This window comes from Medicago sativa, chromosome 7 (genome assembly GCF_051527215.1).
Source record: "Medicago sativa cultivar Bolivia chromosome 7, Bolivia_mono, whole genome shotgun sequence".
Taxonomy (NCBI): Eukaryota; Viridiplantae; Streptophyta; class Magnoliopsida; order Fabales; family Fabaceae; genus Medicago; species Medicago sativa.
Genome location: NC_140755.1, coordinates 89,359,412 through 89,431,500, shown reverse-complemented (window position 1 = coordinate 89,431,500; position 72,089 = coordinate 89,359,412). Strand labels below are relative to the sequence as shown.

The window sequence follows — 72,089 nt, the reverse complement described above, 5'->3', positions numbered from 1 at the left end:
GCTTATGTTTTCCTAACTTGGGGCCCTAAGTAACTCAAGCCCCAAGTTAAGAAGCACACGTGTTAGATGCTTCTAGATGGTTTCATTGAATATTTAGCCCAAAATATGCGAAAGGTGGTTTCACCGCTAAAGGGTAAAGGCACACCCTTACAGGGGAAGACATATCCCTTGTAGAGGGCCAGTGAGCCCTTTATAGAATATTGACGGTCGACAGCCCCACAAACACGAGTCTTGGGACAAAGGCGAAGTGGTTTGAGTTAAAGGTGACAGTTCAAGAATGTTTTACCGCGTCCCACGGTGGATGCCAAATGTACTAGTACAGTCTAGAAAACTAGGGTTTAATCTGTTTAGGTCATTGCCTTGAGAATGATCTCAAGGTGTGTATTCTTTGGGCTTATGTTTTCATGACTAAGGCCCTAGGTAACTTAAGCCCCAAGTCAAGAAGCGCACTTGCTAGATGCTTCAAGATGATTTGATCGAATATTTAGCCCAAAATAGAGGAAAGGCGGTTTTGCCGCTGAAGGGCAAGGGCGCGCCCTTACAGGGGGAAGACATATCCCTTGTAGAGGGCCAATGAGCCTTTATTAGAATATTGACGGTCCAAATATTAATTATTATAAATTAAAATATTATATTTTAAAGTAGATTTTTTGTATTTGATGTGATATATGGTTCAATTTATCCTTATAAAGTTTACAACATATGTAGGAAAAATTTGATCTATATTATTGGTTTATTGTTTGAAAAAACATACGCATACTTGTTTCAAAAGAAAAATATGAAATTTGAATTCTGTGTATTAAAAAAACGTGGAATTGGAACTGACGACTCTACTAAACGTAGCCAACCAATTTTTTCAGTAGAAACTAATATCTAAAAAACTGATGAGCAGTAATTCACAATAATATGGTTCACAAAAATATCTCTGATATTGCTAGAATTCAATACACGCTTATTATAAAGAAAATACTTTTTTTTTTGAAAGATAAAGAAAACACTTATACCAACAACAAAAATAAAGAGGAAGATCTACCAAAAAAAATAAAATAAAGAGGAAGAATTCAATACACGCAATCTTGACCGGGGAACTCCACAACTAAGTGCCGTTCAGAAAAAGGGGGAAAAACCACAACTACAAGTGATGTTTTGAAAAGATTCAAACTGAAAACCTTAAAAAAATTGAGTCAAAAATAAAAACCTTAAAAAAATGGTAGAGCGTCAACAAAAGAGAGTCGGACTATTTAAGAGTAACATCACTATCCAAAATTAATAAAACAATATGTCTTTGTCATATCATAAGATGTCCCAATTTATTGATATATCTATATTATATTATGGAAAACGCTAACTTATGCCCTTAGAACACAAGATAAAGATATTAAAATAGAATTAAACAATAAATATTGTATTGAAAAATAAATTTTTAAACTTTTAAAGTTATGAATGCACAATTTCTAAAGTTAAATTTCTTTATTTAGTTTCTTATCTTGTGCCCTTAGACCATCCACAATGGTAGGGTCTTAACTATTTAAGACCCGATACCTAATAGGTACCCCCATTGTGGAGAAATTTTTTGGGGGTCTTCTAAGACCCAGGATCTCACTTAAGACCTCAATGCTTAAATGAGTCCACATTACTTTTGCTTAAAATAATCAATGTCATTGTACTGTTGCTTTTCAATTGCAATTTACCTTGGTTTTTAATGTTATTGGTGGGTCCTATTTAGACCTTTTGTTGGAGGATCTCCATTGTAGTGGTTGAGTACCTATTAGGTACTATTATTAAAAAATAATAAAAAAGTGATGCGTCCATTTAAGACCTCAAAGTTGAGGGTCTCCATTGTGGATGCTCTTAGGACACAAGTTAGTAATACATGAGTTTGCCATGATTTTTTAATTGAGTAATGATATTTTGACATCCATTTGATGACAATTTTGTTGACAACCTTATTTTTCTCACTTCTTATTGGTCAAAAACAATGGAGAGAGAAAAAGGAAGAGAGAGGATAACAACATCATGTGAGTATGAGAGAGAAAGTTGTCCAAAATTTGTCAAAAAGTGGTTGTCAAAATATCATTTCTCGTTTTCATTTATGATTATACTCTTAAACAAATTTATCTTTAAGAATGTTATATTTTTAGTGTCATTTAAAATGATAAGATTGGATTTATATTATATTTTTGGTATCAATTAAAAAGATAATATAGTTTATTACAATATAAAGGTGCAAAATAGTTATACTTATAATTTCATGAAAATAATTTTATTAAAAATCAAAACTGCATAAAAACTTTTGTTTGTAGTTTATAGGCCAAATACCATTTTTGGTCCTTTTAGTTTGACAAAATTTTCAAGTTAGTCTTTTAAGTTTCGAAAGTTTCAATTAAGTCCTTTTAGTTTGATATAATTTCCAAGTTAGTCCTTTAAGTTTCAAAAGTTTCAAATATGTCATTTTAGTTGATAAACTATTTCACCGTGACCGTTTCAAAAGTTTCAAATAGGTCCTTTGAGTTTGAAACTTTTGAAACTTAAAGGACTAACTTGAGAATTCTGTCAAACTAAAATGACCTATTTGAAACTTTTGAAACTTAAAGGACTAACTTGTGAATTCTGTCAAACTAAAAGGATCTAATTGAAACTTTCGAAACTTAAATGACTAACTTGAAAATTCTGTCAAAATAAAAGGACAAAAAATGATATTTGGCCTAGTTTTATACATTATGCCCATGTGAACGTTAGTTTTAATAAAAAGATTGGGGTTTTTACTCCTATCTCTTTCTTTTTTTTTTAAAAAAAAAAAACTAAAAGAATATATTGAAAGACCTACCCTTGATACAAAGTGTGAAGAATACAAAAATAATTACAAATCACAATTCCAAAATCTAAGACCAAGGCCAAACCAAAAACAAACTAACACGAAACCATATATAACCTACAAACAAAAGAGAAGACCCTAACATAAAATAGGATGTGTCCATCAATGATAAATCTCAACTTTAGATTCTTTGAGCGATGTTTTGAGCTAGATCCTCCCTGTTTGTATTACCTCGAAATATAATAGTATAAGTTTATCTTAGGGAAGATAAAAATAAAGTCAAATGCATCTAAATGTCCTTTAAGTTTTTCGTTTTTCCCAAAGTGATCCTTTAAGTTTCAAAAGTCTCAAACAAGTCCTTTAAGTTTCAAAAGTCCCAAACAAGTCCTTTTAGTTTTTGAATCGTTTCAAACAAGTCATTTTAGAGGATGATGGTGATGATTCAGATGAAAGCAACAAAGAGCATTATCCACCATTTGTCATACCTAAAAAGATGACTAATTTTAAGTGGGTGTTAGGAGCCATATTTGGTACCAAAGATGAGTTCAAGGAAGCAATTACCAACTATGCTATCTACAATAGGACTTGTTTGAAACGATTCAAAAACTAAAAGGACTTGTTTGAGACTTTTGAAACTTAAAAGACCACTTTATAAAAAACGAAAAACTTAAAGGACCTTTAGATGCATTTGATCTAAAAATAACTTAAAAACATAGTGAAGCGAGTCAAATAATAATAAAAGAGATTCGATATCAAGAAAAGTAAAAAGTAAAAGAGATATATAAAAATAGAAAGAAATCAAAGACATTTTAAATTTTAATCCTGCCATGTCACATATGGCATGCTATTTTGGTTTTATGACAAAATGGCACCAAACATTTTTTTTGACCAGAAACTGTCACCTATGTTGAAATGTAGAAACATATAAAACAATATCAGTATCTTAAAGAATATATCTATGAAGCTCCGATACGGATACGGATACGGGTACGATACGATACGGGTACGCGAATACGTCAAAAATTTGAAATTTAGGATACGATACGGCTTGGATACGTTTACAATTTTTTTTAATATATATATATATTAGACATAAACGCACAAAAAATAAATAGCGTGAAATCTTAAAACTAATTACACCAAGTCAAAATACAATGGACCATTCACCAACTAAGATAGCATCCTTTAAACCAAAACATACCATATAAACAACCTGCACCATGATGATACTAAGGTAGTATGAAGATAGTCACCCTTTTCAAGTAATGGTCAATATAATGATCCCAATTTACAAAAATTAATACTTGTGATCAAAATACAAATAAAAATTTCAAATAAAAATTAAATTAAATTAAATCATTCGTATACTTCTGGGATACGTATCCGGGAGTATCCTTAACGTATCCTTAAGGTATCCAATATATTTTTAAATAAAAATTAAATTAAATCATTCGGATACTTCTGGGATACGTATCCGGGAGTATCCGCGGAGTATCGGTATCCGATACGTATCCGACACGGGTACGGCACCATTTTGAAGTATCCGGGCTTCATAGGAATATATATATGAAACAATGTCAGCAAGCAATTTTATTTTCTTGCGTTACTCTTTTTTTTTTAAAAGGTCAAAAGATGATATATAATTTTTTGATCAAGTAAAAAATGGATTATATTAACACCGTTAAGACAATCTTCTCAGCACTAGGTGTACCGAAAAACTTCTATAAAAAACAAGCAGCTCACACGAAATACAACAAGTGGCTAGCCAATGCCTAAACACGAGAATGGACTAGACCACCACAAGTGTTCGCCAAAAACAAAGAAAACCTTATTGGCTTTCAACCACCACAAAGAATGATATCTTACTTTGTCTGGTAGATGACCTATAAAACATTCCTTCTGTTTAAATAATATATTATTTCTTTCATTCCATAAAACCCAAACAGTAATAAGGAGCCAAACAAGCTGAAGAAAATACCACCTCGATTTCAAACCAGCACAAGATGTACTAGAAACGACGCACCAAAATCACAACAACAACAATCAGTCAACTTTACTGTACAAACTGCATGAAACAGACACAAGCAAGATTAAATGACAGCAGAAAAACACAAAATAGGATTAAGCCTCCAAAATTGATGATCATAATTGAAAGTAACATATTTCGACTTTAACCACCAGAAGGATTGAAGCTTAACCCCTTTCACACAATGCTTGAATGTTTTCCTGTTTGTTCTGAAAAATGCACCGATTCCGCTCTTTTCAAATGACCTAAACTACAACGATCCAAATAATATGACGGGAATATCTAACTTTATCTAGGCACTACTTGTGATTATTTTTTTTTTTTTTAATATTAATCTGAGTGTTTAGGCGGATACTAACGTGTCCGTTTTTCTATGTTTTTTCATTGCGTTTAATTGTGATGTTAAAGCAGAAATCGTAATGTTAAGACATATACTAACTGTATTATTCTTAATCTTATCTAGGCACTTTCACCTTTTTTAATTTTTTTATTGTTACTGAAGGTGATAATTTCATGTGCTTTGGCAAGCGTTGGTTTGTTATTGGGCTACTACTAGTTCGACAATATTCTCAACTCAGAATAGGAATTAAGGTTCATTTGGTTCACTGGAACATTATTTGTTGAGATAGGAATAAAGGTGGTTTAGGTGCTCCGAAGTCTAAATTTTTACTCATAGGAAAATGACTTTGAAGCTTAAGACAAATCAATAAGGATCGGGGTTAAAGATTTTATCCCTGGGATTGAACATGGTCATATGAAGCATGGACTCCGACACAGACACCTGACACGATATTGATATAGACACTTTAACTCCGCTAGAGTAAAAATATAGGACACTAGCACTGCTACATATATGTTAATTAATTTATAGACAGTCTTAACTGAAAATCAAAATACATATATAATTAAGCATTTAACCTGAGCAAATTACTTCATTAGAAAAAGTTCTAAAACAAGATATCATAGTATTTGACCTTTATTTATTGATCTACATATACAACTCTTGTATCTACGGTATGTAGAAGCAAGAGAGAAAAAAACGTATTAGATATTTGTTTGAGTTGTCCGACACGGCTCGAATGAGTGTTATATAGATGTCGGACATTGGTCCTAGAAGTTTTGAATTAAAGTAAAAAACAATTTTATTTAGGACACAAATTTTAATTGTCCGATACATGTCATAGGAATGTCGGACTACCGCGACACAGCTAGGGTTAAAGGTGGTCCTTGATTCATAGACATGGTCTTGTTGGTGGCAGAGGTAGGTAAACAGTATAATCAACAACACCTCATAGTTTTTGGAATCAAGTCCATAATCTGACTTTATTACCTTATATTTGAATCTGTTTTAAAAACAAAATATTAAAAAAAAATTATGAAAACTTGAAACAATACTATCATATCCGGAATTGATTATTTCCATGATCTCATCTCATGCATGCAATGCCGCATTTTCTCAAGGCTTGTTATTCCGTGACTACAACAAAATCAAAAAATAACGACGAAACGTATAAGTAAAATATTTTGGTTTGATTTTTTAATCCTTACAATTTTGAATTCAACTTTTATCCTTAGACCGGCATCATATGTATCGGATATATACATATATACTATACAGTATGAGGTCACTCTCCTAAAGTCCAAATACTTTTCATAGCTCCAACCGTCTATAAATACAATCCTTTTTCTCCTTGGAATTAGGCATCACTAACAAATTACAACCTAGCCAATATTATTACTTCACCTATTCACAAATATATCACTATGGCTAACTCCAAAACCGTATTATGCCTAACCTTCTTCACAACCTTTCTCTTTTCTTCCTTTGTTAACGCCACTTACTACCAAAATATTTCTCCATCATACCTTGGTTTCAAACAAGAGAAACTCACTCACATCCACTTTTTCTTGCATGACATTGTTTCTGGCCCAACGCCTACCGTAGTCATATCAGCTGAATCACCCTTAAACGGTAAATCCAAATCACCCTTACCATTTGGCTCCATAGTTGTTTTGGAGGACCCACTAACCGTTGGACCTGACCTTAAATCCACACAAATTGGAAAAGCACAAGGTTTTTACCTAACAGTGTCTCAAGAAGCTGTGCTTGAATTGGAACTTGTTATGGGAATGACCTTTGCGTTTACAGAAGGGAAATTCAACGGTAGCACGCTTAGCGTGTTAGGGCGCAACACAATTGGTGCCCCTATTAGGGAAATGCCAATTATTGGTGGAACTGGGGAATTTAGATTCGCACGTGGCTTTATTCAGGCAAAAACTCACTCGGTTGATTTACATATAGGTGATGCTCACGTGGAATATAATGTTTACGTGTTTCATTATCCTTCCACGTCAACATCTGAAGAAGTTTTTGCAGACGGAAGTCGATTCATGACTGAACCTTTGCTTGGCAAAATATAGTTTTTCTAAGGTGAAAACTTAAGTACAATATATACTATGAATAATGTTTGTGCTTGGTGTTATGCTTCGATCATAGCATAACACATGTGTGTCCATGCTGTGATTGAAAATACTGCCTAAGACTTTTTCAGTATGGTATTTAAGTTTTTCTTCGATTTTTAATAATTTTTATCTATAAAGCTATATATTTTTCACACTTGTAGCTTACTATCTGGACTTGTTTTGTGTGTTAATATTTAAATTTGTACGCTAGTATAGAAGGTGATACAAGTTTTATAAATTTATAACACAAAAATAAGTTTGAAAACTAGACTACAAGTGGAGAATAATTCCAAAGACTAAGTTAAAATTGTAAAAAATGAATAAAGATGTTTGTCCTATCCTAGTTTTTTTTTTTTTTTGACAAAGTCCTATCGTAGCTAGAGTTCAATGTTTTAATATAAGCTGCATGTGTGGCAAATAATGTGCCGGCAAATATTTTATACTGTGAGATGTTTATGGTTGTTTGTTTGTAATTGGAGTCGGAAAATCAATGGTAACGATGTAAGATGTATGTGCAATTTGTAAATTTTCCCTTTCAATATGTGGGTAAAGTCCATATACATCTATAGAAAAAATTAAAGTCCATGTCCATGTACTATTTGCCAAATTATTGGTGTTATTATTTACAATAAAAAAGGTGCTTGCTGTTTTTAGCATTTTGACTTTAGTTTACTTTATGGAGATCAATCTGAATCTGTACTCGTGAGCTTAGCTCAGTTGGTATGGACAAATGTATAAAATATGCAAGGTCCGGGGTTCGAACCCCGGCCACCACAAAAAAAAAAAATCAATCTGAATCTTCTTCATATCGATGATTTAAAAATTAATTCAGAATTTTATTCTTTGTAAAGTATGGAAGTTCATGACAGTGTATATCGAGAAAATCTTGTGTGGACCAGGACCAAAAATTTTGGTTTGGTCACACACACAAGAATTTGTCTTCTCTCTCTTCTCTTCTCTCTTCTCCATTTTCTCTCTCTTTTCTCTTCTCTCTCTTCTCTCTTCTCTCTTTGTGTGTGACCAAACCAAAATTCTTGGTCTTGGTCCACACAAGTGTTTCTCGTGTATATCTAAGCACTTGTTGTACGGGCAATATTGCTAGCACTTATTTTAAGATTTGATTGTAAAGTATGGAAGTTCATGACAGTGTATATCTAAGCACTTGTTGTACGGGCAATATTGCTAGCACTTATTTTAAGATTTGACTAATTGACTTAATTAGGTTTTTGCTTTAGACTTGAAATGAACGAAAATATATCCATGCCTATAAAAGTTTGGAGATAAATAAGTATCATAATTTAAATATAAATGATGTTTCACAAAATAACCCATCCCTCCTATTTGTGGAGCTCTGTTTGTATATATGTAAATCGGATTAAGTTAATTTCAACAAATTCTCTATGATAGCTTATGTAAAAAATAGTTTGACCATATTATCTCTTTGAGTATAGAAATAATTTTACACGAGTACAATTTGATTAATTCATCCACATATGTCACTAAAAATAGCTCTTCGATTAACTATCAATGAGTTATTATAAAGAGATACAAAAAGTTAAAAGAAATTAACTTCAAAAGTTTTTCAAGAACAAACACTAATTTCTATCATTTTTTTCATTCTCTTTGCATGAATAAGAGAGTTGCTAGAGTGATAAAAAAAAATATCAGTGATGCTATTTAACACGAGAGAAAAATTCACGAGTTGTCATGAATAATTTCCAACCATCAGATTTGCTATTTACTTGAAAACATGGGGTGGCAGATTAAAAAATGGTCCCGCTATAATTAAAAAAGGGGTCCCACATTCATATTTGTGTGTGTCGTGATCCTGTCGGGTTGTATTATTTCGGGAAATGCAGCATTTTCCAAAAAACATTTCTGATTGCTCTTATAGCAATCTCCAATTTCTCTCATTTAATTTATTCTCTCAACTAACTTAATGATAATGACTCCTCAAAGTGTTTTCAATGTGTAATCCTAGAATCTCACCAAAAAAACTCAACTTTTACCGTAAAAGTTCATTCTTGTGTTCTCTCAAGATTACACAACAAAAGATGAAAGAATGCAAATAAATCATATATATGTAAAAAGATGCTTTGAAGATATATAATTGGACAAGAGGGCGAAGATGACCACGAGGATCATGGTTAGAAAAATAAATTCATTAGTAGAAAATTAATATAATAATAATAATAATAATACTTGCACCAGCTCATTCATGTGGAAAAATAATAATCAAGGATTTGATTTTTTAAACTAGGAAAGTCTTTGGGGTGACCTCAGTCTTCGTTGTTACTTGATAAATATTTTATTTTATTCCTCCCAACTTAGATAAGAACCGTTGAATTCAAGATCAGTTTTTTCCTCAAATAACATTTTTTTTTTTGAGTGGACGGTTCCTCAAATAACTTATACTGATGATTTGAAATTTAAGTTAAAATATGATATGATTGCAATAATTTGATGTCGTTTTGTATACAGTTGTTGCATTATCTATGATTCAGTCGCATGCATGCTCGCAACGTGTAGTATGAGAAATGTAAACTATCATTTTTTTATTTATTGAGAGGTACGGCATTGGATGCATACCAGAAATAGTTAAGACTTAGTTTTACAAAAATCAAGCGAGAATTCAAAGCACACAATGGGGAAAAATGATAAAACTTTTACACAGCCATTTAGTCATAAATCATTGTTTATATGACTTTTAGATTATAAGACAAAAGTAAAAAAATGATAATTAATGATTGAACAATTATGATTAATTGATAAAAATCTTTAAAAAAACTCAATGAATGTGTCCATTTATTCTTAGTTTTCTATTATGTTTTGTTGCGGTTTCATATTATAGGTTAAAGAGGATCCACTCAATTAAACTGTAAAAAATAAAGAAATAAAATGAACCCCTCAACCATAGCTCCGTTAGGGTTACACACATGCATGGTGGCCTTGTTGAATATTTCCCAACCATGTGTTGGCCTTTTCTAGTTTCTCATAAGTTGCTTTTCCAATCGCGGTGTTGGCTTTTTTATCTCTCTCTTTTTTCAAGTTTTACTTTCACTTTTGTGTCTGTGCTAGTAGTAGATTCAAGATCAATCTTCTTAATTTGTTTTGACTTTTGAGTTAGGAGGTTTTTGAAAATTTTTGTGATCTTCTATAAATGGAAAGGCACAAACCAGCTACCCATGAGTTGGAGGAGGACAATGAGATCAGAGTGAGAGCAGAAGAGATAGGCAAACAAACATGAGAGTTTCAACCGAACCTTGGTTGGTAAGATTTGAGACATCCAAAAAACATAAGGGCTTTTAATCAGACGATGAACCAATCCTAGTTGAAGAATCCAACCGTGACCTAAGATCTACTCCATGTGACTTTAAATAGAGCTCCCACAAATAAACGGTGAGATTGAACGAAATGTTAACTAGTGCCCCGGACATTATAGTTAAGGAGAGTAATATAAAAATTTTACATTGGAAATTGATGAAAAGTGGAATGTTCCTCCTTATAAAAGTCAAAACGTTGTTGTTTTTAATAGAAAATTTCTTTTTTTAACTTTCTTAACTTGTGCCCGGGAGCACAAGTTAACATGACCATTAAATTAATCAATCTTGCGCTTGATATCGATTTTTTATTTAAAAAAAAAGGGTTTTTGTAACATCTAAAAACTCGATGAAGTCTAAAAGTGTTTTTTTTGGTAAGGGAGAGAATTAGAAAAACAAAAAATATTTATTTTTCAAATTTCTTGATTTGAAGAGGAAGAATCCTATTTTAACCTTTGTTTTTTGTTTTAATTTTTGGGTTTTAATTCCTGAATATTCTTTTTTTAACTAAAGTAATATTTGAATTTTCCACATTAATTAGTATCATAATGTTTTTCCTCTAAAAAAAATTACATGGATAGTTTTTTAAGAGTTAAATCAAGGAACTTTTATGCAATACTGTATGTGCTATTTTGTTGTTACTCTAAAAAAAACAGTATTTTTATATTTTTTATTTTGAAAATGTGTAAAAAAACTGTTTTAAAAATAAAAATCTTTTTTTTTGTGAGAGAAACGACAAATACAAGACCTAAATCACTGAACATAAGTCTTGTCCTTCACTCCTTCAAAGGATTATTCTGGTACAGTTAAATTATTTAAAGACTTCATAATGTATAGTGAGTAAAACACCCTCCATTGATAATGGAGGGTAAATAGTAAAGATTATTCTCCGGCATTATCAATGGTATTTATTTTATGAGGAATGATATTTTGACAATCAATTTTCAACAACTTTTGTGACAACTCTCTTTCATACTCTCATTATACCTTTATTCTCTCTCTTCCTTTTTCTCTCTCTATTGTTATTGTCCAATAAGAATGGAGGAAAAAAGTTGTCCCTAAAAAGTTGTTGAAAATTGGATGTCAAGATATCATTCCTCTTATTTTATAGTTAGGGGTGCAAATAGTAAAGATTCTAAGTGGGTGGATTTATGATTTAGGATTCCCTATTATTAGGTATTTTAGAAATGCACCTCCCTTTTTTCTCTTCTCTATTTTTATTTTATTTTGCATAATAGTTGGTAACCAATATTTGATTATGATCTTCTTCCTCCTTGTTTGTGACTTGAGGGGTTAATAATATGAAATTTGCTACACAAATTTGAATTCAGATATGAACCAAACAAATCACATCTTATCTATTGTAACCGATTCCCATGAATTTAGAAGAAAACATTGTAGAGAAATAGGAAATTGCAAATTGATTTTACGCCTCTTTAGAGCTCAAATTAACTTAAAACTATTTCTACCAAATATGTAGGATGTACTCTTAGATTTTGAATGCCGCCGAGAACGCGTCGATCATGCTCATATAGCTCAGGTTATGGCCAAATTAGTGATAGTGAAGTAGTATAACCGTCACAAAAATTGATTTATGTTGCACTAGATTCCATATTTTCATGGTTTTGAGTTTTAAACTTGTCAAAAACTTATCTAAATGACTTGAATCAGAATTTTAATCAACAAACTCAACCTAGCGGACATTGGAGCTACTATTTAAACATAATTAGACTCAAACTTTGTGTACCTTACTTTGGCCATCCAAAATCTGTGAGGTTTGACAACAAAACTAAAATGCTCATAACTTAGTCAACCAAACTCGATACCATTTGTTGGTGAACGGCAGTAGAAAAAGAATTATAATTTAGTATCTCCCTCATTATTCAAAATTTACTCTTTAAGATACGAAAACATAATTTCTTCCCTGTTTCTAAGTCTTTTTTAGAAACCTAGTCATGACCATTGTTATTGTTCCTCTTCAATGTTTGAGATTCAAATATAGAGTGACCAATCTCTTTCGTGATCATGAATAATTGTCATTGAATTAAAGACCTGTAATCAAATTAAAATTCATTGATTTGAAAATTAGTGTTCGTGATCAAAATTCATTAATCACCTCGCGAGGGGGCGGATCTAGACATGATGGTTTGGTGTGGCAAAATTATAAGACAAACTACTTAGTGTATATTTGATTTATAATACGATATATATATTAGTAATGCAAGAATAAAACAAAAAAAGCACTACAACAAAATGGTTAAAGCAAGTCAGTTTATCCTCTGTGCCCTCAGGTTTGAATCCCTTCCAACACACTTTTTATGATTTTCTTCTTAAAATATGATTTCTTAAAAAAAAGGACACTCTACCACTGAGCCGCGCGTTGATTTGTGAAATATTATCCAATTATTTGATATATATTATATTTTCGGTTTGTTAAATTAAAAAAAAATTATTGGGCAATAATCTGGTGTGGCAACTGCCACACCATGCCTTATGGTGGATCCGCCCCTGCACCTCGCGTCCCTCATTCCTTGTGAGACTTTGTGAGAGGGTAGAGCTTCCATGCTAGGAAGTAAATCGACCAAGTTGAGGGCTCTTCCCACACAAACTTGGGCCAAGTCTTTGGGTTAGGTGTTATATGATTTTAGTATGATTTCTCGACATTCACTACTACAAAATACCCCCTTTAATAGCACTTATTTTGGCTCTTAATAGCGCTTCTCAAGCGCTAAGAAAGCCCCCGCTATAAAAGGTCAGAAGCCTGTAATAGCGCTTTTAAAACGCTATTAAATTGTAATGTTTCAATAGCGCTTTCAAAAAAGCGCTAATATAGCCTTATTTTTGTGCTATTTTAAACAGATGATTCTTAGCGTTTTTCAAGAAGCGCTAACTTATCTATCCCCCTTTAATAGCACTTTCAGAAAAGCGCTAATAAAAGTCCCTATTTTTTTTTAAAAAAAATTACATCAACAACTAAAAGCATCATAATAAGATACTGACTAGACAAAAATATATACTTATTAGAAACAGTAGTCATCCATTAATACTTGTCAAAAATAAGGTCATCCATTAATAGAAATGAACGATAATATGTTGATAAGAAACTTAATTACAAATGACATCTAATGTACACTTAAATAAAAATGCAAAGTCCGTGCACAATACGTATATGTGAAGTATTATGAACGACCTAAAGTAACTAACAAAACCTTGGATTTTTTTTTGCAATTTTCCATACAAATTGGAACCTCCCGACGAACGATGACTCCAATGTAACTAACAAAACCTTGACTTTCTTCCCCAATTGGTTGACCTCGAGCATTCTAACGAACCTGAAATAAGATTGCACGGTATACAAAATGAATTCAGCAATCCATCAACAAAACCTCAAGTTGTTCTTATAGGATAAAGGTATAATTGCTTATCATATAAGTGCTTATGTACAAGTTATTTTTTTAATAAATGATAAAATAAAGTCAAACTATTTTTATATAAACTATAAGTTGTTCTTGTAAGCTATCAAGGAAAGCTTATGTACATGCATAAGCTATTTCTATAAGTTTTCACTAACAGTCTCACTAAAAGATTGCATATTACCTATTAATACTCATCTTCATTCTAGATTTAGTGGGTGGTCCCTAATATGTGTATCAATCTTGGCCAGAATATATAAGTACTTATAACCACAATCAACATTTAAAACTACTTATAACCACAAAACACAAAAACAACTATTTAACTTAGACAAATATTCAATGGTGTGAAGACTTAGACAAATATTCAATGGTGGTCCCACTAATTCATTTCTATTCATTTAAGTACACTTAACAGGCCATAGTCTTTTAACTTCTTTGGATTAATCATCATTAATTAATGAACAATTATGCATCATATATTTAATTCACAAAATCAATACAATAATAATATAAATAACCACCACCAAAACAATTCAAAATGTATGATTTGATCAATATTTTGAAATTCATTCACTCATTTAATTTATATTATCTATAAGTCATATATCTTTTTTTTTAAGGATAACGCATATATCTAGAAAGACCCTTCATGGTATGGTTTAACATGGTATGGTTTAACATTTTAAGAATAGCAACGTGATTTTCCTCAAACCCCAAATTTATTCTTTAACTCACTTATAGATGAAAATATAAAAATATTAATCACTTGATATTTAATTTAGTTTTAGATTTAGGCAAAACCAATCTTACAAAATCAATTACTTCAAACTCAATTTTTGTCACTTATGTATTCCTCTGTTTTCATTCTTTAGTGTGCATATTGTAGATGACATTCACATGATAGAACAAGAAGGGTCATTCTTTATCTCATACACAGGGTAATGAGGAACACTAGATACATAAGGCCATGCCATAATTGGCTCTACTTTATTGCTTGTAGAAATCACAACACAAGCATGATAGTGATTCTAGGCATCCTCAAAGAGCACCCTTTGAATGTTGAACAAAGACTTGGAAATTTGGCTCTCGGTTTGGTGGATAGTATGAAAAATGATGGATGTAAGCCAAACGTAGTAAACCGGAACGGTTTGATATCTAAGTTTGCGGACAGTGTTAACAAAGCAATGGTGGGCACTTATATGCAATAAGAAAAATAGAGAACACTTAAATGCAGTAAAACATAAAAAGAATTATCACCTATAATAGTAGGTTAATTTTTATGGCTCATGGTGAACTATATGTTTTGATGGTTCACTTATACTCCACCTTCATTTTCCTGTGCACCAATTTTGATTTGTTTTTTCCTTTAAATCATTTTACTTGACCATACATACATACCTTGACTACAAGAATTAATTGCAATTGTGTAAACTTCTGAAGATCCCTTTATATTATATTGTTGTATCATCTTATTATACACTTCACGTGCTCGTTCAACCTATTGAAATGTCATCATTGTTAAGTATTACATACATTTCATGAAACATAAGAATTACTCCAAAAAATAGATTTTCATCCTAGAGGGAAATGGAGGAAGAAAGATCCACACCTGACCAACCTTTGCACATGCCTTCATCAATGTGCCAAAAGTTACGTGGTCTGGTACAATAGGTTGTATTTCAGCTTCCATTTCTGCTATCACATCAAAGGCACGAGCCATTGCTCCCGACTGTGCACATGCAGCTATAAGTGCATTGAAAACGACACGATCTGCCTTCACATTCTACTGCATAAAAATATTTCATCAGTATGTACTATTAACAATTGTAAGAGGAACTCGACAAATGCCGGTGACACAATATTTTATTAGAAAAAGATGCTGCAAATATTGTACCTTTGACCTCATTATCCCATAAGCACCAAATGCTTTAGCTACTTGACCAGCTCTAGCACAACCATCAATAAGTGCCGTGCCCCGTAGGTATGAACGTTAGGTTCCACTCCAGAATTAACCATCTTGTGAAACACCTAAGCATGCATATATATTAACATTTTTTACTACATATGGATTTAGAGAAAATATAATTAAATATAATAATATCATGCTAGGGTAAATTAATTAACAAATCCAAGAAGAGAGGCATTGTACTTCAAACATTAGATCAACTTTCCCACTCTTGCCACAAGTTGATATTAGAGTGGTATAAAGTTTGCAATTAGGATCTAGTCGAGCATCCTTAAGAAGTTGAATAACTTGGAAAGCCCCTGAACGCACATCACAAATGTCATGCACTGGAAAGGTGGAAAAGAAAGAACCGTTTACCTTCTGAATCTTGGGAGCTTGCACACACTGACATAAGCTTATTAAATGTACTCAATGTTGGATTTGGAATAAGCCTAACATAATCAAAGGCGTCATTTACGGCTTTTTGTTTCTTGCAGATGTTGAAAAACTTGGCATGATAAACCTATAACCAGTGAATATGACACGTAAGAGAAATTCAAAATTAAAGAACAGAATAGCCGGAAACAACCATAAAGAGCACCCTTTGAATATCCATATGGATGAAACTCTTTGAGCCAAATTTCCAAGTTTTTGTTTAACAATTAATATGGATGAAACTCTGCATTCAAATATAATCCAAAACACCGTGGAACTCAGATTTATGGAACATGATGATAATGTATGAAAAAAATTATAGCAACAGAACATTCTAAAGTCTCTAATTCTTGTATAGGAAAACAAAAAACCAACAATCTCTAAACACTAAATCCTAAAAACTCTAAAATACAAGCATAGCAGTTAAAAGGATGGCCATCAAACTTCACATAATGAGAAAATTAAATAAGAAGGAATAATTTACAATTATTAATCACACAGATCAGAGACTCACGTATAATAGAAATCGACTGCAGCTTTCTTTTTTAATATTGTTCGTGTTTCACGGGTCAAAGTTGTAGAAGAGAACTCAACAAGGACCTGCAATTGTTACCCAAAACAAGTTAATAAGCTGAACCATAACAATCTTTTGTCACCTAAAACAAGTTAACAAGGACCTGGTCCTTACCACTTATACAAATCCAATTTAACTAATTATATAGTACAATCGTGAGTGTACCAAAGGTTATTTCACGTTACTCTATAGTATAATCTGATACTAAACTTCACATATAGCCTATTGATCTATCATTCCATGGAAGACACAACTAATGATTTTTTTTATTACATAGTCTCATAAATAAAGATTCATAAATAAAGATGCAGCGCGCAAATGGGTAAAACCAAAACTTCAGAAAACCACACAAACAATATATCCATCGTTAATAAAAAAACCACAATAATTATTATTCAAATCTGAAAAAACCAAACCAACAATCGTACCAGTCTTCAAATTAGAAAGATGTTTAAGACCCTTCTTTTGGAGCAATGAATCACCACCACACATCGACGCGGTCGCCGTGCTTTCCAATTTGTTGACGAAAACCCTAAATCTTAGGAAAAGGAACAAAAAGGAAATTAAAAATGAAGAATGATGGAGAACATAAGTGAGAAGACGAGATAAAGTAGATTGGAAAGAAAAGAAGTGGATCTACCTTCATCGTCGCGGTCATCGTCCTTCTTCGCGAGCTAATGAGTCATCGCCGAAGTTGAATCTCAGGGATTTAAGAAAGATGGGTTGAACAAGGATATCAATGGAGAGAAAAAGGTTGTTAGGGTTCATGTGAGTTCGACAGGGAGAAGAAGAAGCAAGAGTTCAAGGAGGAAGAAGAGACATGGAAGAGGAATGGTGAAAAGGGTTTGCTAGCGACCATGTGTGAATAACGTGATTCTCAAAAGCTAACTAAATAAATTAACATATCTGTCTTTGTTTTTTTAATTTGACAAAAGTCATAACATAGCGTTTTATCAAAAGCGCTAACACATGCAGGTAGGCTAGCATAGCGTTTTACTAAAAGCGCTAATAAAGGAGAAGGTTTCATAGCGTTTTCCTAAAAGCGCTAAAAAAGGGAGAAGGTTTCATAGCGTTTTCCTAAAAGCGCTATTTATCCCCTCTTTGTGGGATTTTTTATAGCATTTTTCTGTAAGCGCTATTAAATTGGCGCTATTAAAACTAAAAATTGTAGTAGTGATTTAAAGAGAAAATACTTTTTTTTCCTAGCATCGTTTCAAATTACTAATATCTTTTTCTTAAACTATTAACGTGACAACGATATTTACTAGAAAAGAATAATTTTTTTTATATGATTTGTGATATTATTATATTGTTGTGCCTATGTTGATTTTGTGTGGTGTATTTCATATGATGATGAATATATGCATGTAAATGAATGTCAAAAATGTTTTTCACGTGTGTAATAAAAATATTGTGATCATTAATACGTTGGCATGAAATATATGAGTATGATCATTCATAAAAACATAATCCTTGTTGTTTTCATGATCTTAGTGAATGTTGAATAAATGAATATTATGTATGGTAAAGGAATTATAAATTGATCATAGCATGATCTTCGTGAGATTGTGTATAATAAGATTTGATACATCGTTTATGTCATGCATTATGTAGGGTGCATGATAGGGTTTTGTGCGAGTTTCCCTTATAACCATTTAGGTGACATATATGCTTATGCCTCTTGTATGTTATTCTCTCAAGTACGGAGACTTGTGTATTACTTCCCTCTGGGACGTGGTGAGTAGGTCCATATGAATCTTTGATGTTCTAAATTTGTTAGGTACGGAGAAATAGTGTCGTTGGACTAGGTTTTTTGCATTATCCCAAAGGTTTTGTATCCTCTATATATATACGGACTTTCATAGTCAATATAAGTCAATTTTGTTGTAGTGGGGTGATACAATTACGTGTTTGTGCGAGTTTTCTTCATTGTTGCAGCTTTATGCGAGTTTTTCCTCATTGGTCAGGGTAATATAATATCTGGATCGTTTAAATCTTGCATTAACGTGCATAAACATGCATATAAACTTTTATTTGTTAGGATTGATCAGGAGGTTTATGTGCTTGCTTGTGTTTGCAGAAAGCAGAAAGGAAGTTTGTGATAAGTCTTTTGTCTCTCACTCAAAATGTTAAGAGGGTAATTAATATACATAATGATTTATCACAATGTACACCAAGAGCCGAGTTGTTTACAGGATGCTTCAATGGCATTAAGGTGTACGTCTATTCTCTAATTATAAAATTTAATGTCCACCAAATATACAATGTTACCACTTCTTAATTTTTTGACACATAATCAAAATTATATCTTTATGTGTCTTTTGCTTCAACCAACCTATATTTTTTCTCTCTTATCTATTCTCTAATTATAAAACTTAATGTCCACCAAAAATACAATGTTACCCCTTCTTAATTTTTTGACAAATTAAAACAAACTCACTCAATAAAATACACGAACTTAATCTTTTTTAAAGAACAAACAAATTTAATCTTAATGTCAATCAATACAAATTTTCCTATAATTCAACTTCCAAATCTAAATATCTAAAGAGTTAAAAACTTGACACGTCATCAAAATTATATCATTTTGTGTCTTTTGCTTCAGTCTCCCTATATTTTTTTGTTTCTTATAAACGAACTCATTCAATAAAGGACACTAACTTAATCTTTTTTTAAAGAACAAACAAACTTAATCTTAATCACAATCAATGTCTTTTGCTTTAGCCTCCCTATATTTTTTCTTTCTTATAAACGAACTCATTCAATAAAGGACACTAACTTAATCTTTTTTTAAAGAACAAACAAACTCAATCTTAATCACAATCAAAATAATTTTTTCTATAATTCAACTTCTAAATATCTAAAGAGTTAAAAACAATTTACAATATATTATCTTTCTCTAATTATGAAAGTTAATGACCATTAAAAACACAATTTTGCCCCATATTAACATTTTGACACCTCAACATATATTTACCTTTTTGTGTCTTTTGTAACAAAAGATCCTATTTGGCTGAGAGAGAAATAAATTTCAAAAGATTGATGTGATTTTGTAACAAAAAATTTCTTTTATATTGATGTATCTAAACATAATAATAAATTTTTTATAAAAATTATTTTACATTCAATTATATTTCACTACCAAAAAAGATGAAACACTACCAAAAACATTCAATTATATTTGATTGATAATCACACAAAAAAACATAACTTCAATCTTAAAAAAAAAAAAAACTTCAAGAAAGTTACAAAATATTTATTACAAGGTATATACCTACTTTTCAAAAAATTACACATTTTCTCCTTCGAAAAGAATTACACATTTTAAGGGTTGCTTCTTTTCTAAAAATAATTTGCCTTTTTTTTTCTTAATCTAGTTAAAAGAAGAATTATATTAAATAAAAAGAAATAGATAAAGAGACTATGTGCATTAGATCTGACTCACGTACAACTCAAAATGGGGATACAGCCTAATCTATCCCAAAAAAAAATCACTAATTGCGCAACCCAGTGAACCCGTATACAGGTGCAAAATTGGTTACAAAAAAAAAATATGAAAAGTGAACATATGTGAAGAACAATTAATGGATCAACTGTCAACAGGGTATCAAAATCCAAGTGCAACAGCCCCGTGAACAAATCAGCAAGCATGAAAGCTCTTTCGAGCTTGAAGAACCAGAGTGTATGCAAAAAAACACCTTGAAACCTACAGGTCTCAATGGAAATAACACAGAATCAAAGAAGTCAGACCTCATATTATAATTATAGAATAATAATTTTTATTGTTGTAGATTATTAATTATATATATTTTAGAAATATGACTATAAAAAACAATGGAAAAATGATAAATGAGTCACTAAATAATATAGTTGTACACTTCATACACGGGACTCATAATGACATCTTTATCAATAATAAAATCTTTATTATTTTTAATATTTTTAGTTTACCACTTCATAATATTTAATAACAACTATTTCAATGATTTTATCATGGGTAAACTACACCAACCTCCTTTAAGGTCTTGTTAAGTAACTTAAACATCCGCTCTATTTTTAACTAAACACTAATCTCCCTTATTTTTTTTTTATCAAATTAACGAGCACTTCCCTTATAATATAACATGGTTTAAACTTTGTTAAATCCATTTTTTTTGCAATTAACTTCTTCATACGGGTATGAACTCACTTAATTTTCGACCGTTTTTCCTTTCCATTTTTCACTTAGGTGATTTTCCAACTTATTATTCCTCGGTTAAGGTGGTTTAATTTTTACTCTAATGTAATAAAACAGATATATCGAATATTATTTCCTTTTCATTGGTCAAACACAAGGTCCATCCACCAAAATTCTTCTCATTTTTATATTCTCTTTTGATCTCTTATGTAATAGCCGATGTTTTATTTTATTTGGTGGTAAAAACAAATGTTGTCATTGTTTCTTCATTGCAAGTTAAAAACCTCATTTAACTTAATTGTTGATAAGTGCTCAAAAGTAATATATTTCATGTGTTAAAAGAGGCATTTTTAGTGACTTGTTATGCAAGTTATCTACGGAAAAGCAACCAATTGTTATAATTATACCATTTATGCTTTATATGCCTAATTCTACCCAATTTATGCAGGAAATGACAAGCAAGGACCAAAACTCAAGTTGTGTGAACCAAGCAAATCTCGCTTACGCGAGGTCATCTCGCTTAAGCGAGATTCCTCCAGGGAGAAGCTCAACCTTCGCTTGCATCTCGCTTCCAGGGTCGCTTGTGAATTTTAGAATCTCGCTTACGCGAGACCATCTCGCTTACGCGAGATTTCTCCAGGGAACAGATGAGCATCTCGCTTTCTATCTCGCTTCCATGTCGCTCAAGCAGGATTCTAAGGCGGTTTAAGTTTCAAGCAACTTCGCTTGCGCGAGGTATCACTCGCTTACGCGAGATGCAACTTCATCAAGGAGCAGGGCTACGTGGCAAGACTTCATTGGCCATTGTTAGATATTTAGGCTTCTCGCTTAAGCGAGATGAATCTCGCTTAAGCGAGATTACACGTTTTCAGCCCATTTAAATACAAGTTTTCCCTCTCTCTAGGACTATTCACTATTCCATTAAAACATTTTATACATTTCTAGAGAGAGGTTAGAGCTATTTCATAGAGAGAAACACAAAGCAAGTGATTAAGGAGTAGATTCAACCCTAGATTCATTGAGACATCAAGGATCTTGGCATGGAATCTTCATCTTTCCTTCCTTCCTTGCATTAGTTTACATGTCTATATGTAACTATCACCTTCTTTGTAGTATTGAGGTAACTATCAAGCTATTATGTAATCTTTTGATCTTTTAATATATAAGGTTCTAGCTTAATGATTCAATATTGTTGTTATTCTTGCTTTTAATGCTTTCAAAGAGATTCAAGATGATTTGGACACAAACCCTTGAATCTAGAACTAGAATAACAATCTATCTTATGTTATATCACTCTTGACAAGTTTGTAAACCTTTGATAATTACTTTTAATCAAGCTTTTAATGCTTTCTGATACTTAATCAGGCTGGACACGGTCGATTAAGTCATCCGATCGACTTTGTTATCGTTTAAGGAATTTGGACACGAATGTTTAAACGCTAACTTGGAAACAACGATGTCGCTTTGGACACGAAGGATATTGTAGAAATGATTGTAATAATATTGGTTATAAAGCTAGAGTCTGTTAATCGATCGAGAGATTGCTGCTGTTATGCTTGCTCGTTATCTTATACCGCAAGCGAAATAGTTCGATCCCCTCTAGTTTTTACTTTAGTGTCAAATATGGATATAGTGTTACAAACAAACAAATTATATCCAAACCCTTAATGTGAACGATTGTGTAAATGCTTATGATTAAACGTAACTCCCTGTGGAAACGATCCTATATATACTCACGTGTACATAGTTATATGACGTGTAGGAAAAATCTTACATCAAAATGGTGCCGTTGCCGGGGAGTAGCGTATTTTTATATTATAAGTATGGAAACAATTTTGTCATGTTAAGTCAATTTTGCACAAAATTCTTTCATGCATATACTTATACACATATATCATTCATTATTTTTTTATGCTAACCAACTGGTATAGTCTTGGTGAACTTTGTTTATGCGAGGTACCGTTGCTCACGAAGACCTACAATTTGATCCAGAGATTGAGAAAACTGCTAGGTTACTTAGAAAGCAAGCAAAGGAAGCTAGGAGATTAGCCAGGCTGGCTCAGCCGGAATCTTTACTTTTTATTCCTTCTCCGTCAGGTTCGGTGCATACTATTTCACTTGGTGATTCTTCACATTCTTCACCACATTCATCTCCGAAGAGTGAACAAGAAGTAGTCATGGCTCAAGAAAATGATAATGATGCTCTACCTGTAACGCCCACTTTTTAATTATTTGATTTATTCTTTGTTACTTGATTTATTTGGTTTATTTATTGAGCCTAGAAATATATTTATATATATTTATATGAATTATGTGATGTGATGTGTATATTTATATGATTTTATATGATTTATATGATGTGGTGTGATTTTATGTGATTTATGTGATGTGGATGATTATGTGATATGGTGTGATTATATATGTGATGTGAGTTTAGAATATATTTATATGATTTATGTGTTCTGAATAATTATGTAATGTGAGTCTAGAAATATATTTATATTTATGTGATGTATTTATGTGAATATATGTTATTCGGTGTATAATATACTTGTTATTTTGTGTGAAAATATATATATGTTATTTGGTTTATTATTTATTAGACTATATTTAGTAGGTAATTATAATTATTAGAAAGAGTAAATAGAATAGTTGGAGGGTTATAAATATGAGAGACTAGGTTGGAATAGCTATTACGTAGAAACAGTTTTGTGAGAAGAGTAGCCACCAAAAAGAAGAGAGAAAGCAATTTCCGTTTTTCTGAAACCTACCTCAGTAAAACAATGATATCTCACTCGTTAACCGTTGGATCGTGACGATTTTTGGACACAGCATTCACAACACCTGGGTCTACCTTTTCACCGTTCGGATCGTCGAAACAAGGTCTGAGTTGAGAGAAAACTATCGCGCACTGAAGCAGTATTTTTGGGTGTTTTCATCACTTTGTTTTTCGCAAGCTTTGTTCATCTGAATTAAGGTAAGGGTGAGACTAGCTTTCAATATAATTAAGGGTATGGTTCTGAGAATTGAATTTAACATGATTAGGTTGAGTTTTGGTGAGAATTGAGATTAGGGTTAAATGACCGATTTGATGATTAAACCATGAAAAGATGTTAGATTGATGCAAAATTAGTTTACAGACCTTAGATATTGTCTAGGGTGATAATTAGATGCAAATTGGATGAAAGAAACATGAAGTTAGATGAAAAGTTGTGATTTTTAGGTTTCTGGCCGTACTGATATTCATCGCTCGCAACTGCGAGCAGAAACACTCGCACCTGCGAGCTACCACCCATGCACTCGCAACTGCGAGCAACGTTACTCGCAACTGCGAGTAAGACCTTCGAACTCGCCATTGCGAGCAAATTACTCGCCACTGCGAGTTAGGCTGTTAGTTGCCCAAAATTATCCCGATGCGATCCTTTCGCATGTGTAGTCATGAGTTGATCTTATAAGTAAGAAAAATGGTTGTTTAGGATACTTTCAGAAGTTCCAGAGGTCTGTTTAGGTGACTGAGATTAGTGGTGATGATGTATAAGAATTATTTAAGATGCGTTATGATGATAAGTTGTTATGATTCATTCCCTTTAATGTGGATATGTTATTTAAACGCTATTATATGCTGTATCTTGCTGCTGTTTATTGCCGTTGACTGTTAAATGTCTTGAAGTTGCATGAGTCGGTCTATGTTGTCATGATTTAAGAAGTTGGTCCATTTTAATGGAATTGTATAAGATGTTCACGTTGTTGTCCAAGTTGCATTTAGAGTTGTGATGTTGCATAGTCAGCGATGGGGGCTTAATGCCTGACAGGTCCTTTATGACCTTAGCGATGGGGGCTTAATGCCCGACAGGTCCAAATATGACCTTAGCGATGGGGGCTTAATGCCCGACAGGTCCAAATATGACCTTAGCGAAGGGGGCTTAATGCCCTGGTGGTACCACATGCATGATGAAGTTGTCTAAGTTGTTGATGAAGTTGTCTAAGTTGTTGATGAAGTTGTCTAAGTTGTTGTTGAGGTTGTCTAAGTTGTTGTTGAAGTTGTTTGAGTTGTTGTTGAAGTTGTCTGAGTTGTTGTTGAAGTTGTAGTTGCATTGTAGAGTCGTCATAACTTATATTTAATGATAATTTAACGATGATGTCGGACGATGATGCCTTTAATGATGATGTTTGATTATGTTTTGATGATGATGCTTTGATGATGACGTTTGATTATGATTTGATGATGATATTTTGATGATAATGTCTGTTTATGATTGATGATGAGAATAATATGATACTAAATGATTATTAATGCTGATGTTTATGATGTCTTAAGTTGTTAAATATATGATGATACTTGATTATGACGTAATGATGATTTTTGCTTATGAATTAGAGATGATAATTGTTTACGAACTAATGATGATATTTGACAATGATAATTGAATATGATTTGATATAATGCTAAATGGTAAATGTTTTAAATGTAAATGATGATTTATGTTGTTAAATGCATTTTGATGAATTATATGTTTAATTTATTGACTGTGAAATCTCACCCCTTCTGCGTATATGTTGCCTCGACCGTGGGTAATGTGCAGGTAATAAAGATTAGAGGCGTTCGTGAGTGGACTCCTCACTTGGTGTCTAGGTGCTCTGATACGTAACGGGATGGGGATTATGTCTTTACTTTCTATTCCTTATGTATTGTTTTTATGAGAATTATAAAGAAGTTGTCGGATTGAACAAATTATGATGTTTAGACTATTTATGAGACTTTTATGATGAGGCCTTGGTGCCAAAGACTATTTTTATGATGTTGAACTAATTCCGCTGCAAAGTTTAGAAATACTTATGTTGAATGAAATTTTGAAGGATAAATTATTATTTATTCAGTTTGAGATTTTTATGAAATGTGACATTCCGTTAAAGATGTTAAACTCTGATTTTATTTAAGAAATTTTTATGTTGGGAAAACGGGGTGTTACAATTGGTATCAGAGCAGGTCGGTCCGTCCGGCCAAGTAGTAGAGTCGTGTCAAGCAACGTAGTGTTGTGTAATAATTTTACATTGTCTTTTGTTGTTCTAACTTGTTGTTTGATTGTATGTTGTTTTGAATTGTTGTTTGTTGTATAGACTAATCCAGAGTTGTTTGCAGGATGTTTAATTTTCGAGGACGAAAATTCTTTAAGTGGGGGAGAGTTGTAACGCCCACTTTTTAATTATTTGATTTATTCTTTGTTACTTGATTTATTTGGTTTATTTATTGAGCCTAGAAATATATTTATATATATTTATATGAATTATGTGATGTGATGTGTATATTTATATGATTTTATATGATTTATATGATGTGGTGTGATTTTATGTGATTTATGTGATGTGGATGATTATGTGATATGGTGTGATTATATATGTGATGTGAGTTTAGAATATATTTATATGATTTATGTGTTCTGAATAATTATGTAATGTGAGTCTAGAAATATATTTATATTTATGTGATGTATTTATGTGAATATATGTTATTCGGTGTATAATATACTTGTTATTTTGTGTGAAAATATATATATGTTATTTGGTTTATTATTTATTAGACTATATTTAGTAGGTAATTATAATTATTAGAAAGAGTAAATAGAATAGTTGGAGGGTTATAAATATGAGAGACTAGGTTGGAATAGCTATTACGTAGAAACAGTTTTGTGAGAAGAGTAGCCACCAAAAAGAAGAGAGAAAGCAATTTCCGTTTTTCTGAAACCTACCTCAGTAAAACAATGATATCTCACTCGTTAACCGTTGGATCGTGACGATTTTTGGACACAGCATTCACAACACCTGGGTCTACCTTTTCACCGTTCGGATCGTCGAAACAAGGTCTGAGTTGAGAGAAAACTATCGCGCACTGAAGCAGTATTTTTGGGTGTTTTCATCACTTTGTTTTTCGCAAGCTTTGTTCATCTGAATTAAGGTAAGGGTGAGACTAGCTTTCAATATAATTAAGGGTATGGTTCTGAGAATTGAATTTAACATGATTAGGTTGAGTTTTGGTGAGAATTGAGATTAGGGTTAAATGACCGATTTGATGATTAAACCATGAAAAGATGTTAGATTGATGCAAAATTAGTTTACAGACCTTAGATATTGTCTAGGGTGATAATTAGATGCAAATTGGATGAAAGAAACATGAAGTTAGATGAAAAGTTGTGATTTTTAGGTTTCTGGCCGTACTGATATTCATCGCTCGCAACTGCGAGCAGAAACACTCATGCACCTGCGAGCTACCACCCATGCACTCGCAACTGCGAGCAACGTTACTCGCAACTGCGAGTAAGACCTTCGAACTTGTAACGCCCGTCTTAACTATTTAATTAATTCAATGAAGTTTAGAATATATTTATAAATATATGCTTATATGATTTATAATTTGTGTAATTTATGTGATTTATGATTCGAGTAAGTTATATGATTTATGAATGAATTATGTGGAGTATTTGATGTTGTGAAGTTGTTATGTTGGTGTGACTTATTTTATTATTAAATAAAATAAGATATTAGAAATAAAATAAAAATATTAGAAGTTGGGCTGTGAGGTGGAAAGAGTAAGTTTATAGGTGAGATGAGTAATAAGAGTAAATAAATAATACAGACATAAGTGGGAAACGTTTTTACGTGAAACACTTTTGGAGAAAAGAGAGAAAGAGTCAGAAGAGGAGAACCAGAGGGAGAGGCTATCGATTCTGCAATTACAAGGTAAGGGTGAGACTAATTTTCATTACTATTAAGGGTATGATCCTATAGGATGAATTTAGCATGATTAGGTTAAGTTTTGGTGAGAATTGGGAATTAGGTTTAAGACCGAATTTGATGATTGAATCATGAAAAGATGTTAGGTTGATGCTAAATTAGTGTACAGAACTTAGTTATACCATAAGATGATAATTAGATGTTAAATTGAGGTGAGAATTAGGAGATTAAGTGAAAAGTTGGAATTTTTAGGTTTCTGGCCGTACTGACATTCATCGCTCGCACCTGCGAGCAAGAACACTCGCATCTGCGAGCTAGAACCCAAAACTCACAACTGCGAGCAACACAACTCGCAACTGCGAGTGACCTGTGAGCTCGCAACTGCGAGCAGAATAACTCGCCACTGCGAGTAAATACGTAGGAACCCAGAATGCACACTTTGCTCGCCATTGCGAGTGAAGTTACTCGCCACTGCGAGTTAGGCTGTTAGTTGCCCAAAATTGTCCCGATGCGATCCTTTCGCACGTGTAGTCTTGAGATGACCTTAGAAGTAAGTTAGAGAGCTGTTTAGGATGCTTTCATAAGCTCCAGAAGTCTGTTATGGTGACTGAAACTAGAAGTGTTGCTGCATGAATGCTATAATGATGTTTTATGATATTTATATTGATGTAATTAATTCTTTATGTGAACGTTAACACATTCAAGCGTTGTTAATTGTTGTACGTTGCTGCTGTTTTCTGTTGTCGACTGTTAGTGTCTTGAGGTTGCATGAGTCGGTCTATGTTGTTGGAATTTAAGAAGTCGTCCATGATTATGAGTCGTATGAGTTGTACACGTCGTTGTCTAAGTTGTTGGAAGTTGAGTTCATTGCATACTCATTAAAGTTGGGGGCTTTAGGCCCGGCAGCCTTTGTGCTCATTAAAGTTGGGGGCTTTAGGCCCGGCAGCCTTTGTGCTCATTAAAGTTGGGGGCTTTAGGCCCGGCAGCCTTTGTGCTCACACGTTGAAGAGCCTATTATGCTCATTTTGTTGCTGATTGGTACCACATGCATTTGCATATCAAGAAGTTCATGATGTTTAAGTTGTCAGGTTGTTGTCGAGTTGATAGAGTTGCATGGTCAAAGATGAGTCGTGTTGTTAAGTTGTTGTTGAGTTGATAGAGTTGCATGGTCAAGGATGATTTGTGATGAAAATTAGTAATGGTATTTGATGATTGTATTTGTTATGTAATGAAAAATGTGCTAATTGTTAATTGTTGATATGTTATTAATGTTTAAGTTGTTAAATGCATTTTATTGGATTATATGCTTAATGTATTGATTATGAAATCTCACCCCTTCTGCGTATATGTTGCCTCGACCGTGGGTAATGTGCAGGTAATAAAGATTAGAGGCGTTCATGAGTGGACTCTTTGTTGGTGTCTAGGTGCTCTGATACGTAACGGGATGGGGGCTTGCTTTTACTTCTATTCCTTACGTGTCTCTTTTATGAACTAATTTAGGAGATTTTCCAATAAGGCCTGCGTGCCAAGACTTTTAGATGTTGAACTATTTTCCGCTGCAACAATTTTAAGATTTTCATGATGTTGAATTTGAAGGATAATTATTATTACCCGTTTTATGATTTAAATGAAGTATGTGACATTCCGTTGTGATCAAAATACTCTGATTTTAAATGAAATTTTTATGTTGGGAAAACGGGGTGTTACAATTGGTATCAGAGCAGGTCGGTCCGTCCGGCCAAGTAGTTGAGTCGCGTTGTGTCGTTTTACAGTTTTGTACTGTATTTAAGTTGTACTTATTGTTGATTGTTATGTAGAGAACCAATACCTGGTATGAACTGGTTGGAGTACAACCATGTTCGTATTAATTGTTTAGTAAGTCGGTGTACTTTTCCTCCGCCGAAGAAGAAAGTGAAGCAGAGTTTTGTCTACTAAGCAGCTGAAGCAGTTAGCACGTGATGGAATTTTGATGTTTTCGTTGATGGCGTCACTGTCTAATGAGAATCATGCAGTGAGGGATAAGTTGCAAATTGTGTGAAGATTTTCTGAAGTTTTCCTGAAGAGATTGTGGTGTGATCTTACCGGCACATCAGGAAGTGTCTACCACCGGAAAGAGAAGTTGAATTTTCTATTGATCTTGTTTCGGGAATGAAGCCTGTGTCTATGACACCTTACTGTATGTCAGCTTCTGAGTTGGCTGAGTTGAAGAAACAGTTGGAGGAATTGCTAGATAAGAAGTTCATTAGACCGAGTGTTTCACCTTGGGGAGCGCCGGTATTGTTGGTTAAGAAGAAAGATGGAAGTATGAGGTTGTGCATTGATTATCGACAACTGAATAAAGTAACTATAAAGAATAGATATCCACTTCCTAGAATTGATGATTTGATGGACCAGCTGGTGGGTGCACGTGTGTTCAGCAAGATTGATTTAAGGTCGGGTTATCATCAGATTAAAGTAAAAGATGAAGATATGCAGAAGACGGCCTTTAGGACGCGATATGGTCATTATGAATATAAGGTGATGCCTTTTGGTGTGAGTAACGCGCCTGGCGTGTTTATGGAGTATATGAATCGCATTTTCCATGCATTTTTGGATCGCTTTGTGGTTGTGTTCATCGATGATATTTGATTTACTCTAAGACAGAAGAAGAACATGCAGAACATTTGAAAATCGTTTTGCAAGTGCTGAAGGAGAAGAAGTTGTATGCTAAATTGTCTAAGTGTGAATTCTGGTTGAACGAGGTAAGTTTTCTGGGCCATGTTATTTCTAGTAGTGGTATTGCAGTTGATCCATCTAAAGTTGAAGCAGTATCACAATGGGAGACTCCTAGGTCAGTTACAGAGATTAGAAGCTTTTTGGGTTTAGCAGGTTACTACCGAAGATTTATAGAAGGATTTTCTAAGTTAGCACTTCCGTTAACGCAGTTGACGTGTAAAGGTAAAACCTTTGTGTGGGATGTTCATTGTGAGAACAGTTTTAATGAATTGAAGAAGAGGTTGACGACGGCTCCAGTTTTGATTTTGCCGAAACCTGATGAACCTTTTGTGGTGTATTGTGATGCGTCCAAGTTGGGTTTAGGCGGTGTACTTATGAAAGATGGTAAATTGGTTGCTTATGCATCAAGACAGTTGAGAATTCATGAACGAAATTATCCTACGCATGATCTTGAATTGGCTGCAGTTGTATTTGTGCTCAAGATTTGGAGACATTACTTGTATGGTTCGAGATTCGAGGTGTTAGTGATCACAAGAGCTTGAAGTATTTGTTTGATCAGAAGGAATTGAATATGAGACAACGAAGGTGGCTCGAATTGTTGAAAGATTATGACTTTAGTTTGAATTATCATCCGGGTAAAGCTAATGTTGTTGCAGATGCCTTAAGTAGGAAGACTTTACATATGTCTGCTATGATGGTTAGAGAGTTTGAATTGCTTGAACAGTTCAGAGATTTGAGCTTAGTCTGTGAAATGTCATCTCGGAGTGTTAAGTTAGGAATGCTGAAGATTGATAGTGAATTCTTGAAGAATATTAAAGAGGCGCAGAAAGTTGATGTTAAATTTGTGGACTTGTTGGTTGCTGATAATCAGAACGAAGATAATGACTTTAAGGTCGATGATCAAGGTGTGTTGAGGTTTCGAGGTAGAATTTGTATTCCAGACAATGATGAGATGAAAAAGATGATTCTTGAAGAAAGTCACAGAAGTAGCTTAAGCATTCATCCGGGAGCTACAAAGATGTATCATGATTTACAGAAGCTGTTTTGGTGGTCAGGATTGAAACGTGATGTGGCACAATTTGTGTACTCTTGTTTGATTTGTCAGAAGTCGAAGGTAGAGCATCAGAAACCTGCTGGGTTGATGACACCGTTAGATGTACCAGAATGGAAATGGGATAGTATATCCATGGATTTTGTGACGAGCTTGCCGAATACTCCGAAAGGAAATGACGCTATTTGGGTGATTGTTGATAGATTGACGAAGTCGGCACACTTCATTTCGATCAATATTAGTTTTCCTGTAGCTCAGTTGACGGAAATTTATAGTCGAGATATTGTGAAGTTGCATGGTGTTCCTTCAAGCATTGTGTCAAATAGAGATCCAAGATTTACTTCGAGATTTTGGAAGAGTTTGCAAGAGGCTTAGGGCTCTAAGTTGAGATTGAGTTCGGCTTATCATTCTTAAACAGATGGTCTGTCGGAAAGAACGATTCAGTCGTTGGAAGATTTGTTGAGAGTATGTGTACTTGAGCAAGGTGGAACTTGGGATAGTCATCTTCCGTTGATAGAGTTCACTTATAACAATAGCTATCATTCCAGTATTGGGATGGCACCTTTCGAGGCTTTGTATGGTCGGAGGTGTAGGACTCCGTTGTGTTGGTTTGAGACAGGTGAAAGTGTGGTTCTAGGACCAGAAATTGTTCAACAGACTACCGAGAAGGTGAAAATGATTCAAGAGAAGATGAAAGCGTCGCAGAGTCGACAGAAGAGTTACCATGATAAGCGTAAGAAAGACCTTGAGTTTCAAGAGGGAGACCATGTGTTCTTGAGGGTTACTCCAACGACCGGGGTTGGCCGTGCATTGAAGTCAAAGAAGTTGACTCCAAAGTTTATTGGTCCTTATCAGATATCAGAGAGAATTGGCACGGTGGCTTACAGAGTTGGCTTACCACCGCATTTATCAAATTTGCATGATGTATTCCATGTGTCGCAATTGAGGAAGTATGTTCCAGACCCGTCCCATGTGATTCAGAGTGATGATGTGCAAGTTAGAGACAACCTTACGGTAGAGACCTTACCCTTGAGGATTGATGATCGCAAGATGAAGACGTTGAGAGGCAAGGAGATTCCTCTAGTGAGAGTTGTTTGGAGTGGAACGACTGGTGAAAGCCTGACATGGGAGCTAGAGAGTAAGATGATGGAGTCTTATCCAGAGTTGTTTTCTTGAGGTAAATTTTCGAGGACGAAAATTCTATAAGTTGGGGAGAGTTGTAACGCCCGTCTTAACTATTTAATTAATTCAATGAAGTTTAGAATATATTTATAAATATATGCTTATATGATTTATAATTTGTGTAATTTATGTGATTTATGATTCGAGTAAGTTATATGATTTATGAATGAATTATGTGGAGTATTTGATGTTGTGAAGTTGTTATGTTGGTGTGACTTATTTTATTATTAAATAAAATAAGATATTAGAAATAAAATAAAAATATTAGAAGTTGGGCTGTGAGGTGGAAAGAGTAAGTTTATAGGTGAGATGAGTAATAAGAGTAAATAAATAATACAGACATAAGTGGGAAACGTTTTTACGTGAAACGCTTTTGGAGAAAAGAGAGAAAGAGTCAGAAGAGGAGAACCAGAGGGAGAGGCTATCGATTCTGCAATTACAAGGTAAGGGTGAGACTAATTTTCATTACTATTAAGGGTATGATCCTATAGGATGAATTTAGCATGATTAGGTTAAGTTTTGGTGAGAATTGGGAATTAGGTTTAAGACCGAATTTGATGATTGAATCATGAAAAGATGTTAGGTTGATGCTAAATTAGTGTACAGAACTTAGTTATACCATAAGATGATAATTAGATGTTAAATTGAGGTGAGAATTAGGAGATTAAGTGAAAAGTTGGAATTTTTAGGTTTCTGGCCGTACTGACATTCATCGCTCGCACCTGCGAGCAAGAACACTCGCATCTGCGAGCTAGAACCCAGAACTCGCAACTGCGAGCAACACAACTCGCAACTGCGAGTGACCTGTGAGCTCGCAACTGCGAGCAGAATAACTCGCCACTGCGAGTAAATACGTAGGAACCCAGAATGCACACTTTGCTCGCCATTGCGAGTGAAGTTACTCGCCACTGCGAGTTAGGCTGTTAGTTGCCCAAAATTGTCCCGATGCGATCCTTTCGCACGTGTAGTCTTGAGATGACCTTAGAAGTAAGTTAGAGAGCTGTTTAGGATGCTTTCATAAGCTCCAGAAGTCTGTTATGGTGACTGAAACTAGAAGTGTTGCTGCATGAATGCTATAATGATGTTTTATGATATTTATATTGATGTAATTAATTCTTTATGTGAACGTTAACACATTCAAGCGTTGTTAATTGTTGTACGTTGCTGCTGTTTTCTGTTGTCGACTGTTAGTGTCTTGAGGTTGCATGAGTCGGTCTATGTTGTTGGAATTTAAGAAGTCGTCCATGATTATGAGTCGTATGAGTTGTACACGTCGTTGTCTAAGTTGTTGGAAGTTGAGTTCATTGCATACTCATTAAAGTTGGGGGCTTTAGGCCCGGCAGCCTTTGTGCTCATTAAAGTTGGGGGCTTTAGGCCCGGCAGCCTTTGTGCTCATTAAAGTTGGGGGCTTTAGGCCCGGCAGCCTTTGTGCTCATTAAAGTTGGGGGCTTTAGGCCCGGCAGCCTTTGTGCTCACACGTTGAAGAGCCTATTATGCTCATTTTGTTGCTGATTGGTACCACATGCATTTGCATATCAAGAAGTTCATGATGTTTAAGTTGTCAGGTTGTTGTCGAGTTGATAGAGTTGCATGGTCAAAGATGAGTCGTGTTGTTAAGTTGTTGTTGAGTTGATAGAGTTGCATGGTCAAGGATGATTTGTGATGAAAATTAGTAATGGTATTTGATGATTGTATTTGTTATGTAATGAAAAATGTGCTAATTGTTAATTGTTGATATGTTATTAATGTTTAAGTTGTTAAATGCATTTTATTGGATTATATGCTTAATGTATTGATTATGAAATCTCACCCCTTCTGCGTATATGTTGCCTCGACCCTGGGTAATGTGCAGGTAATAAAGATTAGAGGCGTTCATGAGTGGACTCTTTGTTGGTGTCTAGGTGCTCTGATACGTAACGGGATGGGGGCTTGCTTTTACTTCTATTCCTTACGTGTCTCTTTTATGAACTAATTTAGGAGATTTTCCAATAAGGCCTGCGTGCCAAGACTTTTAGATGTTGAACTATTTTCCGCTGCAACAATTTTAAGATTTTCATGATGTTGAATTTGAAGGATAATTATTATTACCCGTTTTATGATTTAAATGAAGTATGTGACATTCCGTTGTGATCAAAATACTCTGATTTTAAATGAAATTTTTATGTTGGGAAAACGGGGTGTTACAGAACTCGCCATTGCGAGCAAATTACTCGCCACTGCGAGTTAGGCTGTTAGTTGCCCAAAATTATCCCGATGCGATCCTTTCGCATGTGTAGTCATGAGTTGATCTTATAAGTAAGAAAAATGGTTGTTTAGGATACTTTCAGAAGTTCCAGAGGTCTGTTTAGGTGACTGAGATTAGTGGTGATGATGTATAAGAATTATTTAAGATGCGTTATGATGATAAGTTGTTATGATTCATTCCCTTTAATGTGGATATGTTATTTAAACGCTATTATATGCTGTATCTTGCTGCTGTTTATTGCCGTTGACTGTTAAATGTCTTGAAGTTGCATGAGTCGGTCTATGTTGTCATGATTTAAGAAGTTGGTCCATTTTAATGGAATTGTATAAGATGTTCATGTTGTTGTCCAAGTTGCATTTAGAGTTGTGATGTTGCATAGTCAGCGATGGGGGCTTAATGCCTGACAGGTCCTTTATGACCTTAGCGATGGGGGCTTAATGCCCGACAGGTCCAAATATGACCTTAGCGAAGGGGGCTTAATGCCCTGGTGGTACCACATGCATGATGAAGTTGTCTAAGTTGTTGATGAAGTTGTCTAAGTTGTTGTTGAGGTTGTCTAAGTTGTTGTTGAAGTTGTTTGAGTTGTTGTTGAAGTTGTCTGAGTTGTTGTTTGATAAGTGCTAGGAAGTGATATTTTCATGTTATATTTTAAGCACTTTTGTTACTTGTTTTGCAAGAAATTTAAGGAAAAGCCGAGATAAAAGCGATAATTGCCTTATTACGCTTTAATTGCCTTACTTTACCCAATTGTGCAGGATTTAACCTCAAGACACTAAGCAAGCATGAAAAAGCCAAGAAAAGTGCAAAAGGCCGCAGGTACTACACTGCTCGCGAGGCGAGCACAGCAGCTCGCAGTGGCGAGCTTCAAAACAAAGCCAAAAGGCCGTGAGCACCCCCTTGCTCGCGAGGCGAGCAGAGCTACTCGCCGTTGCGAGTAAGGGCGGTTTGACCCTCCCAGGGTGACGTGGCAGAATCTTAATGGTGGATGAATCAGAACTCGCCATGGCGAGTAATGCTGCTCGCGAGGCGAGCTCAAGCATAGTGGGAATTCTATAAATAGCCCACTTGCTATTCTTTGTAAATATCTTGTCATATCTTAGCTTGATATTTTCTTAGCTTCTCTTAGGTTTTAGTTTAGATATTTTCATAGGGAGAAGTAAGGTAGTTCTTCATTGAGTAAGATTGGTTTTGGAAGTTGGATCTTAATACTTTGTTGAGACATCACAAGTGTAATGAATCCTTCCTTTTCAATCCATCCTTGCATGGCTTCCATGATGATGAGTAGCTAAATCCCCTTTGTTGGGATGAGAGGTACTTGATCTTTGCTTAACATGTAATCTTTTGATTTTGCAAAATATGATTCTAGCAATTTATATTCAATATTGTTGTTATTCTTGTGTTAATGCTTTCAATGAGATTCAAAGATGATTTGGACACAAACTCTTGAATCTTGAGCTAGAATAGCAATATATCTTAGGTTAACTTACTTGACATCTTTGTTAATCTTGCGATAATCACCATAATCAAGAGCTAAATGCTTTCGTATAACTTAACCAGGCTGGACACGGTCGATTAGGTTATCCGATCGACTTTGTTATCGTTTAAGGAATTTGGACACGAATGTTTAAACGATAACTTAGAAATAATTATATCACTTTGGACACGAAGGATAGTTTAGAATTGATTGTGATAATGTTGCTTATGAAGCTAGAATTCATATGGATCAATTAGGTTACGTGTGACGCTTGGTTAAGGAACGCTACTCCTAACAAGTTTCAATCCTTATTTATCTCAACTTTTACTTTTTGCAATTAGTTTAGCTAGATACATTTCAATTCAAACAAACAAGTACTCTTAATACTTTGAATGATAATCGATGTTAAACTGTCATTGATAACGCACTATTCCCTGTGGAGACGATACACAAATACTTATCTTGTTTGATGCAAAATTACTTCATCATTGTTGAAGTTGTAGTTGCATTGTAGAGTCGTCATAACTTATATTTAATGATAATTTAACGATGATGTCGGACGATGATGCCTTTAATGATGATGTTTGATTATGTTTTGATGATGATGCTTTGATGATGACGTTTGATTATGATTTGATGATGATATTTTGATGATAATGTCTGTTTATGATTGATGATGAGAATAATATGATACTAAATGATTATTAATGCTGATGTTTATGATGTCTTAAGTTGTTAAATATATGATGATACTTGATTATGACTTAATGATGATTTTTGCTTATGAATTAGAGATGATAATTGTTTACGAACTAATGATGATATTTGACAATGATAATTGAATATGATTTGATATAATGCTAAATGGTAAATGTTTTAAATGTAAATGATGATTTATGTTGTTAAATGCATTTTGATGAATTATATGTTTAATTTATTGACTGTGAAATCTCACCCCTTCTGCGTATATGTTGCCTCGACCGTGGGTAATGTGCAGGTAATAAAGATTAGAGGCGTTCGTGAGTGGACTCCTCACTTGGTGTCTAGGTGCTCTGATACGTAACGGGATGGGGATTATGTCTTTACTTTCTATTCCTTATGTATTGTTTTTATGAGAATTATAAAGAAGTTGTCGGATTGAACAAATTATGATGTTTAGACTATTTATGAGACTTTTATGATGAGGCCTTGGTGCCAAAGACTATTTTTATGATGTTGAACTAATTCCGCTGCAAAGTTTAGAAATACTTATGTTGAATGAAATTTTGAAGGATAAATTATTATTTATTCAGTTTGAGATTTTTATGAAATGTGACATTCCGTTAAAGATGTTAAACTCTGATTTTATTTAAGAAATTTTTATGTTGGGAAAACGGGGTGTTACACTACCTATGTGGATTAGTCCGAGGAGGCTAGCTAATCTTGGCAATCGTAATGCCAAATCAATTGAGCTGAAGTCGGGGTTGATAAACTTGATAACTCATAACCAGTTTACCGGTATGGATCATGAGGATCCATATAAACATCTTACTAACTTCTATGTTACCGCCGGTACACTTGGTATGAAGGAAGATGAGGAAGAGGGTGTGTTTGTGCAATTGTTTCCTCATTCTTTGATCGGGAAGGCTAAGGAGTGGTATCTTGATCAACCAACTTCTTTGATGGAAAATTGGGGTGAGCTAGAGAAAGCATTTCAAGAAAGGTTCTTTCCGGAAGATAGGCATCTTGAGGCTAAAACTTCAATTACAACTTTTGCTCAAGGCCAAAGTGAGACTCTTTGTGAAGCTTGGGAGCGCTATAAATCATTGCTAAGGAATTGTCCAAAGCATGGTTTTGATAGCCAAATGCAACTATATCTTTTTCGTCAAGGGCTACAAGACATGTCCAAGACGATGCTAGATGCAAGTGCTGGAGGTTCTATTGCTTTGAAAAACCCAGCTGAAGCTGTCAAAATCATTAACCAAATGGCTCTCAACACAAGAAAATCCTCTCACAACCGGAATCCTAATCAAAGGAAAGTCGGTATTCTGGAACTAGAAGCAAATGATGCGGTCTTAGCTCAAAATAAGCTCCTCACTCAACAAATAGAAGCTATGCAAAAGGAGATGAGAGCTATGCCTAAACAAATTCTTGAATCTCTTAAGCAAGAAGGAGGAACCGCTCAAGTCAATACTTGTGGACTTTGTACGGGGGATCATCCAACCGGCTATTGTCCCGAACCCGGTTCTTTTGAAGAGGAAGAGGTCAACTATGTGGGAAACCAACAAAGGCCTAACCAACCACAACAAGCCGGAACCTCACAACAAAATCCGGGTACTTCCAACTTCCAAGGAAGGTATCCGGCCAACCAAAACCAACAAAGACCTTGGAGAACACCGTACAACAATAACTACCAATATCCTCAATCAAATTTCTACCAACAACCTTTCCCCCAATTCCAACAACCCTTCAATAATCAATACCAATTCCCACCACCAAATAACCCCCAACAACCTAACAATTCCCAAAGCACCGAGGAGGTCTTGAAACAATTCATGCAAGTGTCCATGGCTAACCAGAAAAACACCGACGCGTCGATCAAAGGCCTTGAGACACAAGTTGGTCAGTTAGCACAACAAATGGCTCAAGGTCCTCCGCAATTGGGAGCTTTCACCGCTAACACTCAACCAAATCCTAAGGAGCACCACAAGGCATAGCAGTCAAAAGCTATAGCTACAAGGAGTGGGAGAGTAGTAGGTATAGGGGTAGGTGATGATATTGTTGTTGAAGAGAAGGAAGATGAAGTTGTTAACGAGGAGGATATAGAGAAGTTCGAGGAGGATAGTGTGGAGATAGAGGAGGAAGTGTATATAAAGAATAAAGAAGCATTAGTTGAAAAAGAAAAAAATCAAAAAAGAGATCTTGAGGTACAAGTGGAGATGGAGAGGAAGAATAAAGATGTGGGGAGAGATAAAGGGAAGAAACAAGTAGTTGAGAAGCAAGTGGTGGCTCAACGCTTACCATACCCACATGCTCCATCGAAGAAAGACAAAGAGCGGCAATACGCAAGGTTTCTTGAACTCTTAAAGAAGTTGCAAATTGATATACCATTCTCAGAAGCCTTGGAGCAAATGCCGGTCTATGCGAAGTTCATGAAAGATATCCTTTCCAAGAAAAGAAGAATCAACGATGAAGAGACGATCCAAATCGATGCCAATTGTAGTGCTATTATTCAAAGAACGTTGCCTAAGAAAGAGCAAGATCCGGGAAGAGTCACTCTACCGGTAGCTATTGGCACAACACATGTAGGTAAAGCACTACTTGATCTTGGATCAAGCATCAATCTCATGCCTTTGTCCGTTGCCAAAAGAGTTGGTGACCTTTGTATAAAGCGGACTAGGATGATGTTGCAATTGGCCGACAAATCCTTTGCAAAACCATTAGGTATGGCCGAAGATGTTCTTGTAAAAGTGAACAAATTTATTTTTCCGGCTGATTTTGTGGTTATGGATGTCGAAGAAGATGAGGATGTGCCTATCTTAATGGGAAGGAATTTCATGCAAACGGCTCGGATGATGATTGATCTTGATGATAATATCATGAAGGTCAAGGTAAATGATGAAGAGGTTACCTTCAACATCCGAGAGGCTTTGAAGTACTCGAAAGACAAGGGTGCGTGTTTCAAAATGGATGCAACCGAAGAAGTCATCTTGACTACTCGGAAGCAAATGCACAATAGAACACCCCTTGAGAGTGCTTTGGTGGACGCACTCAATGCTATTGATGAAGACGAAGCAAGTGCCATTGAAGAGTGTTTGAAGGAGCTAGATTCCTTGAAGGAGGTTCTTCCTAATCAAGCCATACTTGAAGATTTGAAAGAAGAATCCAAGGAAGAAGCCAAAGTTGATGACACCAAGGTAGAATTAAATGTTTTGCCATCTAATTTGAAATATGTTTTTCTTGAGAAAGATGGTACAAAACCGGTGATCATTAGTAGCTCCTTGTCCATCGATGAAGAAACAAAGTTGGTAGAGGTTCTCAAGGCCAACAAAGAAGCAATAGGGTGGAAGTTATCCGACTTGAAAGGGATAAGTCCATCTTATTGTATGCACAAGATTATGATGGAAGAAAACTTCAAGCCGGTAGCACAACCGCAACGCCGCTTAAATCCAAATATGAAAGAGGTGGTGCAAAAGGAAGTAGTGAAGTTGCTTGAAGCCGGCATGATCTATCCTATCTCGGATAGTGCTTGGGTAAGCCCGGTTCAAGTAGTTCCCAAGAAAGGAGGAATGACGGTGATCACTAATGATAAAGATGAGTTGATCCCAACTAGAACCGTCACCGGATGGAGAATGTGTATAGATTATAGAAGACTCAATCAAGCAACAAGGAATGATCACTTCCCCTTGCCCTTCATGGATCAAATGCTTGAAAGACTCTCCGGTCAATCCTTTTATTGCTTCCTAGATGGTTACTCTGGTTACAATCAAATCGCCATGAATCCAGATGATCACGAGAAGACGGCTTTCACTTGCCCCTTTGGTATTTTTGCTTATCGAAGAATGCCATTTGGCTTGTGTAATGCACCCGCAACTTTTCAACGGTGTGTTCAAGCAATCTTCTCCAAACTTATTGGAAAATGCATGGAGGTGTTCATGGATGATTTCTCGGTTTTCGGTTCGTCATTTGATACGTGTTTGAATAGCTTGGATACCGTGCTGAAGCGGTGTATTGAAACTAGCTTGGTGCTCAATTGGGAGAAATGTCACTTCATGGTTACCGAGGGTATTGTCCTTGGTCATAAGATTTCTGCTAAGGGTATTGAGGTAGACCAAGCAAAGGTCGATGTCATAGGAAAGCTTCCTCCACCGGTAAATGTCAAAGGTGTGCGGAGTTTTCTTGGTCATGCCGGGTTCTACCGGAGGTTCATCAAAGACTTCTCAAAGATTGCAAAGCCTATGAGCAACTTGCTCAACAAAGATAAGTCTTTTGTTTTTGATAATGAATGTCTTGATGCATTTGAATCTTTAAAAGAAAAGTTGACCACCGCACCAATAATCATTGCTCCTAATTGGGATTTAAATTTTGAATTAATGTGTGATGCAAGTGATTATGCTGTTGGTGCGGTCTTGGGTCAACGTAAGGATAAAATTTTTCATGCTATTCACTATGCAAGTAAGGTTTTGAATGAGGCACAAATCAATTATGCCACAACTGAAAAAGAGTTACTTGCAATAGTTTATGCAATGGAGAAATTTCGTTCTTACTTTGTAGGTTCCAAAATTGTTGTTTACACTGACCATGCAGCTATCAAGTATCTCCTTACTAAGTCCGACTCAAAGCCTAGACTCATCCGGTGGATGTTGTTGCTTCAAGAGTTTGACTTAGAGATCAAGGATAAGAAAGGCACGGAGAATCTTGTAGCTGATCACCTTTCAAGGTTGACAAACAATGAGGTAACCAAGAATGAACCGGAGGTTCGTGAAGAATTTCCAGATGAACGGTTGCTAGCAATCAATGTGAGACCGTGGTTTGCCGACATGGTGAACTACAAAGCAACCGGGTTCATTCCGGAAGATTTTGAATGGCAACAACGCAAGAAGTTCCTTCATGATGCTAACCACTTTGTGTGGGATGAGCCTTATTTGTTCAAAATTGGAGCGGACAATCTCTTGCGTAGGTGTGTGGATGATGAAGAGGCAAAGAAGATCCTATGGCAATGTCACAATTCGCCCTATGGAGGTCACTTCAACGGGGAGAGAACAGCCGCAAAGGTACTTCAATCCGGGTTCTATTGGCCAACTTTATTCAAAGATGCCAATTTACATTGCAAGTATTGTGATGAATGCCAAAGAACCGGATCAATGTCAAAAAGAAATGAGATGCCTCTACAACTCATCCTTGAAGTGGAAGTGTTTGATTGTTGGGGTATAGATTTTGTTGGCCCTTTTCCTTCATCATATTCAAATGAGTACATCTTGGTAGCTGTTGATTATGTTTCAAAGTGGGTGGAAGCCGTAGCATCGCCTAAAGCCGATAGCAAGACGGTAGTGAAGTTCCTAAAAAAGAATATTTTCACCCGGTTTGGTACACCAAGAGTTCTCATTAGTGATGGAGGGTCACACTTTTGCAACACACAACTTGCCAAGGCCCTAGATCATTATGGAGTCAAGCACAAAGTAGCATCACCGTATCATCCGCAAACGAATGGACAAGCCGAAGTTTCTAACCGGGAGGTCAAACACATACTTGAGAAGACGGTCTCTACATCTCGGAAGGATTGGTCGGCTAAACTTGATGAAGCTTTGTGGGCATATAGGACTGCATACAAGTCTCCTATAGGCCTCACTCCTTTCCAAATGGTCTATGGCAAATCTTGTCATTTACCGGTCGAGCTCGAACATAAAGCCTTTTGGGCGTTGAAGTTCCTAAACTTTGATCAAGAGAAGGCCGGTGAAAGAAGAAAAGTTCAAATGCATGAGCTTGAAGAATTGCGAAATCAAGCTTATGAATCTTCAAAGCTCTACAAAGAAAGGACCAAGAAGTATCATGACAAGAAGATCATTCTGAGACAATTCATGCCGGGACAAATGGTGTTACTCTTCAATTCAAGACTGAGGTTGTTTCCGGGCAAATTGAAGTCTAAGTGGTCCGGACCTTTCATGGTTAAAGAGGTCAAACCGTATGGAGCTGTTGAACTTGAGGACCCAGTCACCAAAGCCAACTGGACTGTTAATGGGCAAAGGCTTAAGCCCTACTTCGGTGGTGAAATTGATCGGTGTTTGACGACGATTTCACTTATCGAGCCATGATTTCTTCAAAATGCGTCAAGCTAAGGACGTAAAACAAGCTCTTGCTGGGAGTCATACCCAGTTTTGTAAGTATTTTCATGTTTTAATGCATTTAGGAATAATTTCATGAGCAAAGCAAAGTAAGAAGCATATCTGGAGAAATCTCGCTCAAGCGAAGTTAATCTCGCTTAAGCGAGATTGTTGCATTTTCGAATTGTTGGTTCTGGAGAAATCTCGCTTAAGCGAGTTAATCTCGCGCAAGCGAGATGAGTTTTTAATTCAAAAAAGGGTAACGGTTTCCAAGGGGATTAACTCCCCTTAACCACTCCCCCATCCACTCATTTCCACTCATTTACATTTTCTAACTTTCCTTTTCTCCATTTTCTCTAAACTTTTCTTTTCCTCACAAACTTTAACCCTAAAATCAAAACCAATTCAACCATAGTCAAGCACTTGCATACTTCTTCATTCATCATCATTTGCTTGCTTCATTAATCATCATTTCAACAGGTTTGATTTCTATTTCTGTGCCATGCTTTTCAATTTCAAAATTCATGCTTTATGCAAATTTAGAATGGCTAGGGTTAGATTTAAGTGTTTGTGACTAGAGACTGTGTCCTTAGGTTCATAACAATGAAAATGAATCAAAATCATCACTGTTTTTCTTCAACATTCAATCGTGTAAATTTTGACCCATTTTGGAATTTTTGAAAAATTAGGGTTTTGAGTGGTTCTTGGAAAAATGTTGTGATTTTGGTTCCTTTTTGGACTTTGGTACATTATAGAAACCTAGGGAGATGAATGTTGTGATTAGAAATGCTGAATGTGTTGAATATGCTGGAAAAGTTCTGAAATTTCGCAGGTACAGACAAATCTCGCGCAAGCGAGGTTCTTGAGCAAAAAAACTCGCGCAAGCGAATCTTCAAATGAAATTCTGGAAATATCTCGCTTGCATCTCGCTTAAGCGAGACACAAGCGAGATTGTTCTGTACCTCTGTTTTTAAAGTCTATCTGCCTTAACCTTTTTGATTCCATACATGTGCTGATTATTGTTCTATACTGTATATGGTTTTGCTGGTTGTTTTGCAGATGGCACCCAAAAATCAACCAACCAAAAAACGAAAAACCACTGCTTCCTCATCAGGTGTGGTAAATCGTCCTGCACCCTTACCTAGAAACCCGGACCGTACCATTTACACGTCCAACAAAACCTATGCCAGGTTTCTCGAGCTGAAAAAAGAGAAAACTTGGCATGATAAAATTTTCCGGATTAACCCTGAGGGTGACTATGCTGACATTGCAGCTGTTTTCACTAAGAGAAAATGGGAGAAACTTCTTAACCCATACCCCAAAATCAACCTGGACCTTCTGTGTGAGTTTTATGCAAATGCCTTACCAGATTGTGATGCTAAGGAAATGCAAGCTGCATTTTCCTATACCACCATGGTGAGAGGAAAAACCATCCGCTTCGATAGGGATGCTATTAATGATTACCTAGGCAAACCTTACACTTTACCCGAGTCCGATGACCCTGACACACCTGCCTTGTGTCCTTATGGGGAAAGAGAAGAGGCTGCTGATTGGAACCTTGGTAAGATAGAGAGGGAAATTTTGCTACCAGGAAGGACTTACACTGAGTCCAAGGCGGGTAACCGAAATTTGGCAGCTTTCTCTGATATGAGGCCAAAAGCTGGTATTATTTTTAAGTTCTTGGTTCATAATGTCTGGCCAAAAAGCCATGTCACCACAACTCCAAAGAAAGTGATGCCTCCTCTGATTTGGCATATTTGCAAAGGAAGGGCAGTGGATGTGGCTGCAATTATTTCAAGAGAGCTGAAGCATGTAGCTCTCGGTGGTGTAGCAGGACCAGAGACCAGACTCGCTTTTCCGGGCTTTATTATGGGCTTACTTAGGCACCATCAGGTACCCGTCACCGAGCCTTTTTCAGAAGAGCTGGTATCTCCCATTGATGACAAGTACATTCGGGGTTACATTTCTAGAGCACTATCTAAGGGTGCTGCTTCTTCTTCTCAAGTACCCCAACCTGAGGATGTACCCCAACCTGAGGATGTACCCCAACCTGAGGACTATCCAGAGCATGAAGATCCTCACCAGAGTATGCCACCACCTCAGCAGCCTGGCACTTTTGATTTTTCATCTTTTCAGGCATATATGGCTCAGTATGAGCAGCGAGCAGTTGAGAGAGCTCAGGCACAGCAGCAGCAAGCCTTTCAGTTAGCTCAAGCACAGGAGCTGAGAGAGAATCACATAATGGATCAGCAGGCTGCTATCTTCCGCAGCAACCAGGGCATCTACTCGCATCTTTACGATGCTCACATGGATCCTAGGTGTTTTATGTTCACTCCTGCACAGTACTATGACTCTTGCATGTGGCCTGGGGACAGGCCAATCTACCCAGGAGGGGGCAGTGGTGCAGCATTTGGTGGAGCAGCTGATGACTTTACTAGGACAGCCAGTGTCCACATTGGTGATGATGCGGTGAGGACAGCTAGTGTGCATGGGACAGCTAGTGTGCATGGTGTCGATGATGATCCAGAGAGGACAGCCAGTGTCCATTTATCTCAGCAGGATGATATGGATGATGATGCGGCACATTGACCGCATTCTTTTGATGCTTAGTTTATTTTGACTTCTGCTTTGACTTTTTAGTTTATGTTTTATTTTTATGCTGAAACAATTTTATCGCTTTTGAACTTATACTTTTTGAGCACGGTTTTGGGTGTTCATTACTTTGGTTTAATTTTAATTTCGTTTTGGGTTAAATAGCTTAGCTTGTTGTTTGGTTTTTAACTTATTGCTTTGGATGAAATTTTTGATTAATCTTGCTTGTGTTTAGTCAAAAGAAAAAAAATTGCTCATAAACATCAAAGTTTAAAGTGCTCTATGGAGCCAATTATTGAGCAAAAGCAGGTGAGTGATAATGATATAAATTGTGAGAAAGCGCATTGCCAAGGTATTGGTTTCTTGTTATTCTAGGTGTTACTATGAATTTGAAATTTGTACTGTGCACAAAATATATATCATTTAAGTCTTTTCATAAACATGAATATCTTTGAACCACTTAGTACTTAACCTAAATGTGAGGTAGCTTCAATCTTTTGTATATATGCTGGAGACCGATAATCATCGTCTAACTTGTTTTAGTTATGTTAAATCTGATAATTATTTTGAATTGTTTGAAAGCATGGAAAGGATCAAGGCACTTTTTGAATTGAGAGTAACCTACTTGACCACATAAAGCCTACCTGTGAGAAGAGCGAGTATCTGATACCCCAATCTGAGCCAAATGAATCAAGTCCTCAAACATGAACTGTCAATATTCATAAGCACAATGCTTGTTGAATTTGCCTGAAATTTTTCAAAAATCCAGTTCATGGTTGAATCTTATAGGACTTTGATAATCTTACTTTGTTGAACCCTTAACCTTTTTGTACTTTGTCCCTTGCCTTAGGATAGGGGAACATTCAATTAGAGTTTTGTTGTATTCAAGTTGGGGAGGAAAAGGAGGCATTATATGTTAAGTTATGGTGAAGTTGTAAAATAACCTGACAACATTGAATCAAAGAAAAAAATTGTACATTTGAAAAAGAAAAGAAAAGAAAAGAAAAAGAAAGAGAAAAATCAAAAATAGAATAAGTTGTCAAGGTTATAAGTTTAATTGTTAATCACCAAAGGTTTTAATTCTTGGTAGGGAAGTATATGGATTTCAAGTTGTGATACAAAAAAAATGTTCCTCTTTGATAGGCTTTCTGATCAATTGCCCCACATATGACATTTCTTTTGTAGCCCGGCCAAGTTATAACCCTTGCAAGACCTTTTGATCCATGCTTTTATGCTTTTTGAGACGATATTTGGATGGACACCTAACTTAAATAGGATGTTAGCATGATTGTTGGATGTGTGTTCATTACCTCATTCATTGTTATCATTATATTGCATTTACTTTCAAAGAAGTGTGTTAGGTGTGGTTCATAGATAGATATGTTTATACTTTGAAGTTTATGATATGTATATTGTGCTTAGGACTTGTTTCACATTTATAGCTGTGCTAGGAATAATGGAGAACTTCATGCTTGCCGGTGCTTTCACATTTGAATCACCACTTGAAAATTTTTATTTAATTTGAATTGTTTGGTATTGTGCTAGAAAGCTTGTCCAAAGCCTTGTGAGTTTCCTTTTGATTCTTTTGTTTGAGGACAAACAAAAAGCTAAGTTGGGGAGAGTTTGATAAGTGCTCAAAAGTAATATATTTCATGTGTTAAAAGAGGCATTTTTAGTGACTTGTTATGCAAGTTATCTACGGAAAAGCAACCAATTGTTATAATTATACCATTTATGCTTTATATGCCTAATTCTACCCAATTTATGCAGGAAATGACAAGCAAGGACCAAAACTCAAGTTGTGTGAACCAAGCAAATCTCGCTTACGCGAGGTCATCTCGCTTAAGCGAGATTCCTCCAGGGAGAAGCTCAACCTTCGCTTGCATCTCGCTTCCAGGGTCGCTTGTGAATTTTAGAATCTCGCTTACGCGAGACCATCTCGCTTACGCGAGATTTCTCCAGGGAACAGATGAGCATCTCGCTTTCTATCTCGCTTCCATGTCGCTCAAGCAGGATTCTAAGGCGGTTTAAGTTTCAAGCAACTTCGCTTGCGCGAGGTATCACTCGCTTACGCGAGATGCAACTTCATCAAGGAGCAGGGCTACGTGGCAAGACTTCATTGGCCATTGTTAGATATTTAGGCTTCTCGCTTAAGCGAGATGAATCTCGCTTAAGCGAGATTACACGTTTTCAGCCCATTTAAATACAAGTTTTCCCTCTCTCTAGGACTATTCACTATTCCATTAAAACATTTTATACATTTCTAGAGAGAGGTTAGAGCTATTTCATAGAGAGAAACACAAAGCAAGTGATTAAGGAGTAGATTCAACCCTAGATTCATTGAGACATCAAGGATCTTGGCATGGAATCTTCATCTTTCCTTCCTTCCTTGCATTAGTTTACATGTCTATATGTAACTATCACCTTCTTTGTAGTATTGAGGTAACTATCAAGCTATTATGTAATCTTTTGATCTTTTAATATATAAGGTTCTAGCTTAATGATTCAATATTGTTGTTATTCTTGCTTTTAATGCTTTCAAAGAGATTCAAGATGATTTGGACACAAACCCTTGAATCTAGAACTAGAATAACAATCTATCTTATGTTATATCACTCTTGACAAGTTTGTAAACCTTTGATAATTACTTTTAATCAAGCTTTTAATGCTTTCGGATACTTAATCAGGCTCGACACGGTCGATTAAGTCATCCGATCGACTTTGTTATCGTTTAAGGAATTTGGACACGAATGTTTAAACGCTAACTTGGAAACAACGATGTCGCTTTGGACACGAAGGATATTGTAGAAATGATTGTAATAATATTGGTTATAAAGCTAGAGTCTGTTAATCGATCGAGAGATTGCTGCTGTTATGCTTGCTCGTTATCTTATACCGCAAGCGAAATAGTTCGATCCCCTCTCGTTTTTACTTTAGTGTCAAATATGGATATAGTGTTACAAACAAACAAATTATATCCAAACCCTTAATGTGAACGATTGTGTAAATGCTTATGATTAAACGTAACTCCCTGTGGAAACGATCCTATATATACTCACGTGTACATAGTTATATGACGTGTAGGAAAAATCTTACATCAATTGTGAAAAGAGAAAACAGATACAAATAAACCAAAATGATTGAAATTAAATTGCATATTTACAAAGTTATTGAAATGGATAAAATGAAGGGAGATCGATCTGTTTGGAAAAGTAGAAGGGGTACTTATGTTATTTAAGAAAATCTTAAGGGAAATCAATGTAATTTGCCCTTTTATCACTAACATCAGCTTTATCATTAGTTTTTGCTTATTTTCTCAATTCACATAGCATTGCAATGCGCTTTGATGCAGAGCCCCCTGCTTCGATAGCCCGTTTGGAGCACGGGCCCGTGCTTAGCACGGGTTAGTTGCTAGTTTTTAAATGAAAAAAATGATCAAGAGAGTGTGTTCACTAAATCCAAGTGGCTTTATATTCTTGGGAGTATATATTTAATATGAAGATGTTTTTAGTCAAATGATTTGCTTATGACGTACTCCCTCCGGTCACATTTATAAACAAAAATAACTTTTTTGAATTCATTGAATATTTAATGTATTTGATCTTTATATAGACTAGATATGTTAATCATTCAATGAATCTAAAAAGTTGCTTTTTGCTTATAAATGTGACCGGAGGGAGTATTTATAGTAGTGCTGGAGGGCTTGAATGTGGTTGCTTGCATTTGATATCTAGAATGGTGTAATTTTACATTCCTATTCCTGATGCAACCCGTCAATGCTAGATTCATCCTAATATTCCGCTTTTCTTTTTTTTTTTAGGCTTAATTGCATGTTTGGTCCCTTATGTTTATTTTAGTTTTCAAGTTGGTCTCTTATGTTTTGAAAGTTTCAAGTTGATCCCATACGTTTATTTTAGTTTTCAAGTTGGTCCCTTACGTTTTGAAAGTTTCAAGTTAGTCCCTTATGTTTATTTTAGTTTTCAAGTTGGTCCCTTATGTTTATTTTAGTTTTCAAGTTGGTCCCTTATGTTTATTTTAGTTTTCAAGTTGGTCCCTTATGTTTTGGACCGACTTGAAAACTAAAATAAACATAAGGGACCAACTTGAAAACTAAAATAAACATAAGGGACCAACTTGAAACTTTCAAAACGTAAGGGACCAACTTGAAAACTTTTAAAACGTAAGGGACCAACTTGAAACTTTCAAAACGTAAGGGACCAACTTGAAAACTAAAATAAACATAAGGGACCAAACATGCAATTAAGCCTTTTTTTTATGGAGTCAATTTTTTTCTTTTTATATCTATTGTCTGTTTATTTGTTATATTTTCCTTTTTGGGAGCTTCTATGGTGCAGTCAGGAAATTGACTTTTTTGAAAAAGTTAATTTTTATATTAATGTTTGATTCATTTTTAAATTGTTGATTACTGATTAATGATCAATAGTAATTCATCTAGTAATGCTTGCAACATCTTGGACTTACAGATACTATTTTATTATTGGCATCTTTAACATGCAAACAGAGTTGATGATATTATGTGATAGTCTTAAGTGTTACACTTTGTGGGGTGTTACACTTAAAACAAAGTAGGATAAAATTAGATTAAGTATAGTCTTCTTAATTTGATGAATTGATCATACTATGGAGACTGAACTTTTGATGTCACTGTACAAACAGTGGGGTGTTACTCACTGCATTTTTGATGCTATAGTGTTAACTTCACCAGAAAAGTCATTTTCATGACTTCACCATAGAATTTTCCTTTTTTTATTGCATTGGATATCAACTTCAACTTTCATATTTTTTTAAATATATTATTGGAGTATTAACTGCAAAAGGAGAACTTACAGAATACAAAAGTGGTGTCCAACCAACCAATTATACGCAGAGGAGGGGGGAAACTCACGTGCACACTATCGGAAGAATATGCAAATCAACTTATTGACTTTATGTCTGAAAATCCAGATGTACCCATTATGTTGATATAGCAATTGTTGGCTAAGTTTAAATTGTATAGAGATATTTTTCTTAAGAAATTCTTACATGTTTCAAATTAAAGTTTACTTTGTATATTAAAAATTGTTTGCAAACATATTTAGAAGAAAAAAATTGGGAGTATCAAACACACCCTATAATAATTCGAAACTAATAATTAACGACGTTGTTCCAGAAGTTCAATAACTCCAAACCAGGTATTCATAAATTACTAATCAAACAAAAATCTTCAATTAGGAGATCCAGTTATATATTATTTCATGTAACATAACTATGGTATAATTTTATTAATTTAATATCGAATATGGATTTATGCGAGTCCGAAAACTTAAAAAAAGTTAATTTTATTCTATATGTGTTAATATTTTTACTAAATCCAATTAATTTTATCTGTATGTGCATCTATAAATTTACGAGTATTTATAATATGGTATATTTTATTATATTTGTGTGTATTTATTAAGATATTCATCATATACCAATCCGTGATAAATTTTATTTGCGGATATCATACATATAATTTTTTTTTATCTTCTTGAATATGTCTAACCCGGACAACGCCGGGTAAATACACTAGTAGTTGCTTATTACCATCGAGGATATTATTTGAGCTGAAATTATTTTAAAAAATATATATTTTAAAAATAATACCAAAGATAACAGAAGTGAAATAATTAGCATCTAAATTAATAGAGATGGAATATTTGTCCGAGCAGAATTACATACTCCCTCTGGTCACTATTATAAGCAAATTTCTACTTTTTAGATTCATTCAATAAATGATGTATGTGGTCTACGTATTGTGGACCACATACATCATTTATTGAATGAATCTAAAAAGTCAAAATTTGCTTATAATAGTGACCGGATGGAGTATGTTAGAGACGGAAATTTGTAATTTACGGTCGGATTTATGTTCTCATGTCAACAGTGAGCGGGGGCTTTTTATGGTTAGAGGTGGATAAATTAATTTTTTTTTTTTATAACAATGAGGGCTTAAGCCCATGGAAAAATTAATTCTATCTCTAACGGTTTAGAGACGACATAATTAACAATGCAAGTGGATCTGTCTCAAATTTCGTCTCTAACAATCTTAGAGACTAAAATTTTGGAGTTAGAGACGGACATCGGTCGTCTCTAATTTCAACTTTTTTAGAAGTGTGATTCTTTTTAAAACGCCAAAAAGAAATCATTAAAACACTGAACCAAGCATAAGATGTACAATGTTCAGAGAACAACACATTACAAAATACAAGAACTAGAGATGATCGAGAAACTCTTAATTGGTTACAGGACCAACACCTCACATTTAGGCACACACCCATGAAGCTAAAAAAATTAAAAAGAAAATGATTAAAGTGATATTGATTGATGTGTTTATTTTATTTATTTTTTAATTTTATTGATTTATGTGTGTATAACTAAATTTTGTGCCTAAATAATTGTGCCTACACAAGACTTTCTCTGGGAAGGGTGAACAATTCTTGTGTGGAGACAGAATTTGACACTTCATTTGATCCCACACTCATAAAAAGAAAAAATAGACAAAATAATAATGAAATAAGCATTAGTTTTTAAATGATTATATGATGTGTATTTTATGAGTAATGATATTTTGACACCATTTGATGAGAATTTTGTTGACAACCTTGTTTTTCTCACTTTTTATTGGTCAAAAACAATGGAGAGAGAAAAATGAAGAGAGAGGATAACAATATCATGTGAGTATGAGAGAGAAAGTTGTCCAAAAGTTGTCAAAAAATGGTTGTCAAAATATCATTTCTCTTTTGTATGAAATGCCTAAATCCTTATGTCACACAAGAATTAATCCTCCAAGACTCCCCCCGAAATATGATACAAGCACAAAGCTAAAACAACATAACAAAAATGCAACAAACCTAGACCAATATACAAACTAATGGCTACAGGAAACCAAAAAACAAAAACAAATCGAGAAGCTCACCCCCACTTCCACTATATATGCACATAATTATGTCATTGTGAGTTAGGAACAGAATGAAATTCCAACACAAAATCACTCAAACAAAATCAAATTACAAATATTGACAACACTAACGGTCTTCACCAAAACCAAAAACCAGAGATGAAGCAAACATGCTAACACTAAAAAGGCTCACCCAACCAACCTCATCCCCAAACAGATTAAAGGACGATCATTCCTTTTCTTTTGCAATTGGAGGGAATGAAAAATAGAAAAAGATGTTGGTGTGGGATGGGATGGATTCCATCATGTTCCATTCCATCCCATTCAATTTTAGAAATCTAAACGATGAAACTTAACCTCATACCACTCCATCTCACTCCATCCCATTACATTCCATCAACCTCAACATATGTGGAGGTTGGTTTTTCTTCCATTTAAAAAACATAAATCGTCATTATTATTGGGTAATTTACCTCCGTGAATTTATTATAAAAATAATTTTAATATTGAAGTAATGTTTTGGATCAAAATTCTGAATGTAGAGTTTTAATTTCACCCTTAATATAAAATCAAACTTTCTCTTCAGAAAAAAAAGTTCTTTTAAAATTAATTCTAATTCAGTTCAAAAATGAATTCAATCACCTTAAAATTTTACCAAACACATGAATATATTATTTTGATATTTTTTTTTAAGCAAATATCACTTCTTATAGTATGTTTGGTCCTACTTACTTTTAACCTCTATTCTCTTGTAAGGATGCGATGACCATGTTGGGGAATCAAGAGGTAGACTTTTAAAAATTCTTTTAAAATCAATCTCAATAACATAAAATTCCATTTGCCAAGATCGTTTAGAACAACAAGAATTACTATGAGTCTATGTGTTTACCTCTTGAAGTACAATATTGTTGATAGTTGAAACCAAGATGGTAGATCATGAACGTCGCACGAACGATAGTGCCTATAATTAGTCCATGCGAGTACAAACCGGAAGGCGGTGCTAGCTGTTATATGATAGGAGACGCATATCAAGTTTAGGCTTTAGAAAAATTTGGGGCCAGACTTAGGACTTGCAAAGCCTAATTCGACCTAACTTATTTCCACCCCTAGAGACTAACAACATACTATAAATATAAAAGAGATAGTTGTTCAAAAGTTATCAGAATAGTTGTAGATATAAAAAATTGACCCAAAGATAGTAATAATAATTTAAAGCAATTCAATGTACCTATTATTATTATTCTATAAAATAAAAGGAATCGTACCTTCTTGTCAAACAAGAAAATACACCTTACCTGCCACGATGCAGCAATAGTAGCCTCCGACGGCTTTGCAGGTCTTGAATAATGAATGAGTTTTTAATGGTTTTTTAAGAAGTTAAATTTTCAATGTTAGTAACCGATTCTTAAAACATACTATATAACAAATAAAAGAAAATGAGCAATAATTTATTGCTCATAGAATTGATTATATTATATAAAGATGATTTTAAAAAGATGATTTTGCTTGAAAAATTGATTCTACATGAATTTAAAATTTAACTTTAAATTTATTGTTAAATCAACTTTTACATAAATACTTTTGAAAATTGCTGTTGACACATTAGAGAAGGCTGGGACACACATGTAAAATACGCTTTTGCCCCCTCGGCAGTTAACTGTCGAGGAATTAAAAATCCGGCTGCAGTTAACTGCCGAGGAAATCCTCGGTAGTTAACTGCCGAGGAATCAGAAATTTTTTCACTGTTCATCTTCTCTTCCTCTCTCTCGCATTGTTCATAACATCCTCACAAACAAAACATTTCTTCTCCCAAAATCCATAAATCCGCAGTCAGAAAAAACGCTGTCCGCAAAATGCAATCTGCAATCATCTTCATCATCTTCCATTTTCAAAATCAAATTCATTTTACACTTCCCACCTCAAAATCAATTTCAGATCCATTTCAAAATCAAATTCAGATTAAAAAATTATGTAATTAGGGTGAACGAATCTAGGCATGTGATGGTGAATTTGGATTTACAAATTTGGGTATGCGAATCTCGGTGAACGAATTTGGGCATGGGTTTGTGTGTTGAAGACAGTTGATTTTCTGGATTTGATTTGTGTGTGTTGAAGCTTGTGTTGCAAATTTGATTTGTGTGTGTTGAAGCTTGTGTTGCAAATGCTTGCTTAATGAAGTTCCCTGTGTGTTGGAGTTTAATGTTTCTAAACTCCTTCCAGAATCACGTCCCCTGCCACTTTCCAACATGATGAAACAATATTGTCTTAAAAAAAACATGATAGAACAAATAACAATATCAACAATATTCCTCGGCAGTTAACTGCCGAGGGGGCAAAAAGGTATTTTACATGTGTGTCCCAGCCTTCTCTAATGTGTGAACAACAATTTTCAATACTTTTTTGTGTGTGTGTAAACTAGGTATCTTCTGCACACAACTTGAAGAGACTTTCGATCCCTATGAGACCTAAATGAGCGGCTAACTCTCCCTATAAGTATTAGGGATGCTGCATGCACAAAGCTGGATTCGATCTCAGGATCTAGTTATGCTAGAAAAGACTCGTGTCATATCATCTAAACGTTTTTAGATTACATAAATACATTTAAACATAAATCATTTTACATTCAATTCACTTTTATCCACATCAATCTTATAAAATCAATTCTCTAAAAAAAAACAATTATTTTCACCGCAAAACTAAAAATATTATAAGTTGACACTACTGGTTCAAAGTGACAAACTACAAGTAAATACTATTTATAAAAATTACATCAAGGGTTATGTACCGTCATAATCCCTTATTCTTAAAAGCTGTTACGTCTTGCTATTGTTTAACCTAGATTTTTCCCTCTAATCACCCATCATTAAATGCTAAAATGTAACCCTAAAAAAATTCCCTCCTTAAAATGTGCAATTTGAAATTCAAAATGTGCCTCCCTTCCTATTCTCATGCCACATTAAATGCAATCTTTTAGAACTAATGGAACGGCTTTCTCATTGAAAATCAAAACAAAACCTGCTTATATTCATACTTTTAGAATATCCACCTTCCTCAGCTTTTAATATCCACTCAGAAATTATTTGTGCGTTTCCAATGCAGAGAAAGGTAGCTCTTCACACACTTTATGCTATATATACATGCATACTGTAATTGACTGAACTACATCCTTGCATTTTCTTTTAATCTTTTGTATTCAACATGGCTGGGCGAAATATTGAAACTCTTTTTGTCATATCACTGTATACGTGTTCACATGATTGCATTAATCTGGTTCTTTTCACTTTGTGATATACACATGATTCAACTAATTTTTATCTTTCTTTCTCTAATTAGTTTTACTCTCTTGCTTCTCTTTCATTTTTATGATGAATTTGTATGCTTATTAGTAAAAAAAATTATCTCTATTAATCTCTTTTGTGTTCATTCTCTTAAAAGTTAATTCTCAGATTTTTTTGTGTGCTTTCTCTGTTCATGCCAATCACTCTTTTGATTCAATTTCATACAGCTTTTTTAATGTTTTTATTCTTATTTTCTTCTCTTTTTCTCTGTTTGATAACCAAGGAGAAAAAAATTGATCACATTCAAATCGTTTTTATTTTTATATATCTTTTTATGGTTTTTGATTTTAGTCCATTTTATAGGTTCTTGGAACACATGATGTCTGCAGAAATAAGATGATTTTTAGCCAGTATCTTATGATGAAACAAAACTACAATGTTTGAAACTTGCATATTTTATCTGTGCTTTTTGCTTCCGGTTAGAATGTAATTGTGACACTGCATTAACTTTTATGTGATCCACATAATTAATTAGGTCAAGTCTCGGTAGTGAAACTACCATCAAAGAAACTAACATATTTTTTCTTAATTGTGTGTTGGAAATTGCAGGTACTGGGTGAGGATGAGAACAATGTCAAGGTAAACATGCCCCTGAAGATAAAGCAATTGCAAGAAAATTGAAGCTGCTTGCTGAACATGACAACTATTTACCAAAATGCATAGCATCTTTAATTTAACACATGCAAGGATTTTGAGGCAGACCAGAACCTTTGAATCTCACAGATGGGCATCAACAGATGTGGCTTAGGCTCTGGTTGGTGGAGAAACATGATGAGTATAGCTAACAAAATTATGACAGGAACAAAAGCATCGAGTCTATTTTTCCAACTCAATCATTTTTTTAAGATAACCTCATTATCTACTATGTGTCCAATGTAGCTGTCAATTCTATTTTCGAAGATAATCTCATATACCTGCTTTGGATTTTGAAGGAGTGTAGCTGTCAATGTTTGAAACATATTTATTAATGCATTATCTTGATAGACCATTTTGATTGCACAAATATAAAGATACATGATTCATTATCTTATTTGTAATATATAAATTGAATTGTAGTTCAATTGTAAAGTATTTCATTGGCAAAGAAAAATGCAGCTGGTAACTTATAACCATGGTCTTTTCTATATAAATCCAATTTGGTATGTCATTTGTAATTGTTGTGCGATTTAGTTTATAATTGTTGTAATGTTTCCGAAAAGAGCGTAATTGCCTGAGTATACTTTACTTTCACTTTATTTCATTGGCAACATAACTTCAGTATACTTTGGAGTCTTTCCATTTTTTGCTTTTCTTATATTATATTCACTTAATAGGATGTCTGGTTGTTTCAAATTAATAGAAATCTGGTTTGATTTTTTCTTTCTCAGTTACTCCTTTTGCAATTAATTGTGTTTTTCCACAATGAATGCTTTCTCTATGTATGAGTCACTACTTTTGCAATTCCCTCTTTGGAATTATGGTTTAATATGAAATCTAATTTATTGGCAATTAAGGGGGATTCCTTCCATTATTTGACGTTAAACTTATAAAATGATGTAGTTTATCTCTAGATTGTATGTGATCCCTATTATTTTCAGTTTAGTGTGTGCTGTTGACGTGTTTAGTGTGTTTTGGCTCCCTCTTTTTGACATAACATTTTCTCTTTGAGTTTGAGTTACTTCCCTTCTTGGATGGGATGATTTCTATGGTTTTTCTTTGGTATTAAAAAAAAGGAGACAAACAATGTCGTAAAACTTAAAGGGTCATTTATTACGTGAATTTTTATTTTATTTTTTTTTACAAATGAATAGATGGAGTGTTAAATAAGAGGTGTAAAACATAGGTAATTTTTCGTATGGCTTTTTTAACACCAATGGAAATATATAATATAACTTATTAATTTCTATTACTAGACATTATTAATTATTAATTTCTATTACAGTCGATAACATCCGTGCGTAGCACGGGTCGAATGTCTAGTAATTATAATGCCAACACACTACGATCACGTGAAAAACACTTGAGCCTTTGACTAAGTCCGCACATGAGACACATGGGTCTTTGACCTGGTTTCCTGACTTGCCCACTACTCTCCACCAATATAAATAAGAGGCGCGATGTCTCTCTCATTGATTCACTCCTTCCCCCATAACCCTAATTTCCTAAGAGCGATAGAAACAACACCCCACCCGCTGGTTTAACGCCGTCGACACCTTCATCCAACCTAAGAGCTCTCTGTTGTCACTGCCATGGAAAGGAGGGTCTCTACTATTGTACACAAAACAAGTACAAGTTGGTTTGATAGTGTAGTCTCATGTTTGAATCATTCAGATGCCAATAATTCTTATGTTAACCTCGTTAGTAGACGATATGATTGGTCTTCTATATCTCGGTCATTAGATCAGATATCAAGTTTTTAAAAATGAATATTATATATTAATAAAAAATGAGATAAAAAAATTTGATAGACATAAACCTAACCTAAGAAAAAAAATAAAAAAGAATAAAAAAAAGGTTTAAATAAGTTTTGTTCACTACAAATATAACATATTTCGTTTTACACTCCAAGTTTATTACAAAAGCTCTCATCTTAATATTTTGTTAGAAGACAAATTAACAAGAAGACGTCAGTCATTGCTTAAATGGTTACATCTTTAACTAAGTTTTGAGTTCTTATCATTGTTCCGACATGTATTCAAAATATCATTACTAATGAAAATCAGGCACTATTTCCACAAACCGAGTTTTTTTTTCTCCTAGTAAATAGATTCACGTGTCTCAAGTTACATTTTACAATAAATAATCATTTTCATAATCATTTTCACTATATTTTTTTTAGAAAATATTTTTAATATTTTAATCATATAGTAACTTTTTTCTGTAAAAAAAAGAGAGCCTATAGAGCTACTTTTCATTTATTCACTTATATATTTTTTTGGACAAACCAAAATGAAATATATTAACAACAACGGTACGATCCCCTGCACAAGGTGTGCTAAGGAAGAACACCCCTCAAAGTATATAACGAAAAGGTGCAAAAAAGGAAGAGGCACCGCCAAAACAAAAAATTAATTACAAGCGAGCACCCAAACAATGTAACGGGTGCTGCTGCCAATCATGATAACATAAATGAAAGGACGTGCATTTAGCTTTCAGTCATAAATAAGAATTCGGTTTGATTTTCTCAATGAGGACGGAGGAATTTGATCCCGTGTTGTTGAAGACACGGTCATTACGATCCTTCCAAATCACATAGACACAAGCAAATCAAATTACTTTGAAAATATAATGAGAACTTTGACGCATTCCCGCCATTAAAGAGAATTGTGTATAATGTTCTCGCACCTGACAAGGATACACCGTAGGTAAGCCTATCCAATTTCGCATGTGTAACCAAACCATATTGGGAATCTCGCATTCTAGAAGGAGGTGGTTAACTGCTTCCGAGTCACCGCAACCATAAGCACACGCGGTATCAGTAGCCTGAATAACCCTTCGACGCATCAAATTGTCCTTAGTGGGAAGACGGTTACGAAGCAAACGCCACACAAACAGAGGCACTTTGGCTGAAATGTATCCATGCCAAACATCATCAACGAGAGTTCTATCCACCTGCTCAACAGAAGTAAGAAAATGATATGCTTCTCTAACTGAATATCCATGAACAAGATCTAAAAGCCAACGCCATGTATCAGATACATCAGCCTACAAAACAACGTTATGTAATAATAAAGTGCACTCCCTCACACTATCCTCCTCCCAAGCTAACAGACGATATTCACTTATATAATTACACTCTTAATTAATATAATTGTAAAAAATCGATTTGAAAACAGTATCAATGATTTAAAAATAGTTAATATATCCTTAAATTTGAAAGCAACAAATAAATAAAAATGTTTTTCTGTTATCTTTCTAAAAGACTAACAATTAAGAGTGAACAGAGAAAGTAGTTCTCATGCATATATCAAAAGCGATCAAAGTTAATACTACCACACAAAATCAAATATTATTTGATGTTTTAATCTATGGTTTGCAGGTTTTTATTTTTTTAAATGATATTTTTTGTTTAATTTTATCTTTTTTTAAATATTTCAAATATAATTGATAATTGTATTGGGCCAAATTTCTTTAGGAACATATAATTGGTTTATTTCTCATACTCATATTATATTTTTACTTTCTCTTTGTATTATTTTAGTTTCATGCCAATACATACCTTTATTTGTAAAAATATGGCTGTCTATTAGGTTGTCAAACAAATAGATGTTCAAATATTACAACTTTATTAACTTATCAACAATGATACATGTACACCAATAATTTTATACACTCATTCAACACATTTTTTCTCTCTATCTCACTTTTTACCATATCACTAATATATCATATCTATCACGTCATCGTCTTTTTTCTTCTCTCTCTCAAGCTATAAAATGGATATGGGTGTCTATGAAACATTTTTTTTAACTTTTTTTTTTGAAACAATTTTTTTTATTAACTTATAAAAAGTCAATTATTATTATTATTTTTATATAACTGTGACATCAACGACTATTTCATAAAAAAAAACATAAACTGATATAATATAAGTTAATAAACGTGTTCCCGTGTTGCCCAATTTTTTTCAATTTTTAGTTGCAGTACAAGACATAAACTGATGTAAAAAACCAACGGCTGCTATAAAAACAAACATTGGATGGGGACATTGGCTGCTATAAAAACTAACATATAAAAAAAATATGTTTCGGGCCCCAAAAAAATCGAGGCCCGGTGGCATAGCCCAGTCTCGACGGGCTATGGGCCGGCCCTGTGGCAATGGGGCGGGGTGGGGACGGGTTTTACCTTCCCCGTCCCCATACCCGATTCTCATATACTTACCCGTTACCCTACCCATACCCAACGGGGATGAGAAATTGAATCTCATCCCCGTCCCCGACGGGTTCGGGTATCCCCACCCCATCCCCATCCCCGCATCGAATAATTTTCTTTATTAAAAAATAGAAGTTTTTTGGCATCCCCAAGAGCAGTGTTGTAATACATTATCCAACAATGCGCTCACTTTAACATTTGTTAGACGGAATGATTTAGTTGATCTTTAAATATCAATGGTAGTTTTTATTAACATGACAATTATCAAACAAAATAACATGACATATCAACATAAAGTAATTAATTTCATTTGGGACGGGTTTGGGTTTGGGTATGGGTTCGGGTGGGTACCTATATACCCGTTACCCATCTCATACCCGTGTTTTGAAATCGGGGAAAACCCATACCCATACCCAAACCCAGTCAAAACGGAGAAAACCCGTCAAATTGGGTTTGGTTCGGGCAGGTAACCGTGGGTATGGGTTTTGTTGCCATGTCTACATGCGACTATGCCAACCTACTTTCAATTTTATAATATAAAAGAAATTTAGGTGGACTCAAAGCTCATTGCTTATTGGGTAAATATGGTTGAGCTATATTTATAATTTTTCCACTATTCTTCACGGATGCTTCGTTTGCTCAAAAGATCTCAACAAACCACTACTACGCCTATCATTTTTTCCACAATATTTTGATATCTAGAAGTTTTTGGTCAAAAAAAAAAAAAACAAGTTAAAGACAATAATGCGTGTTGACTCAATTATTTGAGGTGCAAGTTGCAACAAACACCGTAGACAAATGGGTGAAGCAGCCACCCCAATTATAAATAGGCATGTATCAAAACTAATTGAAACATACCACCGATCGGATCTGAGTTCATAGTAGTAAGCATAAGCATAAGCATATTTATTAAGTTCATTCACACAACCATGGCAAAATCTTCACCATCCTGCATAACTCTTCTAATTTCTTTGAACCTTACTTTCCTCTCTATAATATCCCTTGCCACTGCCACTAATTACTATCAAAGCCTATCTCCAACAATGTTGGGTTTTCAAGAAGAGAAATTCACTCACCTTCACTTTTACTTTCATGACATCGTGTCGGGACCAAAACCTAGCATGGTATTTGTAGCTGAACCCAATGGCAAGGTAAAAAATGCCTTGCCATTCGGGACAGTTGTGGCGATGGACGATCCATTGACGGCTGGGCCAGAACGTGACTCGAAACTTGTGGGTAAGGCTCAAGGAATTTACACTTCTATATCACAAGAGGAGATGGGACTAATGATGGTGATGACCATGGCATTCACTGATGGAGATTTTAATGGAAGCACACTTAGCATATTAGGCAGAAACATGATCATGAGTGAACCTGTTAGAGAAATGGCCATTGTTGGTGGGACTGGAGCTTTTCGTTTCGTACGTGGTTATGCTCAGGCTAAGTTTTATTCGGTTGATTATACAAAAGGAGATGCCATTGTGGAGTATGACATATTTGTGTTCCATTATTAGTTAGGCATAAAAGTAGACTTTATTTGTGTTCCATTATTATTTTCCATGATTTCTGAAGCGATAAGAGGAGGTGAATTAAAGAAAATTGTTAATGATATTTTTACTATACTTAGAGTGGACTACTTTGATATAAGAGTACTCTTGACATACACACCTTTGTGAATGTAGAAGTGAGGTCTCTTCCTATGAAATTTTAGGAAAAATTCGTAGAGCATTCACTAAAACGAGATTGACATGTTGGTCTTAATGGACAAACTTTTTGAGAATACACATAAGAAACTATTGTGTACGTTTTGATGTTAGAGATAGTGTTCAAGACTACGAGTCACTCTGATAAATCTGAATCTTATTCACTATGCAATTGTTCAAGTCGCAAAACACATCTACTTATGCACAATCTTAAAAGAAACTTCCGAATCATTTTAAATTCAAGTGGAAAATTGAAAGAACAAAAGTGTCTTTGTGTGTGAATTAAAAATTTCCGACAAGTCCCACAATGGGGATACTTCACACAACAAAGTATTTATATATTGGAGGTAGGACTCTTGGCACGTGCCCCAAGAGATATCCAATTTTTTAAAGGGGAGATGATGCAATCTACTTCAACACGACACACATGACGACAATGATGTCGCCGGGTCGGATCTAGGCACGAGCTTGGGCTATGTGGTGTATTATTTTTTAAAGACCCGAAATCTTAAATTAGTATATTTATTGGAACTTTTTTTATTCAGTACATTTCATCTCCTCGTCACATGTTTGCACCCATCAACATGTGTTTGAAAACACCAACGCGTGCCCCTCTAGTGATTTGCGCATGCGAACTCATTTATGCGCCAATTCTTAACGAGGCATTAAGGAGGCAAGATCATGTTGTTGATCCCACGATGATCAAATGATCCCATCCCTCCATTTTGGTTGCCTCTTTGGCTCTTGCACTAATAAAAGAGTGTCTCACCCTCACTTGTCTTCACACCAAAACTTATCTATCAACGAATTTTCTTTCTTCTCCTTTTCCGCCCCTTTGGTTAATTTGTTCCTCCGGAAGTTAGAGTAGTCTCACTATCATATAGAGTTGTCTAAGTACCATATTCAGAGTGTATTTCTAGAATGGATCTTAGTATCTTACAATGCAGTATGACTCAAATACAATTGCAGATGTGTTGTTTTATATTGGGATATCGTAGTTGATAGTCTGCTTGCATAATTTTGGACAATGCGAAAAAGCATCTTAAAAAGAGTGTCCTAGCTAGTCAGCGACTCATGGCCGTAATTTCCTTGGTAGCTAAAATACTTTCGAACCATTCTTATATATTGTTCCAACAAGGTCATATCCATTTCTCAAACGAAATTAATGATTCCATTTGAAGAGATGTAGACACGAAAATGATATTGGTGGATTCCATCAAATGGATCAAGATGGTAAAAAGATCATCTTTATTTCTCAAAGAAATGGATGGTTTTGTAATTGAGTGGAAAAAAAAAAACACATTAAGGAGTTTGATGAGTCACAATATATAGGTCCAACTAAATATGAGATCCACAAATTTTTGAGTGCATATTTCTATTTCATAAATAGAGCCCACAGTTTCTTTAAAAAATATTGACGATCTTGAATTCTTGATCCATCCATCAAACTTTTTAACCTTTCTTTCTGGATCGTAAGTGATGACATCCCTTTTCGGAGAAATGGAAATTATCCTAATAACAACCCACTTGAGTTAAGCATGGTAGTATTGACTTAGAATCTAGAAGTGTCCTATTTCTTAAGGTCTCATTAATTTGAGTGAGTAAACCAATTATTTTGCACTAAAAAATAATAATTAATTTGAGAAAATATGATTGAGCTTATAAAATTTTCAGTATATTTCTCGGATGCTTCGTTTGCTCAAAAAACTAACATTTTACATGTTTCTGGCGTCTATCATTTTTCCACCATATTTTGACATACATCTAAAAGTTTTGGTCAAGAAACATCAGCTTGAGACAAAATAATAATATAAACAAATGAATGAAGCAGCCACACCTAATATATAAATAGGCATGTATCCAAACGAATTGAAATATACCACCGATCGGACATTTTTCATAGTAATATCATTCTTACAAGTTCATTATCCTCAACAACAACAAAAAACATTCTTAGTTCATTCACATCAACCATGGCAAAATTCTCATCATGCTCCACAATTCTCATTTCTTTGAACCTTACTTTCCTCTCTATAATATCCCTTGCCACTGCCACTAATTACTATAAAAGCCTATCCCCAACAATGTTGGGTTTTCAAGAAGAGAAATTCACTCACCTTCACTTTTACTTTCATGACATCGTGTCGGGACCAAAACCTAGCATGGTATTTGTAGCTGAACCCAATGGCAAGGTAAAAAATGCGTTGCCATTCGGGACGGTTGTGGCGATGGATGACCCATTGACAGCTGGTCCTGAACGTGACTCGAAACTTGTGGGTAAGGCTCAAGGAATTTACACTTCTATATCACAAGAGGAGATGGGACTAATGATGGTGATGACCATGGCATTCACGGATGGACAATTTAATGGAAGCACACTTAGCATATTGGGTAGAAACATGATCATGAGTGAACCTGTTAGGGAAATGGCCATCGTTGGTGGAACTGGAGCTTTTCGTTTCGTACGTGGTTATGCTCAGGCTAAGTTTTATTCCGTTGATTACACTAAAGGAGATGCCATTGTGGAATATGACATATTTGTGTTCCATTATTAGTTAGGTGTTTTACCAAGAGTTTATTTTTTGATTTGTTATTTCTTAAATTGTTATTATGCTCCTGTTACACTCGATCTCACCTAAAGTGAAAGTCAAATAAACAAACAAATGTAATACCACATCCGTTTATAAATTCAATATAGTTTTTTTGTCCGTTAAAATTGTTTGACCATCCAATACATTGTATATACAAATCACCCTCGTTGTTTTTCGTTGGTATATGCCTCGTACTAAATATCATTTATGTTTTCCCTTTGATCATTCATTGTTTGTCTTTATGATCTTCAGGCATTGAAACTCTTATGTTTTACATCGGGTTCTTCAAATAAAATTATTGATCTTTAGATGTGGAATGAGTCCTCTTAATTTTTTCTCATGTTTCCTTATATTTCAAGATCTCCACCATTAAAAAACTCAAGATGTGTTATGTCGTTGGTCCATACCGGGTCAATGTCCAATCTTTGCCTGGATTTAGGTACCCTTCAAAGCTTATAAGTAGGTAGGTCATAACATGAAATCACCCTAAATATCATTGGATTAAGACTCCACATAAAGATTTGGATCCTTTAGGACAAATAAAATGACGACCTCTTCTACTATGCTTACAAGTTACATGTGTCCATCAAGCACAGCTGTGCAGGTAAAGTGGCGGAGCCAGAAAAAAAGTTTGGGGTGGGCCGCTAAAATAAACGATAAAGTACAAATTTTAATATATAAACACAAAATTTACGTCGTAAATAAAAAACAAAAGCACAAAGTTGATAAAAAAAATTAAATTACATACCTTAAAAATTTTATAAAGACATACACATAAAACAATAAAACACGTATCAATTCAAAAATCAACAAGATACGGTAAATAAACTTTCAAATTCGAAGTGAAAAAACTGAGATAGGGAGTGTGAGATGAGAGAGACTGCGATGAGGGCTTTCACCTCGGTTATGGAAACACCGATTGGGTGAATTGGAAGCGGAACATGAAACGACAGTAAAAAGGGATGAGGTTGAAATTAAAAATTGCATGAAACACAATGTTAGAAGAGCATGAGGGAAGGAAGGACATGCTTGACTAGTGGAGAGGGTGGGCCATTTTGGATTTTTCTTTTATACAAGGGGTGTTTTAGTATTTTCCTTATAGAAAAAAAATTGTTTTGTTTTTGGGAGGCTGGGCCATGGCCCACCTCAGCCCATACCAAGCTCCGCCATGCAGGTAACAATTCAAGGGCAAAACCTCAAACCTCCCCTGTCACCCTAAAACTCCAAACCCACTAACTCATGACATTGGTAACTCATGACAACTGTGTAGACTTTGTTGGTCAATTTCAGGGAATAAAGTGACTAACAGAGTCTACATTCAGGGACAAAATTGAGTAACGGAGACTGCATTCAGGGACTAAATTGACTAACAGAGTCTACATTTAGGAACTATTTTACAATTTATCTGCATTCAGGGACTAAAGTGACGACTCTTTTCCTATTCAAGGACTAAAGTGACTAATTTCCCAAAAATCTAATACTCAAATTTGTTTCCCCTTCCAATGTACCGGCCACAATCGTATCAATAGTAGCAGCCTCCAATCAGCGGCTTTGCATTAATATATCAAATTTTCAGTAAAGTCCCTACACCCCCCGTCACTCTCACACCGGAAGCTAGCTAAGTTCTCTTCCCTATTGAATAAAACAATAGTTTTGTTAACCGGTATCTTAAAGACAATGATTAAGGATATCAAAAATAGAATTTTTAATTAAAAACAATAACTTTTTGACTTTCATAAAGTTAAATATTTCACTTTCCATCAATTTTCAATGCATAATTTCTATATTAATTTTTTTAACTAGTGCTCTAAAGGCACTAGTTAGCATTTCTCATAAAATAATAGTCCTCTCTCGTTTATAAAATTTCCAGCATTTGAATTTGAATGACGGAAAAAATTCTTTATACGCCTTTGAAACATCTTTTTCACACCATGAAGAAATATGAGCCAAGCATTTCCAATAAAATAATAGTCCTCTCTCGTTTATAAAATTTCCAGCATTTGAATTTGAATGACGGAAAAAAAATTCTTTATACGCCTTTTAAACATCTTTTTCACACCATGAAGAAATATGAGCCACCCCATATCTAGAAGTGCAAATGATGTCACACTTAGAAAATTAATTTACGTTTGGCTCATAAAAAATGTGTGGTATTTGGTTCGCTTTTTTCTTTTCTTTTTTTGGAGGGTTTGAAATTCACTTTTTCAATTAAACGAATTTAGCGAGTCCCCATGAGCTTAACTCAGTTGGTAAGAACAATGCATAATATATGTAAGGTCTGGGGTTCGAATCCCGACCACCACAAAAAAAAAAAAAAGAATTTAGCGAAAACTATGAACTTGGTTTATTAATGTATAATCAAATATAGACTTCAGTGGCGGAGCCTTTCATGGGCTGGGATGGCCCGCGACTCACCCGGAAAAAAAATTAACGATTGTAGGTCTACTTTATGATATTTTAAACAATTTTGCTACGATTTTAGTGTTCGGCAGATCCAAATTTGTACTAATTTTTTTAGTGGTCCACCTGAAAAATTAAAAAGTTAAAAATCATATGTCTATTTTGCGAGTTTTAAATAATTTTTTAACAGTTTAGGTTTTCGGAGATTCCGAAAGTGACATGTGATTTTTTTCATGCTTATACTTGAGTGGTTAGCGGAGGTTTACATACCTTCTATTTTTTGGGGGGTTTCAAATCTCTTTGATATTGTCTTGTTTAATTAAGAGTCCCCCAATTAAGAGTTGTATTATAAAAAAAATATTCATAATTGATAGCATTAATAAACTATGTAATTTATTTTTTTAAAGCATCCAATGAAACCTTTTAGTCAAACTTTGCAATTTCAACTTCCTACTTAAGGCTTATTACTACTTTAGTTTTATGTTTACATATTATTGTTTATATTTTGTTTTAGCAGCCAACCCAAACTATTTTTTCTGGTTCCGCCACTGATAGACTTGATTTAATTTATTTTTCTCATACTTTATGTACTTGTGTAAAATAAAAAGTCTTGTAAAAATGTCACCACAAATTATATTGTTAAAAAATAATAATAAGTAAATTCAGAAGTTCTAAACTATTGAATTTTTAAATATATCATCTTAAATTGCAAAATTCAATCATCGTACACACAACATTTATAGAACTAGGAGACATAACTTAGAAGACATGACATTATTATGCATGATTTTTAAACTCTATGTAGAATGTCAACAATCACTAGTGTTAAAAAAGACCAAAATGATCGTTTCCCATAATAAAATAAAAAAAATCATTAGTATGAGTGAATATGATTGAGCTATATATTTTTTTTCCTACTATATTTATCGGATGCTTCGTTTGCAAAAAAACACTTAACAACGCTTTACATGTTTCTGGCGTCTATCATTTTTCCACCATATTTTGACATGTATCTAAAAGTTTTTGGTCAACAAACTTCAGCTTGAGACAAATCAATATATATATACAAATGAACAAAGCAGCCACACCTATTATAAATAGGCATGCATACAACGAATTGAAATAAGCAATAAGCATTCTTAGTTCATTATCCTAACAATAACAACCAAAAAAACATTCTTAGTTCATTCGTATCAACCATGGCAAAATCCTCATCATGCTCCACAATTCTCATTTCTTTTAACCTTACTTTCCTCGCCGTAATATCCCTTGTCACTGCCACTAATTACTATAAAAGCCTATCCCCAACGATGTTGGGTTTTCAAGAAGAGAAATTCACTCACCTTCACTTTTACTTTCACGACATTGTGTCAGGACCAAAACCTAGCATGGTATTTGTAGCTGAGCCAAATGGCAAGGTAAAAAATGCGTTGCCATTCGGGACAGTTGTGGCGATGGATGACCCTTTGACGGCTGGGCCCGAACGTGAATCAAAACTTGTGGGTAAGGCTCAAGGAATTTACACTTCTATATCACAAGAGGAGATGGGACTAATGATGGTGATGACCATGGCATTCACTGATGGAGATTTCAATGGAAGTACACTTAGCATATTGGGCAGAAACATGATCATGAGTGAACCTGTTAGAGAAATGGCCATTGTTGGTGGGACTGAAGCTTTTCGTTTCGTACGTGGTTATGCTCAAGCTAAATTTTTTTCTGTTGATTATACCAAAGGAGATGCCATTGTGGAATATGATGTATTCGTATTCCATTATTAGCTAGGTGTAGTTTATTTTTTGATCTATTAATTATTTATTAAATTATTGTGTTCCTGTTACACTCTCACCTAAAGTGAAAGTCAAATAGGTGAAATTAACATATGTAATACCACATTCAATATATTTATTTTTTAGTTTTAATTCAACGAAAAAAAAATATGATGGCCTTTTCTAATATGCTTACATGTGTCACTTGAGGAAAATTGTCCAGTTAACAATTCAAGGGTAAAACCCTAAACCTCCTCTATCACCCTAAAATCCTAAACCCACTAACTCATGACATTAGTCCAGGTACGCTTATTGTCCAAACCCTTCTCTGGAGAAGAATACTGCTAGTGACAAATATACAACCTTCAAAACATTCACCATCAATTTCCATAGATTCAGCATGATCAATTGTTATGTTTATGATCAATTGTTATGTCGTTCATCTTCAAGTTTGAGAGAACTATTAAAAAAAATATTTGTAAAAGATAGCTAAATAAAAATTTGTTGTCCTTTTTGTTTGACTCATTTCAAATTTTCAATTCTATCAATTATTATTTTTTAAATGCCTACAATTTTTTTTTGCATATCTTTTATAACTAACAATAAATAATAAATGAGTAGTAAAAAAATGAGCAATAATATGATAGATACGATAGGTTAAACTTTTTTTAATGATAGAATTGTAAATAAATATAACTAAATGTCTTAATATTCTGTTAAGAAAACTAATTGTTTTAATAGTTTGGAAGGTTGTCTAATCTAGACCTAGTTCAACCATAGACGCTCTTTTTTTAGTAATTTTTAACAAGATATTATTTTCTATTTTTTGTTATTATGATTTATGTTTACTAATGGAAAATGTTTACCTTTGGATCATTTTGGGTGGTTCATATTAGACACATCTAATAGTTTGTTGGTCTTTTCTATGCAAATCGATTAGATGTTATAACAATCTTAATGGATTTAAATTTGGTTTTAGTTCTGTCAATTATAGAAATTTTTTGGCTTTATTTCTTATAATATTTTTTGTTTAAATTCAATCTCTGCAGTTTTTATTATTATTTTTGAAAAACTAAATTTAAAATTGTTATTTTCAATTCTTGACGTACTCAATAAAATTAGATCATGACTCAATAAACTAACGTCGTAACTAAAAGTTTCCGTATTGAATTTGCAGAAAATGAATGCAAACAAATACACTTACCAACACTAGACCATAAAACATTATAAAACCCTAATTTCAGAACAAAGGGGTGAACCAGAGACCATAAAACATTATAACTATAAGGACTTACAAGGGTGGCCCTTAGCATGAACGGTATAAATGTCCGCCCATGGCACCATTTTTTTTAGAGGTCACAAAATTATTATTTTTTAACAGTTAGTAGTGTATACATATATTTTCTTAACTCATTTTCATTAATTCTATTTAATTATTTTTTTAAAATAAATCTTTGATATTGAATGAATATTTTACAATAAAAGATACAAAAAGAAAACATTTAAAATAATTAAAAAGGTATTGGCTCGGGACATAAAAAAATCTTAGGACCGGCTTTGGAAACTAAAATTATATTTAACCATAATAATCTAATTAATGTAATAATACACTAACCAGACCAATGAATAATCTTTAACCCGTAAGATCATGGGTCGATCAATTAATGTAATAATACACTAACCAGACCAATGAATAATCTTTAACCCGTAAAATCATGGGTCGATCAATAAACGCAAATTAGATTATTAATTAGATATACAATATTACAATCAAATTTGTCTTACTATGTCCTTCAATGACACTTGAATCTTATCAAATTTTACATTTTAGTTTTGAAAAACTAATCAATTAAAGACTGTTATTTTATTTTATTAGAATATATTATTGGGGCATTATCTTCTCATTTTTTTTTTAAATTATAAAGAAAAAAGATAAAAAGAATACCATATTATATTGTTGCAGGGGTCAATTTTATTTATTACTTTTATAGTTAAACATCAAAAATTGACTTGTAATAATTGTTTTAAATTTCTACTAACATGAAAAACAAAGTCACTTCAATTAATAGAAACACAGTTTAGGATTATTATTTTTTTGAGATAAACACGGTTTAGGGTTTGCTATATACAGTCGAGTTTGCATGGAAATTAGGGTAGCCGAGTTTGCATGAAAATTAGGGTATTCTGTTTGTAAACGTATTAAATAAGTGTACAAAAAAATACAAAATTAATATCGAAAACAAAATGTGATAAACTAAGTGCTTCAACTTCACCTCTAAAAAAAATCGGTTCAACTTCATAATAAATGAAATTTAATCGATTAGATGTGTAACACTATAACTTGGAGAATAAGGTGAGAGCGTCAAAAAAGAAAGGCAACATGATATGAATGAAATTTGTGCTATCCATTTTTTTAGTATTAAATAAGTGTACAAAATATTGTCAGAAAAAAAAGGCAATAGAATAGGAATGAAATTGGTGGGATGCATTTTTTTTAGATGGAATTTGTTAGGTTAAATTGCTGCAGACCTAATAAAA

At 34.3% G+C, this 72,089-nt stretch overlaps 2 protein-coding genes, 2 long non-coding RNA genes and 3 pseudogenes across 7 annotated transcripts; 4 read left to right on the top strand and 3 right to left on the bottom strand.

Annotated features, from left to right (window-relative positions):
- The first annotated feature begins 6,531 nt into the window (after nucleotides 1–6,531).
- On the top strand, nucleotides 6,532–7,957 carry LOC146909984 (pterocarpan synthase 1 pseudogene; annotated as a pseudogene). Its single transcript, XR_015020435.1, has one exon. The product of XR_015020435.1 is annotated as a pterocarpan synthase 1 pseudogene (transcript).
- Nucleotides 7,958–15,653: 7,696 nt separating this feature from the next.
- Nucleotides 15,654–16,515, bottom strand: LOC146909983 (uncharacterized). Of its 2 annotated transcripts, none has more exons than XR_015019871.1 (4): nucleotides 16,364–16,515; nucleotides 16,190–16,305; nucleotides 15,935–16,068; nucleotides 15,654–15,826 (listed from the first exon to the last, which is right to left on the bottom strand). It is a non-coding gene; the product is annotated as an uncharacterized LOC146909983 (long non-coding RNA). The 2 variants fall into 2 exon arrangements; XR_015019870.1 differs by having other exon boundaries at nucleotides 15,654–15,823.
- Nucleotides 16,516–16,885: 370 nt separating this feature from the next.
- LOC146909982 (uncharacterized) lies at nucleotides 16,886–18,042 on the bottom strand. The gene is made up of 3 exons (XR_015017503.1): nucleotides 17,635–18,042; nucleotides 17,423–17,532; nucleotides 16,886–17,020 (listed from the first exon to the last, which is right to left on the bottom strand). It is a non-coding gene; the product is annotated as an uncharacterized LOC146909982 (long non-coding RNA).
- A 41,330-nt stretch (nucleotides 18,043–59,372) lies between these two features.
- On the bottom strand, nucleotides 59,373–61,583 carry LOC146909981 (uncharacterized). Its single transcript, XM_085729395.1, has 3 exons — nucleotides 61,560–61,583; nucleotides 59,562–59,921; nucleotides 59,373–59,456 (listed from the first exon to the last, which is right to left on the bottom strand). Exons 1-3 carry the CDS (start codon nucleotides 61,581–61,583, stop codon nucleotides 59,373–59,375), a joined length of 468 nt encoding a protein of 155 aa, XP_085585521.1.
- Nucleotides 61,584–61,933: 350 nt separating this feature from the next.
- LOC146909980 (pterocarpan synthase 1) lies at nucleotides 61,934–62,751 on the top strand. The gene has a single exon (XM_085729961.1). It carries the CDS (start codon nucleotides 62,018–62,020, stop codon nucleotides 62,600–62,602), a length of 585 nt encoding a protein of 194 aa, XP_085586087.1. The 5' UTR covers nucleotides 61,934–62,017; the 3' UTR covers nucleotides 62,603–62,751.
- Nucleotides 62,752–64,633: 1,882 nt separating this feature from the next.
- Nucleotides 64,634–65,507, top strand: LOC146909979 (pterocarpan synthase 1 pseudogene; annotated as a pseudogene). Its single transcript, XR_015020434.1, has one exon. The product of XR_015020434.1 is annotated as a pterocarpan synthase 1 pseudogene (transcript).
- A 3,374-nt stretch (nucleotides 65,508–68,881) lies between these two features.
- Nucleotides 68,882–69,735, top strand: LOC146909978 (pterocarpan synthase 1 pseudogene; annotated as a pseudogene).
- The last annotated feature ends 2,354 nt before the right edge of the window (nucleotides 69,736–72,089 follow it).

Excerpts from the sequence above, each read along its gene's own strand:
- LOC146909981 (XM_085729395.1), bottom strand. The coding sequence starts at position 61,583 with ATGGCAACAAAACCCATACCCACG. Across the intron at positions 59,922-61,559 it reads CAACAAAACCCATACCCACG|GCTGATGTATCTGATACATG; the intron begins GTTACCTGCCCG and ends GTTGTTTTGTAG. Across the intron at positions 59,457-59,561 it reads CTACGGTGTATCCTTGTCAG|GATCGTAATGACCGTGTCTT; the intron begins GTGCGAGAACAT and ends GTGATTTGGAAG.
- LOC146909980 (XM_085729961.1), top strand. The coding sequence starts at position 62,018 with ATGGCAAAATCTTCACCATCCTGCATAACTCTTCTAATTTCTTTGAAC.